The sequence below is a fragment of the Oryzias latipes genome, chromosome 12 (assembly GCF_002234675.1).
Source record: "Oryzias latipes chromosome 12, ASM223467v1".
Classification (NCBI taxonomy): Eukaryota; Metazoa; Chordata; class Actinopteri; order Beloniformes; family Adrianichthyidae; genus Oryzias; species Oryzias latipes.
In genome coordinates, this window is record NC_019870.2 from 6,116,020 (window position 1) to 6,188,108 (window position 72,089).

The 72,089-nt window shown below is 40.0% G+C and overlaps 1 protein-coding gene across 3 annotated transcripts; it reads left to right on the forward strand.

The window, feature by feature from the left end:
- The first annotated feature begins 19,482 nt into the window (after positions 1-19,482).
- Positions 19,483-40,812, forward strand: olfm1 (olfactomedin 1). 3 transcript variants are annotated; one of them, XM_004074528.4, is made up of 6 exons: positions 19,483-20,035; positions 25,437-25,586; positions 26,211-26,366; positions 28,774-28,993; positions 37,201-37,307; positions 38,771-40,812. In XM_004074528.4, the coding sequence occupies exons 1-6, from the start codon at positions 19,982-19,984 to the stop codon at positions 39,437-39,439; spliced, it is 1,356 nt and encodes a 451-aa protein (XP_004074576.1). In that variant the 5' UTR covers positions 19,483-19,981; the 3' UTR covers positions 39,440-40,812. The 3 variants fall into 3 exon arrangements, with proteins under 3 accessions (XP_004074576.1, XP_020563204.1, XP_004074575.1); XM_004074527.4 differs by lacking the exon at positions 19,483-20,035 and adding an exon at positions 23,045-23,934; XM_020707545.1 differs by lacking the exons at positions 28,774-28,993; positions 37,201-37,307; positions 38,771-40,812 and adding an exon at positions 28,010-28,446 and having other exon boundaries at positions 19,529-20,035.
- Positions 40,813-72,089: the final 31,277 nt, after the last annotated feature.

The following is a 72,089-nucleotide window of genomic DNA, read 5'->3' on the forward strand; positions in this document are numbered from 1 at the left end:
CTAACTTTCAATTACAAGTCCAATTCAGAAAATTCTTAAATACAAATCTTAAAAAAACTAAATTAGAGTAAACAGGATTTTGTTACGGGGGGAATGGAAGGTACCCAGGCGCAGAGAGGAGAGGAGGCAGGAGGATGCAAGGAATGGAGGTTTAATAACAAAAACTAAAGACAAAAACAAAACCACTGCATACGGCAGGCTAGAATCTCGAAACACTATAAAGACACTCAGCTCGAAAAACCGGGGAAGGATACAATATGGACCAGCACAGGAGGAAGGGAAAGACAGGACTTAAATACATACAAGGCAACAAGACACAGGTGGAAACACTCAGGACTGATGGGGCAAGGTAAAACTCAAAACAACAACAAAACAGGAAATACTACAAAATAAAACAGGAAACCCAGGAACAAAACACAAAGGAACTGAAACCGTTACAGATTTTAACTCAGAGTGTACCGGTAAATGGAAATGTAGGGTTGAAAGTTTGTGGGAATAGATTGATGGTGAGCACATATCTATTTAGAAGTGTGTGGATTCAAGCAAAATTGATAAAACTAAATTGTTCGTCTGCGGGAATGTAAAAGTTTGGCTGATGGACTGAGAGACTTAAAAAAAATAAAACTCAGGGTGACGTTCAAATGCTGTCCTGCAACCTGTGACGCTGCAGCTATTTTTGTTTCAGCTAATTAGCTCAGTATTTGGAGCTGTGCACAGATAAAAATCTGCAACAGCACATGCCAATCCATATTTTTTATACAGTGTAAAAATGGTCAACACTTCCCTACCTCCATGCTGTTTTTGCACATCTGACATGTTTATATCTGTACATATCAATCTGCACACAATTACAGACATTATTATTTTTGCACATTTCATATTTTGCATATTTGCACACTTCCGATGTACACTTTGTACTGATTGTACATATTGATATTTTTTATTTTATACTTTCTTAGATTTTGTCTAGTTGGAACAATTGGCTTTATATTATTTACAGTTTAGCTGTTATGATACTGCTTCTTTTTTGTGTTTTTTTAAGTTTATGTGTCAACCACTTGATATTCTTGCCTCGTGTCTCCTGCATTTGGAGCTACTGCCAACAGTTGTGAAACAAACATTTCCACTGAGCTCATCAGTTGTGGTTGAGTCTGTCTAGTTTCTTGCCAAATACAAAAAAAGAAAGAAAATTAATGACAATAGAGTTGACAAATTATCATGAATTTAGGTTGTCTTTAAAAGAATATGATTATGCATCACAGAACTGATTTATGTAATGTTCTAGTAAATTGCTTTTGTCCAAACTGTTCAACGCTGGGGATTAATTTAGGACAATGAACATAAATGTTGCAACAACAAAACATATCTATGGAGAAAGAAGCTCAAATTCCAACAGGCAGCCACATTCACAAAGACTGTTTAAACGATAAATGCAGCAGAGGATGGTGTTCAAAGTTTTTGGCATTTGGTCATACATTTTTAGCCTCTCTTAAAGCCCTTATCATAACTGCCTTGACGGGTAAATATGAGCAAAAAATAGGCAAACTTGCATGGTTCACGCAGGTGCCCCACATTAAATGTTAAGACCATTCGGTGAGGCCGTAAAGTAAAAATGTTAAAGCACATTTTTTCAACTGATCACAGATTGTAGCATACACATAGATCACACAAGAATAAGTAAGGGTAAGTAGGTGAGACGCAGGCAGTTCTCGTGATGAGTGCGTGCTCTTTGCGATCTTTTTGCGCACAGCTGGACTTTTAAAAACCAGGAAATTAGACAATCAGAAGGGTCGAATCCGAATTTCTTCCTTACCCTTTCAGCTCCTCCCTGTTGATCCAATTGTAGAGGCATTTGAAGCTGCAGTGGTTTCCGAAAGTGTTTTTTTGTAAAGAGGAGCCGCCGTGACTTAGGGCTGGCTATCCCCCCGTCGGTACGGTGATCCGCGTCGCGCAGTGACGCGAAGGAGAAACGCATTTCTTCACATTGGTGTGCTCTGAAGCACAGACGTTTACATTTAGATGTAAGCATTGAGTTTTTGTTTTTGCATGACTTTTTAAAGTCATTAAACCAATGCTGTTTTGTATTTCCCAAGATCTTGCAGCTACCACCGATGTAGATGACCAGCGCCCATTGATGACATCATTGAGAGGTAATAATTTCGGAATTTAAAGACATTATTTCTTCCATATCTCTCCTCTTGGAGGGATAAATGAAGGAATAGGGAGGAACCGAAGGGGTAGGGAATGACTTTGAATTAGCTCTCTATGGGCACCGTATGGGCACTTACATATCAGGGGCCAATACTCACACCTTGTTAACGACTAGACACTGTACCACATCCTCATCCCTAAGTCATAAACGCGCGCAACTTACATTAGCTTTACAAATACTTTATGACACACTAACAAATGACAATGGTACATTCCATTTTCATGATGTCCCTTGAGGTGGCTGTAGGAACCTCACGGAAACTGCAAGACACACTTGCGGTCCCCTTAACATTCAACTGTTCCACATTATGAGCTTCCACTGGCCCAGAACACCCAAAACCCCACATCGGCTGCGCAGTTGCATGTGACCAAGGCTTAAGAAGCAGTCTTTGTGGGCTGCTGAGTCAGAGGAAGAAAAGAAACACATTTGCAAAATAACCAGAAAGAAGCAGCAATAAGGCAATTATAAAAGTTAAACGTAATAATTTATTTTAATTTTTCTTTAAGTTCTTTGCACACCGTGTTTTTTTTTTTTTTTTTATGAAATAATGATGCACTTTTGTGAACGGTGGGGGCATTCATCTTATAATAAAAAAGGTGGTTGCAAGAAATACATGAAAAGTCACAGAAAAAAAGCAGAATTATAGTATTCCTATTATCTTTATCTTGTAACACATGTAAATTGGAAACCAAGGATGGCAATGAGTGAAATAAAACTAGCGTAAAATGAGTGCTAACATGCCATCAATGTTGAAATTCAGGCTAAAATAATGATGAAAACTGGAGCCGAACAATTCTCATTTGAGGTCATGCAGAAGACGATTCACCGCTGCGAGCTCAAACACTGTAATTAAGACCTTCACAAATCTGGCAACAACAAGAGTGCGTTGGTGAGACGAGTCTCTGTCCTCCAACTCCCACTCTCTCATCTGGCGGCAGCTTCTCTTAATTGGCTTTGACGTGAACACGAGAAGCACGCGGAGGTGCAGCGAGGGTCTAACCAGACGACAAAACCCCTCTCCCTCCTCTTCTATGTTCTCCCAGTATTTCAGTTCAGTTTTATTTATATAGCCCAATATCACAACAATAGTCATCTCAACGGGCTATTTGCTTACAGCGACCCTGTCTCTCCCTTTGTCTGTCCGTGCCCCCGCCCCTTCCTGTGCAGACATCTGCCGCATCATTCCAGGCTGACCCGCACGACCTCACATCATCAATTTTCTATACAGTGGATGTATTGTGATGCATGGATCTCCGCGCATCCTCTTCTCCTTGGAGACGGGAGCCGTATCGTGCCAGGCAAAGGCTGTTATACACTAGCATAAATCAGAGGGGTAGCAGTCTTTTGCTGACATGACCCCCCCCCCCAGCCAAAAACATCCAGAAAAATTAGATTGAAAAAAAAAGAGCTGAAGATGCAGTTCAGATCCTGGATGCAGCAGATGATGAGAAGACGTAATTAATAAACTGGACAATTCCCAATCCTTTCATTTAACGAGGAAGCACAAATGAAACCACCAATAGGGAAGCGTGTTTTGGTGAAACAGAACCGTGAGCAGATCCACACGGGGGGGAAAAAAAAAAAAAAACACCCCTCCTTTGGAATCAGCCGACACAGGAGGTGTGCAACCATGACATTTTTCCAATTTACAGTTTTGTGCTGTTGCTGTGAATGTCCGCATCACTCACGTCGCAGAAAATCAAAGGCAAGGCCTTGGGGGGGGGGGCTGCAGGCTTCTCCACCCCCAGGCAGAGAGTCTCCTTTGTTTACCATGGCAAAGTGTGTGGATTCAGGCCTAAACCACCTGCAGGGACAACAGAAATCAGCTTGCATTGAATGTCATCATCATGAGCTGGAATCCCAGTGAAGCAGCGATTCAAAGGCGTGGGAGGTCCCCCTCCCTGTTCCCTTTAAAGACCCACTCCAGTCAAAATTGTGTTTTTGGTGGTTTTTTTAGCATGTTTTTATAGCATTTTTCTGACTATAGAGGAGATATAGAAGGAAAATTACAATTAAAACTACGTTACTGAGTATTTCTTGATTGAAATTATTGTAAAACAGGAGTGGATGAAATAACCCTAACCCTAACAATAACCCTAACCACTTTTTTTTAAAGAAAATATTAAAGAAATTCTCTCTTTTAACCCCAAAAGAGATGTTTTTATAGTCTTTTCATTGCACACTTTTATTTTATTTTATTTATTTATTTATTTTTTAACTTGTCCTGTCCAACAGCTGGGCAGGCAGATGAGAGCTGAGGGCCTCTTGTGTTGGACATATTTTACTTTAACAAGAGGGGTTATTAATCTTCAGACAAACCAAAGGTATGTCTGAATAAACCCCTTTTGTAATTGAGGCCAAACTTTATTAATTTCAACCATGTTTGAAAATCTTTGGTGTTGGACCGGACGGAAAAGGAAAGAGGGGAAGAAGAGAGAGGGACGTTAGAGAGAGGGGGGGGGGGGGTAGGAGGGTGATAATAGGAGGGGAGGGGGGATGAGACCTTGAAGCAGCATAAAGCAACAGGTTTACTGGTTGTTTATCATTACGGTAAGGTTCAAATGTAGTACAAAAGGGCGGGGCCTGTCCACACACACACTCAAATGTTATCAACACACCTGCTAGCTGCAAAAATGTCAACATGTCTACATGAACACAAAACAGATAGTGTTCACGAACGCATACCTATGCATTTAAACCAACTAGTGTGAAATATTTCATTAATTCTATCACACAAACTATTAGTGCAAAGGTGAGCTAGCACCTGTGCTCAGGTGAGTGTTTATGTTCTTTTAAAATGGATGGTGGAATGTGAAAAGAAGGAGGAGGAGCGCCCAGCCACCCCCACACCCAAACCCCCGCCGCAGCAGCAGCGGCAGCCGAAATTCCCCCAACGCCACACGGGAGCAGGCAGGGAACAACCGCCCCCCGGGCGACCAAATCCGTCCGCCACCCAGGCCAGGGCCAGCAGGACCCCCGCGAGGCCCCCAGAGCCAGAGAGCAGGGAGGCGCAGAGGGAAAGAGAACGCCGCCCCAGCCCAACCAAAGGGGTGTTGTAAACATGGCCCGACCAGGCTCGGCCACAGTTGGAAATTTGGCGGGGCCCAGCACTCAGGGGCAAGGACCAGAACCCACCCCCCAGGGACACGAACACCCCCGGCTCAGATGTAATGTGAACACCCTCACGGCGCGGAGAGAGCACCGCCGGGAGGGCCCATTGCACACTTTTAAAACTACAAGCATAGTTTGTGTACATGAGCTTTTTCCCCACATGTTGCTGCAAAAGTAACTCTTAAAAAGCCTGCCTCAATTACACTTCTCATGAATTCTTCTCGTTTCATCTAATTGAATTTCAGTTAAGGTTTATCTTGATAGTAGTTTTTAATCTGGACGACTCAAACCGCATCAACTTTTTTTAAATAAAGCTTTGATTTTGGATGTCGATGACACCTAATCCAGCAGCTTCTACCATGGAATAATCTCTAGAGCAGCATGGAGGTGATTTACTCACTGCTAATAATCTAAACAGCCCAATGTTCCCCTTTAGTTGTACCCAGTCATGCTGAGCTATCAGATTAGGTAGACTGCACCATGTATTGCTTCAGCATAAATGGCAGCATTTGTTATCTCAGCCTGTTTTTCTTCTTCCCAGTATAATAATAAAAAAAGGATGTTTTCTTTGCTGCTGTTATGCAATGCTTTGCTTTTCAGGTGTTGGCCTCCTTCTTCTTTAGTGGTGCCAACTGCATGATAACTGTAGTTTCTGATTGGGTTTGAATGGAAGCTTTATAGTGAAAAATGTTGAATATTTTTCAATAAAACATTTTTTTTGAAAGAAGGATGGATCTACATGTTCTTTTGTTTCTCCTTCTGCCTCTCTTCCTCCTCATTCTAAGCACACAATCCAACACTTTTTATCCTCCCAAGGTCTGAAGGCTGAGTGCTGATGGAGTGATTATCCATCGTATTAAAACCAACTCAAGATCAACACACAGGGGGCTGTTATATCATACGTTTATGGAGCTCCCTCTGTTAGCACAGAGCCGATCAAGGTCACGGCCCGTCACGACTGGGTCCTCGGCGCACTAGATGAACAGAGCGTTACGAGACATAATGGAATGGAACACATCTTCAATAGTTCTCTGTGGCATCGACACTGCAGAGAGCAAGGTGGACGGAAAGTGATGAAAGGGGAAAGTAATGGCAGTTTGCCTTAGAGGGAAGATACAAAATCTATTAGGATATAAATTTAATCAGAGCTCCTTTTCTCTGCCTTCTCGCTTTGACTCACAGGCATATTTGGAAAACCAAACTGTGGGGAGGAAAATGATTCTACAGGGATGTGAGAATTTGTGTCTTTACCTTGATCAACTTGTTGTTTTTGGTTGTTTTGTTCATTTTTAGTACTTGTGTTTTGGATTACTTTATTTGGACCAGCTTCCTGTTACCTGACACACCTGGTTTCAATTTTCTCAACTGCTTTGATTTCCTCCAATCTGCATCTTATAGCCTTACCCTTTATGGGTGGATACAGGCTGACCGCAAGCAAAAAAAAAAAAAATCAGCAAACCTTTATGGAGTAACCAGTTAGTGATGAGAAACCTACTTTAATAAAGTAATTATTAAAAGTCACTAGTTACATCATCTAAAAAGTAATTGAGTTTCTCAGTTACTGCATCTTAAAGTAATTAGATGCTCAGCACAGTAACTCCACATTTTTTATTTTTCCTCAGCTGTCCCTAAACATATTCAATAACTTAACAAGAAAGTAACAATTTCTGTAATTCTGCCTTCTATTGCCCCTAACCTGAGTTTTAACATTTTCACTCAGAATTATCACACTTCAAAACAGCAACCAGGTTAATATAAATATAAATAATATTAACTTAACATAAAGAAAAAAAACACCTTTGCACAATAATATTATAAAAGCTTTCTATTATCAACATATTTCAAGTATCCTATGAAATGATGTCTTTAGCTTCATATTGTAGTAGGTTTAGGGGATGTCATCTGGACTTGGTTTTAAAGTTGGAAGACGTTTCACCTCTTATCCAAGAGGCTTTGTCAATTCTGAAATAGCTGGTCTAAGAGCTGGTATATATGCGCTCATGGGGGAGGAGTCAGACCTGAAACTGGAGGTGTTGTCCACTTAGCCTATGTGGTTTCGGGTCCCCTTTGTCCTCAGCTGGGGGTTGGGGAGTCAGTGACTCCCTCTCCAAAATGGTCGTCTCTTTCAGCGGTTAACGACTCAGGTGGAACTGGTTTGGTTTGTTTAGGTTTCAAAACACTGCCGTAGATGGATGGAAGAATAAACCTGAGACCACCATTCTTATTAAGAGAAGGTTTATCCTTCTTGACAAAGATGGCTTCTTTCACTCCTCGCTCAAACCATCCTTTCTCTCTGGCTAGAATTCGGACTTCACTGTCCTTGAAAGAGTGGTTTGTGGCCTTCAGGTGGAGATGTACTGCAGACTCAGGTCCACTTGGGTTGGCTCTGCGATGTTGGTAAAGCCGCTTGTGTAGCGGTTGTTTGGTTTCTCCTATATTGCAGTTCTCTTTGCAGTGGATAGAGTACACAACATTACTCTGTTTGTAGCTGGGAATTTTGTCCTTTGGATGAACCAGTTTCTGTCTGAGGGTATTGACTGGTTTGAGATGAACTGGGATGTTATGTTGTTTGAAAATCCTTTTAAGTTTTTCAGACAGGCCTGAGATATATGGAATTGAAATACTGTTCCGTTTCGGCAATGGGTGATTGCTATGGGCTCTCCAATCTCACCCATTGTGGCCAACTTGTACATGGAAGAAGTTGAGAGAAGAGCCCTGGACTCCTTCCCAGGTACAACTCCAAGCCACTGGTTCAGATATGTGGACGACACTTGGGTCAAGATCAAAAGCAAAATCATCAGTTATACATTCATACAATGACGTATCAAGCTTGGGATAATTATACATAAAATTAATTATTGCTTGAAAGGGAGTGGAAGGAAGCGAACTTACTATATAATCCCACCCCTGTTCTACCGTAACCATTTTTTGATTTATCATTATCCGGTCCATAACTTTATCAGACAGAATTAAGAATCCTTAGGTATCAATAAAGCACTTGACAAAGATGAATTACTTAAAATGTTATGTAAATAACTAATTTAGAAATCAACATTAATATTAACATTTAGGGCGTCATGTGTGACGCTGTTATACTTCAACGGCATTACTCCCAGCACCCGTCCATCTCCAGCCAGTATTTACCACTCTGCCAAAGCAGGTATAACCTTTTCGAAGGTTTGAAGTTATATGCTTGCTCAGCTGGACTAACTGACCAGTTCCTTTCAGACTCTTAACCCATTCAACCCTTTGTTAGCTTCCCTGGACGATTTTATTTCCCCTCCCACTCAGTTTAGTTGTCATTGGGGAAACTGGTTTCTTCACATTGAGAGGGGCCACTGTGGTAACACACATCTTTAGTTTGACTTTCTTGACGTATGGAGGGTTGCACGGTGGTGTAGTGGTTAGCACTCTCGACTCACTTGATCAAATCCCAGCAGGGACCTTTTCTGTGTGTAGTTTGCATGTTTTTTTTTAGCATGTGTGGGTTTTTCTCCGGATACTCCGGTTTTCTCCCACAGTGCAAAAACCTGCTTAATAGGTTGACTAGCGATACTAAATTGCCCCACAGATGTGAATGTAAGTGTGTGGCCCTAAAGTCCAGACATGGACTGGTGAGCTGTCCTGGTCTATTATCCTTTGACCAACAGCAGTTGGGATTGGCTCAAGCAACCCTGTGACCCTGCTTTTCATCACTTTGCTAACTCTCTGTTTTAAACAGTTCACCTGTTTTTGTTTTAGTATTTGCCTTTTTTTTCCCATCTTCTAATCCATTTTTCCCTTTTGAGGTCACGGGGCTGCCGGAGCCTATTACGGCCTCTTCTGGGCCAGGTGACACCCTGGACAGGTCGCCAGTCTGTCGCAGGGCCACAACCATGCTGCATGAAGCATGTTTTTGGACAGTGGGAGGAAGCCGGTGTCCCCGGAGAAAATCCGCGGATGCAAACTCCACACAGAAAGGTCCCCCAGTGTTCTGTTTCAGGTCTCAGGTCCCCCAGCCAGAACTTAAACCAGGGTCTTTTTGCTGTGAACCACTGTGCCACCGCGCCCCAGTATTTGCCTTAATTTTAATGAATTCCTTTGTGTTCAGTTGTGTTTTTCATGTTAATTTTTTTAATTGCACCATGCTTTCAGGGACTTCTTTAATTTGGTTTTAACAAAACCCTCATTCCTGATGCAGAGCGATGTAGAGTAAGCTCTCTTTTTCTGACCTCCAGTGCACCCCGAATGAAGACTTTTTTTATGTCTGTTCTGGAAACGAGACAACTGAGTAATTTGTAGCCTTGGCTCAATGGGCAGGAAATAAATCTTGATTAGAAATATCAATACAAGCATTAAATCACCTCTAATGTCTGTGAACTTTCATTGAATTCTCTCCAAATTGCACGGGTGCTTCATCATCTCCGGTTTTTTCCGTCATTGTTTCTTGTTTTATTCCCACTTGCTCACCACTGCCCTCATCTTGATCTTGGCTCCCATGGATCTGAAAAGGGCACATTTAAATATGTTCTTCATCCACAACAATCTGGCCATGATTAGAATTTTCAAAAAGATAAAAAATATGAAAATAAACCAGACACGGCTGCGTATTAATCTGTGTGTGTTCCCATTCAAACAAAGCAATTAAAGCCTGAAAAACAAAATACCAAGCTACAGTTGCCTCAAAACACATAAGAAGCAGTTCGATCAGGGGTAAATGAAAGGTCCGCTTGCTTGCAGCTTGGTGCTTTGGAGAATAATATCTGGCTGACGTGCCGAACGAGATGTGAACCTGCTGTCCAAAGCGTGGGCTGTGCACCCCCATGCAGGGAGGGGCTCCCGCCAACAAACAAACGCTCTCCTTGATGTCTGAAGTACTCCTCTGTTATGACTCACTGAACCCTTTCCCTGTAATGAAAACCCACTCTGAAACTTTGCTTTAAGCTCTGCTGGTGCAGACTCTCTGCAGGCATATGCATGAGCTGCTGTTTATTCAAGTTAGAGGAGAGATCTGATTAAAATCAACATGGAGGCCGCCTTCTTGAAAATCCGTTTCATCCAAACAGACAAACAGACTGAAGAATTTTTTTTTTGAAGGATGCTCCTGGACACTCATTCTCCAAACTCTGAAGGTCCTTCAAATGTTTGTTAGATGTTCGTCCTTGTGCATGACTCACTTTACATGGAAATATTCATCACATAAATAAGCTTCTTACCCAAAAGCAGTTCTGTGCTGACACAGAGCAGATAGCTTCATAAAGAATTGTTCTTAAATGTCTGTAGGCTTTTGCTCTTGAGAGTGTCTTGAGCGCCCACATACAAAGCTTGGAAGGAAGTATAATGTTAAAGAAAATAATATTTTCATGAGAAAAGTGAAAAGTCAAAAACTGTGATTTGTATGTATTTATTCTGACAGGAAAAGAAGTTTTTTTTCTTTACATGTTCTTTCTGTCCAACAACTGACAGCTGAAGGCCTTTTGTGTTGGACAGGTTTTACTATCACAAAATAGGTTATATATATTTGAAAAGCCAGAGTGTAAATTTGTATAAAACCCTTTTTGATTTTTAATTATTTGTTACATTTAGTGTGTGTGGGGAGGGAGAGGGGAAAAGCATGTGGGGGGTGGGGGGTGGAAGAGAATAAAAGGAAGAGAGGCGGAAAAAGCGGGGGATACAAGCACTGATTTGACTATGTTATTATTTTAAGCTGTGTAACAATTATACTAGATCTGCTGGAAAGACAAATATTACATCAAAAACAACATAGAACAGGTTTAAGAAAAGTCTTCTTTTTATGAAAACTATATTTTTTCTCAGTCAGCACACACGTCTGGTCCATATAGCAACTGGATATTTGATAGACTAATGGTGGTGCAAGAGGTAAAGTGCTGTCTCATTGGCAGAATATTCCCTGGATGTTTGTTTGTTAACCAAAAAGCTATGTTCACACCTAATGCCATTCGCACATCAAATTCACATTGGCTGCCTCTCTGTCAACGTTCGGCAAACTTGCTGCTCGAAATTTGCTGTCCAAAAAACGTGTTCATAAGTTTAATGTCCCTGATGCGTGTGGGAGGACCTTCCACCAAATGTTTTTAGCCTGGTTGCTACATGGAGCAATGTCTGTGTATATCTCATTTATAATGCATGGAAGACACAGGGGATACTGAAGGATCAGATTTAGTTATTCTGAAGAGCTCTATAAAAAAATCGTTAATCATGCCTAAAGCTGAGTCTCTGATTAGTGCCGTGCAGCTCAAATCACGCTGCTTCTGGATAGACTCGCTGCGCCAGATGCGCAAATCGCACCGCAAGACCTCTGATCGTGTCTTTACTATTGACTTAACATTGACACTGGGTGTCTCTGCTGGGCAAAACTCATTCTGTGTGAATACAGCTTAGCAATGGTGGGCCGATCGTTAAATAGTGAATGGCGTGTATTCCCTCATTTATCACAAGTGTTATGGTCTAAAAATAACTTGTAAAAGGTCAAATCCACAGAGTAGCATTATATACGTTCTAGGGCTGTAAACCCCCTCCCTATAACCCTGCAAGCTGCACATGGCCCAAAGGGGAAGGAGTGATAGGGTCTACAGCCAATCAGGATGCAGAAAACTGTGTATTGTTGAAAAATAAACTATGAAACAGCAAAACTGCAAGATAGTGAGGGAACACCGGATTTATGTTGCACTTTTCTACCCTTCTTGAAGAGCTTTCCTGTCCCGGTCCCATTTATCCATTCACACACACTGATGGCAGCTCCACTGTCGAACACTGGCACCAACCTATAACCACCAGGAGCAATGTGGGGTTCCATGTCTTGCCCAAGGACTCTTCGACACATGATCAGGCAAGCGAGAACAAAACCTGCAATCTTCCGATCAGAGGTCAACTGCAAACCCTCTGCACCACTGCTGATCATTAATCGCTCACTTACACGTCTTTTAGAAAGTTTAAATAAATGTGTAAAAACTTACTATACCTGATATTGCTAGTTGGTTTTCCATCTATGTAACCACCAGATCAAACCCTGCTAGGCTTTCAAGATGTCATTTACATCCTTTAAAACAACAAACTGCAAAAATTGGCGGGGGTATGCGTTGCCAAAACATTGTTGATCTCCAGTTTCTTTAGATTTTTGCTCATGTTTCTCATCACAGCATGTATTTGCCCTTGTCAGTGAAGTTCTAGTTCATCAAAAGCCACTTTTGCTGCTGTGAAGCAACTTTTGGAAAACTGCAGGGATGACAAGAGCTTTGAAAGTGTTTAAACATCACCAATGTTGAGAGAGGTGTCGTCATTTATCAGTCAGTCAAGCTAAGCTGACAGAGTAGAACTGCACTGTCAAATCCAGTCACGAAAGTGATGTCTGTGATTTCTTCCATCAATAAACCTTAATTTTCAATAACAACAATTGTTTTATATTTGAATTTAGTATTATTAAACCTGTTTTTCAGCTTTTCTTTTTTTTTTTTTTTTACAAACTCTAGGATGGATTTATAACCTTTTATACAAAGGATGTTTCCTACAAATGTGTGACAACAAAAAAAACAACATTCTTCTTGTTTTTTCATCAATTTACAGAACTTGTATCTGTTTCTTTGATCAGTTTGAAGGCTTTTTACTGTTGTGTCCTAGATTCATATACATTTGTTGAAGTGTTAGTTCCCCTAATTGAATTTAACTTAAAAATATAAGGTAACATTGATTAACTAAACTGTTAGTCTTTTGTACTCGACTCAAAAAAGTCTAAATGATGCTAAAACAGGGCTCTAAATGTAGTATGCAGTGGGATTTTTCAAAAACTAAGGAAAACAATAAAAATTGTAGACATATGAAGTCATTGACTCAAATAAACAGAACGAAAAGACATAAAATGTTAAATAAATAGTTTTATACCTCTGAAAGTGCCAGTAAACCAAAGAAGCATAGGAGAAGGAGCCCTGTGACAAATTCCTACTTGTGTTGTTTTGAACTTTTTTATTGATCAAAACCTGATCCAAGTTTTACTTACAAAACTGCAAGCTGCTCATGAATCTTTACCTTTATCTAATGATACATGGTGTCCATTTCTATCCATATGGTGCCGTCAACAGCTTTCAAGCAGTATAATTGCCTAAATTGATATGATGCTATTTCTGCTTATGGTGGTATGAGTCATTTTGCTTACATACATTAAAAAACTAAAATTACTCTAGGTCTAAACTGATGCCACATTTTTGGAGAATCAAGGGGAAAATGGAGCACAGTCAGAACCAGAACAGATGTCATGAGGAGGTTGTTGTTGTGTTTTTATAATACTCATAAACCAGGTTTTATGAAACTGAACTAAGACAAAAACATATGTCATGTGGTGGAGGCTCGAGAGCCGGTAGGACCCAGGCGCAGAGACGGGAGGCAAACGGGTTCAAGGGCAAGGGGTTTAATTATAACAAAAAGCGCTGCAGAGCAGGATGACAAAACAAAAACTCACTGTGGCGGGGCATAAAACATGGCATGAACGGACGAAGACACATGAAGACGTTAAACACACGACCAGAAGTTAATGGACCAGCCCAGGAGGAAGGCAGAGACAGAACTTATAAACAGACAGGGCAGACAAGACACAGGTGAACACAATCAGGGCAGATGGGGACCAAAGGAAGTAAAACTCAAGAAACAAGACAAGACAGGAAACCTTTCAAAATAAAACAGGAAACAGAACCAAACCATGACAGAACAAGACAGAAAGCAAAAACCAATACAAAAGAAACTCAAACCATGACAACATAACTGTTTTTTCAGTTAGAGGCCATGTCACACAGCCACTACGTACATTTTACACATATTGCACGTATATATATATATATATATATATATATAAAGTATTGGCTGTTTGATGTCGTCTTAACACTGTAATTAAAGCTCATTTTCCAATAAAGTAATTTGTTCTTAGCTGTGAAAGTGAAACCTCAAACCGATGTTTTCCATCTTAACAGTTGGCGCACAGGCCGAGAAATAAAAGCTTTCAGTTTTCCAGGAGTTTTTCAGGTTTTACAATCTATTTTTAAACAGAAAGAATGGTTTAGTCTGTGACAAGTGAGGCTGTCATGATTGGATATAAGGATGATCCATCACTGGCTTATTTTTACAGGCAAGAGCAAGTAAAGGTGCACCATTTTGTACCCAAGTCTAACACAGAGCCTCTGACCAATTAGAAGAAAATAATGTAAGATGATGTGAAAACATTTAGTTATTCAGGAAACAAAAAGCAGCTGCAACTATACCAGGATGGTGTGAAAACTGATGATAACTCAATGAACTTTCAGACCAGGAAAGTGTGGTGGACCAGTTTTGATGGATGGGGAAAGTCAATACGTTTTACCTCTTAATTTAGTTCTGTTTGCATTTGAAAAGGCACCAAACTTCCTTGCCAATGTCATGCAGTTCCAGCAGCCGCTTGTTTGGGGTAGCATTGCCAAAAAGGAGCACTGACCTAGAAGGAAAAAGGGAAGATAAAGAGGTAAACTGTGCCATGTTGATTCATGAGTCTCATCTCCCAATTAAAAGAAAATTGTGTTTTTGTCAATGAGAAACAGTCAGATTTCATTGTTTTTTCTTTTACATCTACTGCAAACAAAGTGGAGCCAGGTCAGCTATCCATGTGAGGTGGTTTTTCTATTCTAGCAAACCAGGTCTAACACAATTCAAAGTTAAACAGTCTAAAATTTAGAGGTTACAGTAGATAATTCTACAATCTGGTTCCAAAACCTTTTTCCTTCAATAGTAACATTCATTATTCAAGAGAATTGTTTTAAACACAATTTATCATAAATTCCATCTGCTTTTTATATATTTTAGATCTAACTCTCAAACATAGCTCTTTTGACTAGATGACTGTCCAATAACAGCCATTCTGGAGGTTTTTTTAATACTGTCTGACTTATTTCTTAAGCCTTGGTTACATGCACTCATACAGCCTGTACAGGGCCTGTGGAGGGTTGTAGAGAGGAGAAGCTAGATCCTAAAGGGTTTATCAAGCGTTTCAGCGTAAACTATATCAATATATTTATATATATATGATAATCGTTTACCTTTAGCACATTAAGGAAACAATTTTTCAATGAAATATTTGTTATTTTTGCAGCTCTTTTTCCTACCCAGAAGTAAGACGACTTGATCTCTGAGGCACCGCCTTTCGCTCCTCGTGGGTGTCGCAGAGTAGTATCTAAGGCTTTACTTATTTCAAAAAATTGTGACACTAGTGTCATATCATCCACCATCAATGGCTGCCTAGGCCCAAGTATGGTCATGGAGGTTGGTTGGAGTTTATCCAGTCAAAGCTGCCAAAAAAATCTGTCCACATACAGTATTTGATACACACATTATTTCCTTTTGTTGTTTTTTGTTTTGGTGGAGTGTCCAGCAGCATTCAAACTGAAGTATCCACACCAGAAGTCACTTGCAAATCAAATAAATGAAAATTTTATTTGTATAACACTTTTCCAACTCCTTCTACTCAAAGTGCTTTACATAAAAACATAATCAAAATTTTTAAAACAAAAGAGAAGACATTTCACAAATAATTCTTATAAAACCTATACAATGCTCACACCACCACCTTGCCCCCCCCACCCCCCCGACACACACACATACACAGTAAGGCAGAAAATTCACTAAAATGATTCACTAAAATGATGCAATGTAGAAATATGGCTTTGTACTGAAGTAGGGAAATTATATTTTGGGGACATGTCCACATCAGTGACCCCCACTCAAGTTCACAGAGTCCACTACCACAGGACCCTTCTTAGATCTAAACAAAAGAACCAGACCTGGGAGAATGCACTGCAGCGACCCCTTTCACTGATGAAGAGGATCCCTCTGGAAATCACTGGAGTTACAAATAAAATGTAAAAGGAATCAAATAAATAACAGTTGAAATAGATAAATAACCAAGTAAGTAAATACATAAACCTTAATAGATATCTTAATAGACAGATCAGGTATATTGATAAATCAGTAACTGTGAATAAAAAAAATGTATCAAAGGAAGAAGGACCGCTCTGTTGACCAGTGAAGCAAGTGAGGCTGAAATATTCAGTTCTAACAATTGTAAATCTTACTCCAGAAGAGTCAGTGCCTCACCAGCCATCAACCTCAACACACGTCACTGCTGTTGACCCATTTACAACTTCTAACCCATGAAACAAGCCGTAGTCTGAAACCAGCAGCCTTTTTTCAGTGCATTTGTAAACATAGTAGAAATAAAAACACAGGATTTGTGTTAAAAGCTCAAGAGTTGAGCCACACAGGAAGCGTAAAAGTCAAGCAGACAGATCAAACGGAAGGGAAAATCAGGCATAGAACAACAGAAACCGATGGTACAGTGACTGAGGTAGAGACAAAACAAGGAGCAGGTGTGGTAATTAACAGAAACCAGGTGTACGCAGCAGATGGGGAGCAGGGCTGAACAGAGCTGGCAGTCAAATTAGAGGCAGCTGCAAAATATTGAATTAAAAGAAAAATCAATTAAAAAAACAGAACAGAAAATGGTGGTGGAATATTTAGGAACCCTTCCTAAATAATGAGAGGAGAAACGGCTGAACATGACCTTCAAATCCTCACTGCATGGAAAAATGGTGATCAATAAATCTGAATGGGCACCTTGTAAAAGCCATTTTCACCCAATACAGTTCATGGCTGAACTCAAAATAATAACCTAAAAATACAAATATAACAAACAAAAGCAGAAGCAAAGCCTCGTCTCACATAGATGAAAACTGATCACAGATTTGATTACAAATAATTTCAAGGTCCAACTGGATGTATCGCAAAATAAGTCTCAGCTCACTCTTAGAAAGGACTTATTTAGTAAACTAAAGGTGCAAATTAACATTACAAACACTCACTTAGAAGTAGGAATATGGAGTTCAATTGGTTGACCTACAGTGCAGAACGGTCGACCTCTGGTTGGAGACTCACAGGTTTGATTCCCTCTCTTGCTGCCCATGTGTACCATCACTGAGTGAATGTGTGTGTACGGGTAAATGGGACTGTGGTCAATAGGCGCTTTGGACCTTAATTGAGCTAAAAATGCACTTTATAAACTTTATATCTGTAGCACATAAAGTAAATTTAAAAAACAGATTTTGTACATTGCATCTGAACATCAAAAGAGCAGAGATGAATCCCACCAATAAGCTAATTAATAAGACTAGCCTAGCTAGGTGAAAACACTTATTAGCCATTTAGCAGATGGTCCACAAAATTTTACTCGCCAAACTTGGTTGCACACTTGTTGCCTAGAGAGAATTTTGGATCCATTTATCTCTGATGAGTTTCTCTTTTGTTTTTAAACTGAGCACCTGATGCTTCCTCTGATCTTTTGTCTAAAATCCACAACCTGACAACTAGAATAGACTCTCTCGTCCGTCAAACACCCACAGTAAAAACGAGTGTAGCACTTCCATGATTTAAAGGGACGCCATCCATACGCCACTGCCAAATCCGATTCCCTGATAGGTCAAAGTTTGACCTGGTTTAACTTGCAGCGTGTTTTGTACATAAAACCCTCTTGTAAAAACCTGCATGGTGACGCATGAGCATGGGAGTTTTGAACGCTTGAATGTTTATAGAGTTTCCATTGAAAGTGGTTGAACGGGCGTCGCAGAGGATAGTGTGAACGTAGCTTGAGAGGGAGACTACCTGTCCGCATCCTCTGCAGTTATGAGTTGCTTTCCCATGTACCCTCTGCTCGTCCTGCATTTTCTTACACACACACACAAAGAGCATATTGTCATTAGAGGAGCACGTTGACACGACAGTAGGGGCTTTCTTGCACATATTTCAATAACTTCGGTGGAAATTGACAGTACATGTCTTAAAAAAACAGACGCAAAAAACCTGGTGATGATTTTTTTTGGTGGGGGTGCACCCCCTATGACATTGCATCCTGGGTGACCACCCACATTACTCAGGTGACACCGCCTCTGTGTAACCCTTGTGCTATCCTAGGCACTTTAACATCGGGTGTTGGGTCATCTTGACCCACTAGACAGTGCGCTGAACCTTTTCTCTTCAATGATCTGTGATCTTCACTGGTGTCCATGGATTACATGAAATCTTTCCACCTTTATCCACCTTTGTCATGGTAGGGAGAACACGTCAATGTAAGGGTGGGGTCATCTAAGATAGCACAAGGGTTAAGAGTCACGCATTTGGCTGTTTAAATGCTTACTCGGGTTACCATACAGGCATTTTTTCTTCCTACCTCTGAATTTGAACATTTAGACTTTATTTTTGGAAAAGGGGGAAATAGGAGTGCTCAAAATGTTCTAAAGGTGATAACTTAATTTTGGATTTATAACAGGGAGGATCAGAAAATAAGTGCATTTGAGGTTCCGCTGCACCGGTAGGGCGGTCGACCTATGATCATAAGATTGCAGGTTCAATTCCCGCTTTGTACACCCATGTGTCAAAGTGTCCTTGGGCAAGACACTGAACCCCACCTTGCCTTTGGTGGGAGGTTGGTGCCAGTGTTTGGCAGCGGAGCCGCCGCCAGTGTGTGAATGGGTGTGTGTGTGTGAGTGTGTGTGTTTTGGTGAATGGGACGGTGACTGTAAAGCGCTTTGGGCCTTCAAAAGAGGGTAGAAAGCGCTATTTACCATTCTTGGCTTGCCTTATAATCCTTTTCCCCCTTCTCAAATTCAGAATCAGAATTGTTTATTGTCATTGTACACATATTGACAATGAAATTATAGCAGCCTTGGAGTGGTAAAAAGAAAAAGTACAACAATTCAATACAAGTATGAAATGAAAATAGAATCAAGTGGAATGCAATAAAGTGCAGCATTATAAGTATTGAGTGTAGAGGTAGATGAAGAGTCACTTATTGCACACATATGTAATAAACAGTAGTTTGTCTGACTGTGGAACGGTCAGAGTGGGGTGTGGTAATTGCCTGTGGAAAAAAAGCTTAATGTAATTATTCTGAATATTTTGACTAATTTGAATTTACCTATTACGGACATTTTTTTTTTTTTTTTTTTTTTTTTAGAAATTTGCCATTAGTTATTACTTATATTATATTGTGTTTTCCTCTTTTGTATTGAAATCCTTCGGGGCTCGCGCTAACTGGTGTCACAGTGGCTCCAGATCGTGAACCGGCGACGTCCTGAGTGGATTTTCCTCTTGCTGGCTCCGTTTGAATCTCCCTCTCCACCGATGTAACTTCCGCTTCCAGCCCCGTGCTCAGCTGCTGTCTCTCCCGTTTTGTCATCCCGCAAATACAGCAGCACGAGTCTGGGAGGTAAACTTTTTTTTTCTCTCTCTCTAAGCCAAATACCCGAGTGCAGGTTTGTAGGAGAGGAGAGCCCGATGTCCCCCACAGTCCGCCGCCGCCGCAGCAGCAGCGAGTGAGTGAGTGAGCGAGCGCGCGGGCGGCATCGCGAGCGGAGACGCGCCGAAGACACGGAGAGGAGGATGCAGCGCGTGATCCAGATCCGCCGTTAGAGGATAACCACATAATAAAATACAAGGGGGGGAAGAAAAATCACAGCGCGTGAAGGAATCGAAGCGCAGAAGAAGAACGGACTCCTGTGTGGGGTGGGTGGGTGGTGGTGGTGGAGGAGGGTGGGGGACGCCACGGGACCCGATCTGCATGTGAGACCGCTGGTCCACGCACACCGGAGGCAAGAGATGCAGCTCCTCACCCTGATTCTCCTCATCCTCATGGGCACAGAACTCACCCAAGTAGGTTTCGTCTTTTTCTTATCCTTTCCTGCCTGTTTTAATAATTGGCTCCAAATCCTGCGAGATTAGCTCATTTCTAAAGGAAGAAATTAGCCTTCCACCCCTCTCAAGCAGATTAACACCCGGGATTACATGATGGGAACGCAGAGATCCACTTGCTGACATGCAGGGGAGATGTGTCAATAACCTGATTACAAGGAAATGTCCGGATTTGATCAAATGCAGCATTGTTTTCTGGTTATCTCATTGGCTTCTCTGCAGCTGCACACCAGGGCTCCACAATCAAATGTCTCCCAGGAGGTGCTTTGAGCATGCTCAGTGACCACAGCGACTCCATGTGTGAAGGCAACTGCAGCCACAATGCATGTTTGTGCTTGTTTACTATGAGTGCTGGTTGTGATAAACACCTTAAGGGTATGGAAGACATGTAGGATTAATTTATCCTCAGGCCCTTCAAACTCTGGGCTAAAAAAAAGGAATTATTTTGTTGTCTGCTTGAAAACAAACTCGTATTTCTGGGTCTACTGTGGAATCAGCACAGCAGGAGGAGGGGAAGTATCAATAGATCTGCTCCCACTGTGACAAACTCAACAGGGACATGAACTAGTTTCAACAAAAAGGATGTCAGGGATTTTTTTGGTTTTGTTTTGCTTCAAAGGGGAAACAGGGAGTTTGGGGTTATGGCCGCGGGTGCAGGCCGGAAAGCATGTGTGTGTGTGTGTGTGAAGTTTGCAGAAAGCAGGGAACTTATTAAAGAGCCCCCTCCAAGAACTTTTACAGAGCGAAAGGAAAGAATCCGGGCAATGGGAGACACTGCTGGGTTACTCATCAGAAAAAAGAGCCTCCTCAGCGGTGACACGTCAACTTGGGATGCTGAGCGACGATGCCTTTTAGCATCAGGCCTGGTTTCTCTTCTCGTAGAAACAAAGCAGGCTGGAGAGACCCGTCATCCTGAAGGATCTCACTCAATGCAAAGAAATCCTGATTTTTTTTGTTTGGAGTTCAAAGGTTTGTTCTGGTTTCTCTGCACTTGAGTTCATGAATTCCAACATGCGTGGTGTAATTGGCAGTCGGGATTTGAGGGTATTTATTATTCAGTATGACTGGCTAAGCGACAAAGCAGGGGGGGGGGGGCAGTGAGCAGAAGAGGAGTAGGTGGCAGCTCAGTGCATTTAGCAGAGCATCTGTAGGCTGGAAATGTGTTTTTTGTCTCTTTTCTGTCTCCTAGTTGCTACTACAGCACACCTGATGAAAGCACTGCTTAACAGGGACCAGGATGGACGTGGTTGATCCACAGCTTCACCAAAGTCCCCTTTTCCTTGCTCTGTGCCCCCCACCCTTCATTAAATCCGGAGCACTTTTCATTAATGGCAGACCTCTGACATTTCCAATCGAACGGGGATCCATACATAACCGCGCAGCTTTGAAAGGGGGGATGTCATTAGAGACCTGGGCTGTGCCCTGCTAAACTGCACCTCATTACATAAGTCCTGATTTGGACAGCAGACTGGAGCCAGCAGCACCCCCCCCCCCACCCCCCCAGTGATCTGTGGGTCAGTTCTTCACAGTGGGAGGGATGGAGGTGCACAAACTTAGTAAAAAAAAAAAAACAAAGGATATTTTACTTTATTTTTTAAGCATTTCCAAGTCGCTGAGAGTCATAATGAATATCATGGCTATAAAGACAGATGAGCAATTTAAGAGTATCTGCTGGTAAACACGCCCACGCAACAAACCAGAACGTGCATCAGTAATAGTAAAGATACTAAAATGTCACAACATCTGAAGATAAAAGTGACAGATGATCGTCAAGATCTTCCTGAAGTTAAAACCAGCAGTGTTGAATGGGATGCATGATGGACCAAAACAACAACAAATCAATAGCTTTTATTTCTGACAGTTCATTAAATTATAACTCACCTATTTCATAGAAATTTTAAACTTGTTTTTTTTTTCTATATTGTTCATTTTTCAGGATATTTTAGTTTATTTCTTGTGGTCTTAAACATATTACAGTCTTTATTCACTTATTCATTTTTTTTCTTTTTCTGTTCTAGTTGAACTAGGTTTTAGGTGAATGTACAGTAGGTTTTTTTTAAATACTGGTACATGTAGATATACAGGTTTTTGCAAATTACTGTTGAATTTTTCATCATATTTTATTTTGCCAAATTAAAGTGTGCTTTTTTTTACACATTTTTATTGTATTTATCATCTGTTTGAAGTAATTTTAATTATTACTATTTTTAATTAACTCAATTAGTTTTAATGAAGAAGATTTGCCCCTATTTTACATTTTCTAGATTAACCCTTGTGTTATCCTATGAGGTCAAGATGATCATTGACGTGTTCTCCCTACCATGACAAAGGTGGATAAAGGTGGAGAGGATTTCATGTAATCCATGGACACCAGTGAGGTTCATAAATCATTGAAGAAAAAAGGTTCAGCGCACTGTCTAGTGGGTCTAGATGACCCAACTCCCTAGGTAACAAGGGTTACAGCAGTTTGCAAAATGAAAAAAAAAAAACATTGGTGGTTAATTGGCAAATTTCTATTTTATATATATATATATAGAGAGAGAGAGAGAGAGAGAGAGAGAGAGAGAGAGAGAGGGATATATATATATATATAGAGAGAGAGAAAGGGGGGGGAATATATATATATATATATATAGAGAGAGAGAGAGAGAGAGAGAGAGAGAGATACATATATATATATATATATATAGAGAGAGAGAGAGAGAGAGAGAGAGAGACATTAGATCTTGTAAACTGTTTTAATGTCATCTAATTTAGTTCCTCGTGGTAAGATTAAGGAATATTTGAGTTTTTTGAGTTTTGAGTGTACTTTAACCACCTGTAGTTCTAGCAAGATAAAGCGCAGATTTATTTAAGGTGAACTTAATTTTTTTGTTTATTCAATTATTTGCGCCCCATGTGCATTTTGGATACCTGCAATACCACTATCTGCTACACGATGGCGCCAGAGTCCCACGAATTGAAACCTCATTCTCTCGTGCAGCTTGCTTGCGTCTCATCATTACAAAGCCTCTCCAGAGTCTTGACATCCGTGCGCCTCTGCAGCATCTTCCTACATGTCATGTCGGACACGTGTGCACCGCCGTGCGCGCGCCGATTCCGTGAAGGCTGCACTTTTAGCGCGCACGACGCTCGCTGTGATGACAGGGCAGGCAGCAAAGAGGGAAATGTCATTGTGTGCTATAAATAAGCTGTCAGCATCACTGTGGGCGCACCTGCTCACTGTCACCCCCCAGGGGACAGCCGGGCTGATATGGAGCAGTCTGAAGACGGGCCATCATCACGATCGACGAACCCCTGAGCAGGCTGACATCATCGCGTCTGGCGTTGCTCCTACTAGTACCTCCTCCTTCCTCCCCATAACCATTTGGAGCCGCCTGTGTGTGTAGTCAGAGGCACTCAATCACAGAGCGCACCGAGGCGGGAGGCGGACCGACGGGCGTGAACTAGTGTGCGCGGGACAGAGGGGCTTTCAGAGGACTCTCTGCGCTTTTACGCACCTTTCTCCTCAGCTGGCCGCGCAGCTTCTTGTCCTCTCCAGTGGAGTCCGACTGCCAACCCGGAGATGCCCACGAAAAAACGAACGGAGCCGGAGTCCCGGTCTGAAGATGAAGATGCTCTGGGCACCGCGGCTCCCCGTTTCCGTCCGGAGTGTGTGGAATGAAGACGGATTTATCGCAAGAGATTGATTAAAAAGCCCGAGCGGGAAGATGTCGGTGCCCTTGCTGAAGATCGGGGTCGTGCTGAGCACCATGGCGATGATCACCAACTGGATGTCGCAGACCCTCCCTTCGTTGGTGGGGCTCAATACTACCAAGCTCACGGCGGCGCAGGGGGGGTATCTGGACCGGAGCACCGGAGTAAGTTTCACCTTTATCTGACTGGCCGCTGTTTTTTCCCTCTGAAAGACTGCAGCCAAATTACGCACGATCGGACCGCGTCTCTGCCACGCGCTGAAGATCAATCCCTCGTAAATCCTTCTTCTTTTGATGCTTTTGCAGCTGCTTGCTATAGGAAAAGTTGCTCTTTGCCTTTTTGGCTTCTAAAAATCGCATATTAGAGCTGCTGCAGGCGCGAGGCGCGGACAGGTAGAACGGATCTCACTGGGAAAGCAGCAGGAGGAGTCCTCCCTTTCACAAAGTCTGTGAATGAAGCGAAGGAGGCGCTCAAAGCCAAAGCTGAGAGTCTAAATGAAGCTCTGCCAGAGCTGCTCCTGCAGCACCATCCATAATTAAAGCACTGAGAGCAAAAATGAATTTAGGCGATCCGCAGAGGATCCCTGCAGGCGCAAACAGCAGATTTGATTGGTGAAGTGTGGGGGGAGGACAGCAGGTGGGGTTTTTTATAGTCTTGTCAGGACTCACTCTTGCTGGAGAACGCCACCCTGGGATTGTCTGTGTGTGATTGTCTTTTTTGGGATCTGTCACTCCTCACTAATTGAAGCAGTTAGCAGGTCTGTCCAGGCGGGTTTAATTGGTGATAAAGTGATGAATCTCCAGTCTCCTCTTTAGACTCCTATTCGATTAGCAGGATGGAAGGAAAAAATATCTATGTATTTCTACTTTGACATTACTGGCAATTCTTTTTCTTATGAAATTATTTCATTTTGATCATAAATAAATATTTTTTAATCCAATCAAGTTTTATGAAGATGGCGGTCTCATCTTACTGTTCTTACTGTTCAGGGGTGCTGTCCCAGTATTTGGGGGCCTTGGTCAAACCCCACCCCACCCCACACCCACTCCTTCCACCCCCACCCACCCCACTACTACCTGCAGTCCAAATTTGATTTAATAATGAAGAACGATGTGTTAGCAAACAACAAAATTTCGAAATTACACATTAATATATTTTAAAAGGCGTTTTTATTAGAGCAATGGTAACACAATAATCAAATCAAACTTTATTTATAAAGCACTTTTCATATAAAAGCATAACACAAAGTGCGTTACATTAAAACAAAACAAAATAAACAATACAAAAACAATTAATTTCCTTTTTTGTGGGATCAATCAAGTTTTATTTTATTTTAAAATAAACAATTAAAAATTAAAAAGCAACCATAATTATCCTAACTTTGATTTATCTATGTATAGATATAGATTTTTTCCTTTTTTTTTGTTTTTTTTGTTTTTTGTTGTTTTTATTGCCTGAAATAAACCAATCCATTGGAAAAAACCAAAGGTTGAACAATCAAAAAGCAAATACTGTTAAGTTTTAATATAAATAAACAAAACAATAGAAAAAAAGTAACATAAAATACACCAAAAAAATCACTGATAAATGGAAAAAAATCTTTATTTTCTTCGAGTTAAGGATCAATACTGACCCATTTATTTTGTGTTCGCTCATCTCTGTTCAGGTGTTGCCAGCAAACCCAGAGGAATCGTGGCAGGTGTTCAGTTCCGCCCAGGATAGCGAGGGGAGGTGTGTCTGCACCGTGGTGGCGCCCCAGCAGTCCATGTGCTCACGGGATGCCCGCACCAAACAACTGAGACAACTGCTGGAAAAGGTAATTATCGTTTAACTCCCAGGAATCAAGTCAGGCGATGATCTGGGTGGACGTTTTGGCTCAGTTTTTACACACAGAGGCATAAAAAGATATGTGGTCATAGACATCCTCTGCCTGTTGGATAAGAATAGAGTTCATGCTCTAATGAGCTCCCTGGAAACCCGATGCACCATGGGAGGCAGCTGACCGAGTCTCTGTTGAACTGCAACACCCGGAGCAACAAATTGCATATGATGCAACCCGACTCAACACTCAGACTGGGAGATTAGACTCCCACATTCACACGAAGTGAGCAGTGCTTTGCAGAAAAGCAGACACGCAGTAGCAGCAACGACTTTCAGGTCTTTCAAAGAATCTCACCAGATCCAAAACATTTGTGGAGTAAAAAAAAGAAAAACAAGGGCTTGGAGACAACAAATGTCGCAACAGTAGGCACGCTTCCCTTTGCACCATGTGTCTGAGGCCCCTGACTAGTTGGCCTGATGTCAGAGTTTGTGAATCACTGCAAGATCTGTGCCAGAGCCACAGAAACATATTGAAGCCTGTTGAGTTTCTCTACAGTTCACACTCCCAGAACCAAAGGGTGACTATTGTTTTGGCTAACGTGTACCAATGAAATCCCAGGTCCAGAACATGACCCAGTCCATCCAGGTCCTGGACCAGCGCACCCAGAGAGACCTGCAGTACGTGGAGAAGATGGAGGTCCAGCTTCGGGGTCTGGAGACCAAGTTTAGGCAGGTGGAGGAGAACCACAAGCAGAACATTGCCAAGCAATACAAGGTACGCAGCCTGTTCTTCAGCATTGACCCGCCCACCATTCGTCATTCATAGCTGCCTTGTAGCTCCATTCATTGTGTGTTACCACTGTGGAGATCAAACTGCCTTCAGCCCCATACTGCACACAAAAAACATATTTATATTTTAATGTGACTTACTGAGTTTATTATGTAGTATATACTTCTACTGACACTATTGTAGTTAATAAAGGTAAATATTTAATACCAAATTAATAGTCGGTAAGCATTTTAACTATTAAATACAGATATTATTTTATTTTGTCATAATTCTTTATTTAGTAATGTCAGTTCCTGTCATATGAATTTTTGTTGAATTTTTTTTTTTTTACATTAGTGCCAATGACGTTGTTTTTTTTAACACTCAATAAATAAAAATAAATTAAAAAACACACAATTTAATAAAAAAGTCATGCTGGTGAGTTTTTAATTGGCAAAAATCACAAACTTTTTTACATATAACTACATTTACATTAACTTTATGACAAACTGCAACTCAAAATGAATGTACATTTTTTGTGGATAATTAATTTATAGTAAATATCCAAAATTATCAAATAAATATAAAAAGGAAAAAAGCAGAAGCAAATTCCGTACTACCAAGCAGACTACTCGTATTAACTCCTCTGCTTAATATAGCTTTTAGACTGTGTAGGGTTACAATGACGGGAATTTCAAATTCAACAAAAACCTTTAACTCACCTGTTATATCTCAGTGGACTCTTATAGGTCATGACCAACTGTTGGTCTGGAGTTCAGAGAAACCTTAAATGGGATTCTCACATTTGTTCATGCTGATTGACAGATTTTTCTTTATTTATTACTCTTTAGTTTCAGAGAATGTCTTATATTTCCGGAAACTCTAGACTGGTTAGAGACTGATTAGAGACACCTGCAAAACTCTGCACCTATGGACCCACTCCAATGAATGTGGTGTTTTTAACATGTTGCTGTGGCACTTTTCTGATGATGGAGAACATTTGTAAAGAAAAGAAAAAAAATCGGCTTCAAATTGCATTTCTTTGTTCTAATCGTAATGAATCAGGAGCGGATAACAACAATGCAGTCTTCGTCTTCCTCGTCTGAGCTGGGACCTGGCTTAAAACTGTACAACCTGATAGCTCCAATATTGCTCGCTATTTTTGTTGCACCAGAAATGTTAGGTTAGAGGTAATGGGAAAAGGGGGCGGGGTTGCTCTGTGCCAATAGTCTCCCCCACAACTCAGTGGCAAATTTCGAATGAACTATTGCCGCTTAGAAAATGACCGTTTTGTTTTCTTTTTTAAAAGGTTTGGCTAAAAATGGCACAATCATTTGCATCAACATGGGAGTTAAATCTAAATCTGAGATCCCCACAAACATTGAGACATGTTTGAGCTCCATTCCATCACCAGCAGTCCCGACCCAGTCAGATACAATCCCTCCTCATCCATCTGCTTCATATCAAGTTGCACCACTGCATGAGACGGAACTCACCTTTCATGCTGCCAATGCCACGTTCAGTGCATGCCTGCAGTTTACCGTGTCCAAGTGCAGTGTACCAAGTGTGTATGTGCGCCTTTGTGTGTCTGTTAGTCAGGCCAGTAAGCTCCAGCCCCTATCAACAGTTTGTCATTTTCTTGCTTGCAGGGCTAACTTTAAGACATGTAAAGAGAGCCACAGGGAAGAAGAGGCAGGTCAATTCCAGATTCCCCTGAACTGGGCCACAGAACTGAGAGTTTTTGGGTGTTTAACAGTTAATTTACCCTTAGCATCATTAAAACTAAGAAACCCCACCCTTCTCCCAAACCAACCACTGATTCCTGCATGTTACTTCTGTCAAAGTTTTCCATCTAATCGCTTTTTTCCAAGCATAAATACAATTAATCATTCTTATTATTGCTGTTATTCCTTTTCTCTTTCTTTGGCTTTTGTCTATGCATATTTGGTTACTAAACAAGTCTGAGTAAAGCTATAGACGTAAAATTCGAGACACTTTGTTGTGTGTGACATGTAAAAGCATGTAACCCTTAATACGATGTTGCATTTTAAACAATGATGACCAATAAAGAGCTTTCCCAATTGTTGTCCGTGTACCGAGGGCTTGCTTTTTAAATGGCTGCTCTGCCGGGACGGAGCCCCCTGCTCTGCTCGTTCCAGCGGGTGGACAGTGTTCTCCGGGTTTGTTTGCTCAGACACACACTTCCACAGAACAGTAAAGGAAATAAACACTCTGGTAATCCACACTCAACACGGACACAAACAGCGCAGAGGCAGGATTGAGTTAGAGTAGTCAGGCTTAGACAGGTGTTTTTTTTTTGTTTTTTTTTATATCTCTTTTTTTCCCATTTCTGGACAGCGGGGCTCCTTTTCTCGCGCATGACACTCAACCGAGCTTATTCTAATCCTTCCAGGCAATTAAAGCGAAAATGGAGGAGCTTAGACCATTGATACCAGTGTTGGAGGAGTACAAAGCCGATGCCCAATTGGTATTGAAATTTAAGGAGGAGGTCCAGAATCTGACGTCAGTTCTAAGCGAACTACAGGAGGAGATGGGGGCCTATGACTACGAGGAGCTCCACAACAGAGTGTCAAATCTTGAGGAGAGACTCCGAGCATGCATGCAAAAATTAGGTAGGCACAGAAAGCTGTTGGCACACACTCTGCCTTCAAACACATGCATGAGTTTTGTCACAACTGGATAGAGGTGGATCGTCACATGATATGGGGGACATTTCATTAGAATTTCATTCACATAAATGATCAGGAATTCTCAGGGTCAACTTTTGTTAAAGACCATGTCACACAGCAAATATGTACATTTTGCACATTTTATATGTATGACATTTTTTTGCGGTACATGTGTGATATACCTACTTTGTGTCTCTTATGTTCGTCGATGTGCACAGATCCGTACATGAAATTGGTTTTCAGCTATTCAAAATTTTTGTTTGGTTGAGAATTACGCAAGTTTATGCGTATTTAAGCAGTATATCAGCATGTATTATGTCAATACTTCGCAACTGGGCGTGATTTTTGCCAGATCCATACACAAATTTGTGGCTTCTCACAACATATGTCACATATGTCTTAACAGACCTTTCACTCATGTACCATAACTTTTATATCGCACATATCACTTTCAAATTAGGTCAGTGACACATGGATCACTAATAAATTGCATCAACACAGCTTAATAATGACGCATGGTTCATCTTCTTTGTGGATTTACGTGTTCTTTATGTGGTTTATTTGTACTTTGGTGGTTTTAACGCACTTCATTTAAGAAACAGCTGTGGAAATTTTCACCTAAGGACCACAACTTTGCTCACTTTGTCACGTATGACCAATTTACATGCGTGCAATATGTGCCTAATGTACGTAGTGGTTGTGTGACACGTCCTTTAAAAAAAACCAACAACACTTTTTTGTATAATTTTTTCTAATGGCATCACTTTTGCATCATTATACAATTCAAGGTGAGTGTTGAGATATATCTTTATCAATATATTTTGATCAAAAATGTGTTTTAAACCAAAAGATTTCTTCCTTTACGATGAAAAACTTTTTGCTGCAGGTTGTAGAAGTGAATGTTTTATATCATCATTAGAAGGTAACATCATAAAAACTGCTACAAACTCACAAGAGCAGCTAAACAGAAGACATCCCTTTTCTTACGCTTCCACATTAACATTTTTACTGGTTATGAAATTACTGCAACATCCACAGATATATTTAATCCAAGCTCTAACTATTTGTTACTCTATTGGGAAAATATACTCTCAAATTATGCACAGCAACAACCATCTGGGTAATAAATTAATGTTACTTGACATAAAAAAATCAGCTATTAAATCCGTAAAGGATTTGTGGAAAAATTAAGTAACTCAATCAAACTTTACCAAATTTTTACCAAAAAAAAAGTCACAAATATTTGTCATAGATGAGTCTCAACAAATAACACAATTGCATAGCACAAGTCAGATCAAGAAGAACAGTGTTTTTATAACATTTTGATTGATATTTTAAAAAAGAAAAAAAAGTGTTATGACTAATGAGCAGAAATGAGCAACAGATGCAAATTTACATATACCAGGTGTGCAGTAATGATGAAACAAAGCAACATTTAAGATAAAGCACTTTTTCACAAAACCAGGAAAACTACATAAAGGAATCTTGGTTTTTTTTTTAGAGATAATTATTTCGGTTATGTTAAACAAACAAACTTTAAAAAAAAAAAAAGATCAACATAACCATTGACACTGAACAATGTCAACATAAACATTGAAAAAATAACATAAACATTGAACAAAATTAAGCGAAAAAGGTGTTGGGTAAAGCCAAGGCTTATTTCCCCAACCCTGAATACAAACATCACATCTACCTACAAATTGTTAGAACCTTAAATAAGAAAAGAAAAAGGAAGAAGAGAAAAACAAGAAACAAACACTTCTCAAAATTACCTCTCAGTCCACAAGGTATTTTTGATATTTGAAATTTATACATTTTTTTAAACTGAAATATGGAGTTTGCATTCTTCAGATCGTCGGATAATAAATTCCACATGTTGACCCCCTGAACAAAAATACTATTTATTTTTAAACATATCTTTACCCCGAAAATCATAATTATTAACTTTTATTTCAAACAAACTCATTATTTTGGCAGCTACACATTGTTTTTTAACTTTAAACATAAAAATTCCAGTACTGTTTTAAAGACCTACTCTGATGAAAATTGTGTTTTTAACATGTTCCTTTGGCACGTTTCTCATGAGAAGACATATAAAAAGAATTAGGCTTCAATTTTCACTTCTGAATATTTCTTTATTCAAATCATTGTGAATAATGAGCAGACAACACATGCCGTTAGAAATAGTGTGTATATGTTACATATAAAATACTCTGGGCGGACCACAAGCTCCCTGCTCCGCTCCATTCTGATGCATCCACGAACTACTGGCACTCTGCAGAAACTATGTTCTAGAAATCGAAATAGATTTTTTTAAAATTTTGCCTAAAATCGTCATAATTAAAATCAAAACACCAGTGAGAACACTGAAAATTGATCAAAAGATGATCTGAGTGGGACTTTAGGAAAGAAAATATAAAATATTCAAGCAAAACAGTAAGATTGTGACAATGAGCCGCCGTACATAATGATTTATACACAGTTTTGCTATTTAAGACAAGTTCTTGATTTTTATGGACTACAGTTTGCCTAATTTAACCACCTCTGCTTATCCCAAAGATCAGCCATAAGTGGCACAGAGATGGGGAGGATGATGTGTCTTCTGTTTTCAGAGTCTGGTCAGAGCCTTATCTTTGCTTTTAGCCCCCGTCTCGGTCTCTTCACACCTCTGTCACAGCCCACAGTGCTAATAGATGCACACCCACATGGTGACTAAGACATATTACAAGAGCACACACACTTACACGCAGCACATCACGGGTATATTGTGTCCCTGTTTCACGTTTTCTGTGAGTGCAAAAAAGGAAAAAAGATGGAAAATGGCCACCATGCTTGTGCAGAACAATCTGTGGCTGTATTTTATTTGAATTTATTCACATAAAAGGTTGGAAAAAAAAATCCGGTTGGCTAATCTAGATGTTGCTTCCTACTGGACCCATGCTTCTGGTTTGACAGCCAGATGAGTGGGGACCTGCGGGACCCAACTATAGCGAATGAGCAACATCAGTCGCAATGAAGGCGAGGTCACCCAGCAAGAGACGGGCGCAGGCGGAACAGAGGGCAGCTAGCCCTTTCATCTTCACATGGTTGCAAAGGGCACTGATGAAAAGTGCTAACAAATACACTCCAGCACTCTCCCACCACTCAGAGGAATCTGCCGAAGGTCACACGCTGCATTTGCATCAGACGAAAAACAAAACAAAAAAAATGAAAGGGGAAGGAGAAATTTGAGTACTGACTAATATAAATTGGATCCACTGATGGAGGGTGGAAGGAGGGCAGTGGGGAAAAAGTGAAGGAGAGTGAATGGACCATCAGCAGAGCTGTCCTTCAAGCTGTTTGGTGCCAGAGAGAATAACAGCCCAGCTGCTGCCGGGAAACAAAAGCCATCGATCAAGAGGACATGCCAGCTTGCTGGGCAATAATCAAATAAATAAATCTTCCCATGTTTGGCCCCTGCAATGTGGAGACACGGAGAGCCTCAGGCAAACAGCCCTGCAAATGAAAACACTGATAAATGAAGTAAAGCGCTTACCTTTGCGCCAAAAACCACCTCTTACCATTTTTCATTGTTTTTCTTTAGTAAGGTACAGAATTACAACAACCAGCCCCAAACTCATTATTTTAGATAAGAGAAGACGTGTAGAAATTCATTTTCTTGGTGATGCCGCAAATACATACATAGACTTGCTATAAAATCAATCATTAATATTTTAATAATATATTCTTGCCTTAATTTATTTTAAACTAGAGTTACAAGTTTTAGTTTTAAAACATTAATACATTTTTTTTTTTTTTAATCAAGTAGTTGTACCATTAACGGCCTTTTATTTAAATGTGGAGGAGGGTTAAAGACAGGGCTGGAACTAAAGTTTTGTTTTCTCCCTACCCAATATTTTATTGCACACATTTACTACATGTATGGCAGATTCCGTCTATTCTCCAATAACTACTATAAAACTATATAGTGCAGGACTAACGAGTGAAATTCTAAAGCAATTCAAACACCTTGCTCACTACTTTTTTATTTATTTTTTTAATGGTAAATATGACCTCACCGATTTCACTAAAGTTATTTTTTATTATAACTTAATAGATTAAGGTGGAAGTTTTCATTACAGACCTTCAGCTCTAAGGTTGCCAATCATTAAAGTTTATTACAAAGTTTAAGCCTTTGTCTTGCACCCGTATGGGGGGGTTGCTGCAGAGTTTTGGGTTGTCCGGGGCACTTGAGGGTCGTAGAGAGGAGTGGGTGCATCTGAAAGGGAGCAGAGGTGTGTCTTGCAGTTCCCTTGAGACTTGAGCGGCCACCTCAAGGGACGTCATGAAATTGGAACGTTGTCTTGTGTGTGGTAAGTGCATCATGAAGTTCTTGTAAGAATAATGCAAGGACTTATGACGTACGGGTGATGCTGTCGTAAGGTGCACTTACACTACACTCTATGCGACTACTGCCCTCTTATTGGCCAGGTGTGCAGATAATACACAAGTGTCCATAGGACGCCTGCAGGATACCCACATAAAGTACCCTCTGATTGCCTAATTTCCCAATTTCTAACAGTCAGGTACAGAATTCACACTTATCACTAGAACAACACGCATGGGCTCCTAGCAAAAGAAATTAAAACATCTAAATCACAAAATATAAAATGTAAAGAACTGTTAAACTATTTTGGTAGGTTTTTAGGTAAAGAGTCATTTGAATACTTTAATCTGCAAATAAATGTCCATCTTCCCATGCAGGGGCAGCATGTATTCTAATATATCAGCCCCCACTTGCCCTGCCCTCTGATGCAGTTCAGAAAAATTCAGGCCAAAGGTGGATTAGGCCCCGTTTGGGTCTCTAGGACTCAGATCCATCAGTGTATACCGCTCTTGCGTTGGTAGTAGTCAGACAAACAAAGATAGAGGCATGATTAAAGAGAGAAGAAATAAAGCAATGGTCGATGCATTGATGCAGACTAATCCCACTGAGTGTTACATAAGGGACTCAGCCTGCAGAACTACACTAGAACCTCCTAGCAAAAAGAAAGTATCAACACAAACTGGGAATCTTAAAATTTGAAGAAAAAAGTTTTTAGTTATCAGCTGAGTTGAACAAAAAAAAAAATAATTTTTTCTCATCTGTATTAATCCATTTGTATGCAACAAAAGGAAAACTAGACATAACTGAGTATTTTTCCTGAGCTGGGAACTTTGTTAAGGAAAGTGCAAAAACCCTTTTAAAATCTGGTGCTGACAATAAAGAAAAAGTTATTTCAAGTTTGATTAACTGGTGGATTTGAATTTGACTTTTTTTAAAGAACTCTTGTGTTCTGCAACCGTGTGATCAAGAAATATTCAAGGAGTCAAAGCATGGAAGTGAATCAACAATAAATCCACTGTGCAAATCAAAAGCCACAAACAGGATAAAGAATATGCTAAGTTCACACCAATGCACATTCAACATATGGTGTTCGTTCTGGACAAGCAAGGAAGGGCATCTTCTTCTTTTTCTACTTCTAGCGCATGTCCGCCACACAAATCTTACAAATTTTGCTTCTGTCTTTTAAATTTCACTGCTCTATAGTCAGATAAATGAAAGACAATGTCAGATAATTCCAGCCGAGCAAAAAAACGCAATTCGTTTCTCTTCCATGATCACTTTCCAAACGGTGTGCACTTTCGTAAATGAAAATTTACGGCATCCATGGTTCATTCTCTGATTGGTTTAACCTGTTTTACCTTGAAACGCATGTTCTATGGCCATGCGTTTGGTACAGAGAGCCCGAAAACGGTCGTAGATACTTGCGTGGCGACGCGTGAGAGTTTTGAACACGCAAGCCCGAATCATGCTTACGTGCATTTACATAGACTTTTCATTGGAAGTAGTTGCTTGAACACGTGTGTGATGTGAACTTAGCTTTGTTGCCACAGAGAATGTGGCGAGAGGAAAAGGCGCTTTTTTAGTAATAGTCAGTGTACTGGTGGGACTTGCTGACTTGCTTCTTTTTTTTTCCTGGTCAACAAGGACCACCTGCAAATGAGAAGATGTGGACAGTGACTTTTCCAGACTAAAAAAAGTTCCATCATTCCTCACGTATTTATTCAGGTCTACTTTGGTAGATGTTCTCCTCCTCTTCCTGCTTCCTCTTGACAGAGAGGACAGATTCAGTGTAGAAAACACTGAATCTGTCAATTGCTATCTTACTACTGTATAGATTTTATTATCATAACGTTTTACAAATCAGCACAAAGCTTTTCTCCACTTCAGAATCCATTGGAATTACGTTAATGGCATAAACAGTCGAAGAGTTGCAAAGTTGTTTCTCTAATGCAAATTACTTGATGATTCAAACCTTTTTTTAATCAGGAAAAAAAAAAAATCACTTTATATTTTGGGTATTTCACAATCTTCCTATGACTTTTACCATTTGAATTTTGTTTTTCTACTGTACAACACCATTAACTGCTTCTCCCATAGAGGTGATTCCGTATTGTTTGCCAGAGGGAGCAGAAATGGCTCTCGTGTGACCTTGTGTTTGTCTCTGCTGCAGCTAAGCTGCCATGCCTGCACATTTGAACAGACAAAAATATGCTGCACAGAGTAAGCCACAAATTATATTACCTGGGAGACAGAAAAATGAAGAAAAGCAAGCGAGAAAAGGAATATAGCTTGTTATAACTTCAAAGTGACGTGGCATTTCACAACAATAGAGGACAGTGGGGTTGGAATAACAAGAGGGATTAATGATAAATTCCTTCTGAAGAAAAAAAAGCTACAAAAACCCCTTTAATGAGCCTGTCCTAAATTGGCCTCTCAAAAAGACTCTCAGAAAGTATTAGGGGAAAAAAACTCCAAGCTTCTTCATTTATGTGGTGTACTCTTTTGACATGACTGAATTCAGCTCAACATTTTTCACATTTACATTGCCGCCTCAATCAACACCAGTTAACAGGGTGGCTTCCTGCAGGTTTCACACAGGAACAGAACCCAGAGGCTTTCCTCACCATTTACTAAATTTCTTCCATGTCACAAGTCCACACACGGAGAGCAAAAGTGAGAATCGAATAATCAGCACCTCTTAGGAGGCTTATTTTGCAAAAGAGAAGGCAGTCATTGCATCAGCTGGACACAGACTCCCCATCTTTAAAGCAAAAATGAGCAGTATTCATATCAAATTAAAGCTAACTGGACTGTTAGTAACTCAAAACAGGAAAAAAAAAAAGGGATTTAGCAAAATGTCGTATAAAGATGTTTTTTAAAAATGTGCTTGTGTAATTTTTCTCACAAATACTTTAAGAAAAATAATCTTAAAATTGCATTTATAAATATTTCAAATTGTGAGCAGCCAAAATGTTGTAGTTGTCACGTAAAATCTACAATCCGCAGGAAACAAGCTCCCTGCTCCGCTTCATTCTGATGCATTCACTTGCAGACAAATAGATTCATGCATCTCTCTGTTTTCCTCGTCTGAGCTAGTATCTGGCTCAAAACTGGACGGCTGGATAGCTCTAATATTCTTCGTCATTTTTGTTACACCTCTAATGTTAGGTTGGGGTTGTGAGGAGCTTTAAACTAGCAGTAGAGTGTAAACAAAGGGAAGATGGGAAGTCAGGGCAGGCTTTCACTGCATTACAGTTCCGCCTACGGCTCACATGTTCATTTCTAACGAACTGACGCTTCGCAGAAACTATATTGTAGAAAAAGACTTTTTTTTATTTTGGCTAAAAACGGCATACTAGACCACTCGACCACAAGACCACTAGACCACTTTAAAAAGGAAGATCATAAGACGATTAAAGTGGAACTTAAGGATTTCTGGTCAAAAACTCAATGATTCTACCAAAGCTTCAGTTTCCATCAGTTTTTATCCGTTAACCATTTTACAAAATAGCTTCATATGTTTTTTTCTTTATGTCTGATACTAATTTGGGAACATTGGATCAAAATACCAGTACAGTCGCACTATTTTTGGGAGAAAAATTTGATTGTGCATTATTTTATTTTCCATGTCTTTATTGTATTGTATTTGCTTGAATTTGCCAACTTTTCTACCAAACTCAGAATGATAAATTCTCTGCAAATATAAAAACAGCCATTGTTCTAATACTTAATTCTGGTCTTTGGTCTACTTCTGGTTTCTCATTTAATGCTTTTTTGGTTGCAGCTTGCGGCAAACTGACGGGCATCAGTGAACCCATCACCATCAAGATTTCAGGATCCAGATTCGGTTCTTGGATGACCGACCCACTGGCGCCCGAAGGAGACACTCGAGTACGTACGATTCCTAAAAAGGGAACATCTCAGCATCGAGTTGTCACGAGAAAACTAAAGCACTAAAGGATTTTGATGCTGGGGTTGGGGGTCCAGTAAAGATTCCAACAATGCTTACCTTTCCTTAAACTAATATTGATTTAGGCACAATTAACTATTCGTTTAAATTAAATCTACGTTTTTTCCAGAAAGTTTTAGAAATGTAAATACAATACAAATATACAAACAAGGAGAAGGAACAGAAGATCCTGTAAATAAAGAGAATGGGGTTTCTGAGCTGCTCTGACTTTACGCGAGTAATCAATAATGTTCAAAGTCACACAGTAAACTTGAGAAGACTTGGCGGCAAGCGGCACCACATCTGCATAAATATCCAGGTTTGGTTACTTCTTGAAGGCAAACTGTTTTGACAGCACAGCCCGAATGTTGGTATACATGTAAACACTGGCCTGGATCGTCATTATTATGCTGAAAGGAACATATTTTAACCAGGGAATGAATGCTTTGCTCAAATCTAACTAGAGCAGGTCTGCTTATTATATAGGGTTGCCAGTTTAAATAAACCTTTTTTCATTGCTTGTCCTCAAGATCTACCACCCTGAGCAGCCCTGTGCTAGATGATGTAGCTGCAGTCGACCAGAACAGGAAATCCACTACATCTCTCGAAAAAAGGTTTATTTAAACTGGCGACCCTAACAGTTACGGTTTTTCCTGTTTTAAACTTTGATAAATGTTTTTTCTACAATTCTAAATTCTAATGTTCAATTCAATTTTATTTGTATAGCCAAAAATCAAAGTCGTCTCAATGCGCTTTTTACCGGTAATTGTAAAGTAAACTTAATACCAAAAGGATCATGAATACATAGATTTCAATAGGAAAATTCTAAACTGAACTAACTAAACAGACTAAACTAAACTGGACCCCCCTGCCCTGCCCTTAGACCCTGCTTCGCGGTAAGGAAAACTCCCGGGGGGAAAACGGATTCCGGAAAAAATAAGAGGATATTTAAGGTTAGGGTTACGCCAAGATCAGGTTGCTAAATGATTTAGGAATGATTGGTCCAATGTTCAATTTGAGTGATGGACTCTTATTGAGGCATCTGATTGGCCGTTTATGACTTTGAACAACTTGCAATAAAGAAAAAAAGAGGATAGTCAAGAACATGTTCAAAAAGGTAGCAGAGTAAGAATAGTTACCTTTGACAAATAGAACGACTGAAAATAGCTGTATATTTCTCAGTAGAAGTCGGTGGGATTTTGGAGCCAGCGGGTACTTCCGGTTTTTGAAACATGAAGGGGAGGGGTAACTCAGACCTGTTGTCATATACAATCAGTGGTGTTAACTTCATTGGAGTGGATGTTGATAATGAGGTTTGATCTAATCAGTTGGTTCACAGATCCAACAGATCAGATTTCAGCTGCAGAGTTCTCATTTAGTCTTCCTTTTTTCTCACAATCCTCAGGTCTGGTACATGGATGGCTACCATAACAACCGCTTCGTGCGGGAGTACAAGTCTATGCACGACTTTATGACGTCTGACAACTTCACCTCCCACCGGCTCCCCCATCCGTGGTCGGGAACAGGTCAAGTGGTCTACAACGGCTCCATCTACTTCAACAAGTTCCAGAGCCACGTCATCATCAAGTTTGACTTCCGCACTTCCTCCATCAGCAAGTCCCGGCAGCTCGAATCTGCCGGCTTCAACAACGCGTATCACTACGCTTGGGGAGGTCATTCTGACATTGACCTGATGGTGGACGAAGGAGGCCTGTGGGCAGTGTACGCCACCAACCAGAACGCCGGCAACATTGTGATTAGCAAGCTGAACCCTAACACTCTACAGATCATCAAGAGCTGGACCACCAACCACCCCAAGAGGAGCGCGGGGGAGTCCTTTATGATCTGTGGCACCCTGTACGTCACAAACAGCTACTCAGGAGGCACCAAAGTCTACTACGCCTATTCCACCAACAGCTCCACGTACGAGTACATTGACATTGCCTTCCAGAATAAGTACTCGCACATCTCCATGCTGGACTACAACCCGCACGACCGCGCCCTCTATGCTTGGAACAACGGACACCAGGTCCTCTACAACGTGACACTGTTCCACGTCATCCGCTCAGAGTAACCCGGAGTCTGTTCGCGAATCTCATTGTGTTTAAGAATATATCTGCAACATCAAAGACGATTGCAAAGACTTTTCCATTTCTACAAGAGCAGAGACTTGATCGTTCATGAATGCAAAGAACTCAGAATGTGCGTAAGAAGAAAAAAAAATCTAAACTTGAGGGTTTCATTCCAGAAATATGGGTTATTCAATAAAGCTAATCAACTATGATTGTAAAAAAAAAAAAAAACATTTTATTTAATAAATAAGACTGACTCTTTAAAAGCTGTAGATTTATTTTGATAGAGCCATTGTTTTACTTTGGAATGAAACTCTTAAACCATTTGCCGTACTGAAAAATGATTGTAAAAGTAGTATATCAGAGTCAAAAGAATATAAACAGATGCCAAAAAAAAGAAAAAAAGAAGGAAACATAATGTCTTTAATTTCCATATATAAATGAATACATATTCCCGAGTGGCTCCAGATATTTAGCGAGAAGCCTCTGAGATGAACTCTTCATGTGGTCAACGGGGTCGTGAAATAAAAGACTTATCAGACTGTTAGACCCCACAACCCATTAACAAAAAAATTCAATAAAATATAATAAAAAATAAATAAAAAAAAGGAGGTGGCTTTTGTCAGAAATCTTAAGCCTAAAGCGAGGCAGTTCATATCGTTTTTATCAGTAGCAAATCTAAAGTCTGTAGAGAAACAATAACATCCACAAAAAGACCTGAAGGCACCGACTGTTGAAAGTGCTGTTCCTTCATCGGATTTTCCTTGTGTTGGTGACTATGTGAAAAAAAAGCCTTTCTTTGCATGAATATTTTCTATTATTCTCGTCTGCTCTTTTTCTGAATCTCTTTCTGTACGATGTGAGGGTTAAAAAAAACAAAAGCAGTAAGAGAAGACCCTAATGGAGTTTGAATATTTGCCAGTATTTTATGCTTTTTCATTTTACCCCCTTCCTGCTTCTCTTGATTTAATTGTGTATGCTTCTTTGCAATTATTTAAAAAAGAAATTGTATCACTGTAACTGTTTTAGCCCCTTTTTATTTATCTATATACACCACATCTCTAAAGATAAAGATATATATATATAAATATATATAAAACAGAATGTATGAGGTATTGCATCTCAGATAAGGGTGCTTATTTTGAACTTACATCCTGCGCCTGAAGTACAAAGAAGAGGTCTTTTTATAGAAGATAATCTGTCTTATGTTGTGTATTCCCTCCCACCCTAGCCTGCTAGCGAAGGATAATGATGTTTAAATGTACATCCTCTGCGGAGGATGAAAGCTTTTCACACTTTTTGCGCTTTGCTGAACATGTGTTGTATCTGAAATGAGGTAGTTAACGATTGGTGTCAATAAATCTGAAAAATCGGACGCTGGGATTGTTGCTTTAAGCAGAAACTGCCAAGCGGACAACTTGAATTGGATCACACAGATTTTGTTAATGAAGTTCTCATCAAGAATGGGTGCATTCCTGCTTGTTTTCCCACTTACCCAATTTGGCATTTTCTGATTGGCTGGACACGCTTGATCCAGATAATCAGCTGTGTGTTGGGCAAGGAATTCTGGGAAACAAGCAGACACACCAGCACTTGAGGCCTGGAGTCGCCCATTCCTGGATCTGTGCAAACAAATTTACAAATATGTTTTTGTTGTTGTTTTAAGTACAAATAGTACACAGCTTAATTTATTCTAACTATTTGATCCAAAAATCCAAGATGCATATGAGATACTAGAAAAAAAGGTGCCAAAGTGATGATTTTCATATTCTTAAAAAGGTCATAAAGCTACGTTTCAAAGTAACATAGATGGTCGCTTGAGGAAACATTATTTCATTGAGAAAATATAAACAAATGTAATAAAAATTCTTATCATATATTTAATACTCATGTTTCCATATTTTATATATTTCCACATTTTCTCATTTTGTATTGGAATGAAAAACTGCTCTAAGGTTTTGTTTTTTTCATATGTTCCCTAATAAAGAGAATATTTTAGGGATCTTTTCTAGCGGCAACAGCCTAAAGCTGCTCACCAAACACGATTTGTGCATCAAATTTGCATCTGCCATCAGATTTTAATGTGCATCAAATTCACTGCAAAACACTCGTCCAAAAGTGTGTTCACAAACTTGACTCTCCTCACACAAGTGGGAGGAGCTACCAAATAAGGTGTGGTGAGGTTCACCAACTATTATTGGAGCTACACCTGGATGACGGCTGTTTCAGCTGTGCTTCTGTCTCTCTGGGATCAATAACAAAAAATCAAAAGTAGACAAACTTTTTTTTAAATCAGAAATCATGTCATAATTTCATATATTATTTCGTAAAGTTTGGGAGGTGCACACACTGCAAAAATCCTTTTGTTCTTCATGTTGGTTTTGGACTCCACCAACTGATCACATCATCAACAGGCCACTACCAAAGTTCCTTACTGGTTGATGCAAGAAGAATATTCCCAGCGGTTCAGATATGGTAAATGGCGTATACTTATATCGCATTTTACTAAGGCCCAAAGCGTTTTACAGTCACAGCCCATTTACACACACATTCACATGCTTTTTTGCAGCTCATCTGCCAAACACTGGCGTCAACGTATAACCACCAGCAACAATGTTCCTGGTGGTTGTACGTTGAAATTGGACGCACGTCTCATGTTTGGTGTGAGCACAACCTAACCATTTTTTTTTTTACTTATAAAATTAAAAGTACAAACCACAATATTCCTCTTTTCACATTCTAAAGTGTAAAATATTCTAGGCTGAATGATGGTGGTTAAGATTAGTGGTTAGCGCTCCCACCTCATAGTAAGAAGGCCATTGTGCCAATCCCTGCTGGGAACTTTGATTAAAATTCGCATGTTCTCCTTGTGGGTTTTTTTGCGGGATGTCCAGTTTTCTCCCACAGTCCATAAACAGTCTTCATAGATTAATTAGCATATCTAAATTGCCCCTAAATGCTTGTGTGAGTGTGTGGCCCTACAACAGGCTGGCGACCTGTTCAGGGGGCCTTTGCCCAACATTAGCTTGGATAGGCTCCAGCAACCCAGTGACCCAGACATCTTCTGAAAATTGATGGATAATTGTCGTCGTCGTCTCTCTTTCGGCTTTTCCCATCAGGGGTCGCCACAGCGAACGAGTCGCATGGAAAACTTGGCAATGTTTTACGCCGGATGCCCTTCCTGACGCAACCTTCTCAAAGCAACCGGGCTTGGGACCGGCACAGAAGTAGAGAAGGGAACAGGGAGCAGCCCGGAGTCGAACCCTGGTTTCACGGACGGAAGGCGGCGCAAACCAGCACGAGCTAAACCGGCTCCCTTTGAAAATTGATGGATAGTATTATTCCAAAAAAAAAAAACTGGAATATTTTGTATATTTAAATATCTGACAGAATTATTCTCTAATAATTATTATCTTCTTAGATCTTGATGACAAACAAATATTTTTTTATTTTTCCAGTTTTTGATATTTCGGTTTAATAGTTTGCCTAAAAGTTGCTAGCATCCACTTTTTGTTTATCCTTTTGTTTGTGGTTGTTGATTGGAAAAAAAGTAAAAGCTTTTAAAAAATACAAAATATGATCCTAGACTGGATTTGTTTGTCTTATTTTAAAGTAAAACTGTCCACTTTTTGCTCATTCAAAAATGTCTTCTCTCCCTTGATCTTCAGACCAGCAACCATTGTTCCTTTCTCTCATCCTTCAAGCAGTCCATCCTCCCAGCTCTTTGTTGCTCCAACTCCCCCATTGCCTTTTAGTCTTCTGATGTTTCAATCGATGAATAAATGATTGCTTCTATTTTCACCCTGAATGCTTGCCCAACACAAACTGCTTTGTTCCTCAGAAATAGAAAGATGGAATTGGGGAGATGGGGAAAAAAAGTACACAGAGACAGACACCTGTTCAGCTGAGGGTACTTTAACATTTAATGCAATAACTTATCCATCCGGGGATGAAAATATTTGTATTTTAAACCGTCGTTTGTGGATCTAGAGACGCTTCAGCTCCACTTTCCCAACCTCTACATCCAACAAATCCTCTCAATTCATATTTTTTCTCTGCAGGGTGTGTTGTTGTCACTTCTGCTCCAATGTCACATTCACATTTAAAAAAGGGATTGTTTTTTGTGTGTGCATACTTCGTCCTCTGAATGCCACGATCTCTGCAGCAGCACTTCTGACAGTCGCAGCGAGCGGTGTGACCTCAGTAGGGTCAACAGGAAGGTGCATTGTTCCCCCAAGGACCAAAGCACGACCAACAACTGGTATGCTTAAGGTTTCTGCATGACACAGCACTGACTTTATTCTGAAGCACATTCGTTAATGTGTGACTTTCCACACTTTTTTCTTATTATTACATCATAGGTTAGGTTGTCACATATAAACTTAACATACTTGATGCATTCAGTGTCAGGATTTTCTATGTTTGGACAATTGGAGGCCAGTTTTTGGTTCATGGGGACCATCTTGTTTCATTCACAGATATTTTATTTACCATATTAGTACCAACCCCCTACAACCGTCAACACTACTAAAGTCAAATGTTTGTTTTCGTGGGTGAAACGCAGCCACGCTGCCGAGGCCAGCTCTAGGTTGACATCATAAAATGGGCACCTCCCACAAGGAGCGAAAGGCGGTGCCTCAGAGATCTTCCTTGAGGACAATTATTTAGCAAAATTAGTCATATTTTATTTCAAAATTGTGTGTGAAATTACTCTTAAACAGTTCTCCAAAATATGATGACTTAAATTACTCCTTTGCCCCTGGGACGTGTCTCCCTGGTGGCTGCCCCATTTCTCCTCCTCCTGCACAGGTGCAGGTGTTTGGGAATCAGGTGAGGAATACAAAAGATCCACCTTAGGAGCTCTTCAGGGGTGCGCTTCCTTTGATGTGCCCGCTGTGTCCGGATCTTTGCCTCAGTTTTGTGCCTTGTCAGCTTTCTACTCCCATGCATGCACTCATCAGTTTGGTTCTGCTGGTTTGGTTAACACTCTATCCGCTGACATACACTCACTTACTCAGACACTCATGCAACATCATAACCTTGCCTTTAATGTTATTTTGTCGTTTGTTATTTTTTATTTTATTTTAATTGTTATTTTTAATACTTACGGTGCTAAAACCAGTTTCGCCTCCATTATGTGTGTACACTGAAGACCAAGTCGTAACAAATTGGGGGCTTGTCCGGGATTTGAACCCAGAACCTCTCGCAATGACATAAATATTTATATAATGCTTTCAAAAAGATCTAATGTTTGTCCAAAGCTGCCAGATTTGCAAAGTGGGGACATTTATACATTTGTAAGAAAAAACAAATTTTCTATTTTTCCCCTGGTATAAATGACTTGAAGTTGTGCCAAGACTTGTATCATGTTGAATGTGTCTTTTGCATAACTTATACATTTCATATTCCACTTTCAAATAAAGTAAAATATATTTTATGTTTTCATAATAATGCTAAAATGTTGTTTATCTTTATTCCATTAAAATTCCATTTATTCCATAAATATGACATAAAAACATGAGGCACTGAGAACATTTAGGCAATTTTAAAATCATTCTTATGCTAAGGCAGTGAACAACAATGACATTGAAATTTTTCTCAGGTATTATCCATTAGTGCTGAGCCATAAACATTCCTAATTCAAATTAATCACCTTGGCGATACAGCCCAGGGTTCCATTGGAGCTGGAGGCGATGTGGAGGCCCAACGTTTTACAAGTCTGGAGCGGGTTGGAACACCAGCCAATATCACATCAATACAACCGTAAAAAAAAAAAAAACAGAGAGAGAAAAACAGCAATGAACCCAATTCATTTTAATTATAGCGCAATAAAAAGGCGAAGTCAAATAAAGTCAGATGTCTCCTTTGTGATTCTCGGCGCTTGGGTTTTGTTTACAATGGTGCGCTTGTCTGCAGCTCCAACATCTGCTCACTCCTTACATGACTTCTTCATTAGCATTTTGTGTAGAGCACCATTCTTATGGGGGAGGGGGGACAGAAATAGAAGTAGCAAACAGACAAACTACACATGTAGAATCAGAAAAGAATCTAGAGTTCATTTATTTTTTGCCAAATCTATTTACTAATGAACTAAAATTTCCAAATCATGTTAAGATGACTGTTCTTTTCGACAAGGATGTGAACAGAAACAAGCTACTTTTTATGTTTTAGAGAAAACTGTAGTATTTTAAAACTACAAATTTGTACTTTTCTAAAATGGTTAAAGTTGTGTGATCCGGCAATTAACAGATGATCCTAAAAACCATACGGAAGTCCTAAACTCTTAAACAAATTGCACACTTACACATCCACATTAATGTGTTGTAAATGTTTTAACTTAAATAAACTCATCGTTAAAACTGCTTCTACAGCTTCCAGCTTTCTATGACTGACTGTAGAACTTAAAAGAAAAGAAGTGAAATAATTGGCAGCTCTAGGCTTTTCAGAGTTCTTAAAATATTTTCTTATAAAAAAACCACCACTGAGTCAGTACCAGAACTTGAAGAACCAGACTTTTAAAATCATTTATGCAAGTAATTTATTTCCAGAAAATTCTGAAGTGGAGAAAAGCAGCACCTTACAGTGGTCATGTGCTTATGCAGTCAACGAGATTCCGATGTGCAGAAAAGTGGCTCTGCACCAATATGGTTTTGCAGAACAGCTTTGCGCAGAGTAGCAGCTTCTGTTAGTAGAAGGCATTGGAAATAAATTCACTGCACAAACAGATGAGGAGTTACAGCATGTCAAAGAGCGTGTGCTGTTTGGCATCGCTGGTGACATCTTTGGTATTAAAGTGTTAAACCAAAAAAAAAATGATGGATTTAGAATGTAGCCAATGTGCTGAAAGATTAAAGTTGCTCTTATCAACAAATATACTTGAAAGTGACTAAACATTGAACAAAGGGTGTAGTAAAGTGGTAACCAAATATAAAAGTTAAAACATTAGATTAGAGATTAGAAACCCGAATCAGGTGCAACTGACAAACAAAACCTGGAAACAGACCATGACAAGAACCAAAATTGACAATAGAATACCCAAAATGAAGGAAGCCATCCTTACAGTTCTTTTATTAGCAATTTCAAAATAAGTATTGACATGCTGACTGATCTAATTTCAAACTGTTTTTGACTTTGACTTGAACGAATGTTTCCGATTGGGATTTTTTAAAAAGATTGACGGAAATTTGCAACCATTGTCTGATATTAAACAGGTTTGCAATCTATGTCTATAACCAAACAGCTTTTTCACAAGTATGAAAGCCCATGTAGGGATGATGGTAGTGGCACATATGGTAAAACCTTTTTCCTGAGCGGTACAGACGCCAAGGGTCAAGCCTTATATGTATGTGCATACTTGCTTGAGTGTGTGCATTTGTATTGCTAACAAGCTGCGGTGGCAAAATGTGTGCCATCTGTGCACACAGGAGATTTCACGCTTCTTCATGTTCGACTTGTGCCAGTATTCTTTTCAGGGACGCTGGCCAGTCATCACATGAAAACTCGGAGCAACAAGCCCCAGCCTGTTAGCCGAGCACATGCTCACCACACTGGCTCTCTATGGGAACTTTCTACACAACACATTGTAAATAAAAAAAAAAAAAGAAAAAGCATGTAAAATATCTTTACATTCAAGAATCCTAAACATGTATTTTTCAGAAATTGCTAGAGGATGTTACACAAAGAAAAATAGCTTCTCCCTGATCATAAGCAGAAATAATAATGCAGCTCATGATGTTATTGTGGGAGGAACCAAACCCTTCAGAAAATTTCAGAATCCACACTTTTTTATCCTTTCTGCAAAGAAAATCAGGACGTAAATACCAGACTGAGACTATTATAAATACAGGTTATTTCATTACTTTAATTACAAATACAATACAAAACAGAATTCATTATTCCACAGGTAAGGAATTCATTATTCCACAGGTAAGGAATTTCTCACCGACTTTGAATTTTGTTATTCTGATAGCCCCTTAGAAAACTGGAGACTCTGATTTTTTTTGTTTGCTTTTCAAGAGTTACAAAGTTTAAATCCAAGACTTATTGTAAGATTCATTCGAAAGTTACTCATTGGGAATTAAATCCAATTTGTTGTTCCGTTAGAAGTGAGGATTTACAATTTTGTGTGACACAATTTCTAAATTTCTGGCACTTTCTTAGCCACTAAAAATATATCCAAAACAAAGTGTAAGCAGTGGGGATAGGTACTGAAACTCGGCGCCAAGTCAATGAAGACAGTACTCACAAAACTGTGAAAAATATGCAGATTTCAGTGCTTCATTTCGATGCTGCGTTTCGGATGCGTTTACAATTCTATTCATTCACGTTTCCAGCTATTGTGGGTGGGCTCATGTAAGAGTGGTTGAGGCTGTGAGAGTGGGCGGGGCTTCAGTCAAAAGGCCAAAGGCGAAGTGAGCAAAAGTTTTAGTTCTACATCACAGCGGAAGATGCTAATGTAGTGACCTGATGGATAAGAGTGCCATGTACAATGGTCCAAAAAAGGAAAAAGAAAAAAAAGACAATCGTCATGGCGATGCATGTTTACTTTATGTGTAAAAAACGGAGAAGCTGCAGTGCAGACTGTCAGAAAGAAGAAAATAAAGCGTCTTTGGCACATAAAACTGCTGTCCTTCACCCTATCAAGCAGTTTTAACACAAATGTTTTTTTGTAAAACTTTGTGTCTTTACTTTTGAAGCATTGGTTTGAGCTCCTTTTAAGGCACAGCAACCGTCTCAAAAGTGTTGGATCGGCACTGGATAAAATCCAACCTATGCCCGTCCTTAGTGTTGCTCCCAAGTCTTTTATTTGGGAGAAGATTAAGTTCAACAAACTGAAAAAAAAAAGTCATAATATGATTTGCTCATACAGAGAGTTTACCTTCAGCTCGCTGGACTAAACCAATGTCTCTAAGGAACAGACATGGAGTGGCCAAACTTCCTTGTTCTCTCAAGTGGCTAACTACGCCCCTTTGGATGTCCCCCCTGTATGGATCAGTTGAAAATGTGTTCAAACCCTGCAAATACAAAAAGGAGTACAAATCAGCAACGCTACATCAGTTGTGTATGTGACCTTACTAAAACTGGATCAACTTGGCATGAGCAAAGAGTTAAACCAGGGGGCGTCAGAATCTATGCCTCGAGGTTCGAGGTCATACATGTTTTCCAACTAACCCGTCTTCGATGCTCCGTTTTGGCTAAACACAGCAACGAATAAGACAGGATTTCTGGAAAACCAGCAGGAGACCAACCGACCCTCAATGCCTGGAGTGAAATCGAACAATGATCTGCGAGACGGACCAAAGACCTAACTATAGTTACATTATTGGGTCTGTGGGAAACATTACTGGCTTTAAGTTCAATGGTCACATTTTGGCCCCACTAAGTCCTGAAATTCTTCGGCGGGTATGATTGCAATAAGTGTCCTGAGGAATATAATATGGCATCTGTACCAAGAGGGCAATGTTGAAAACCTGGGGCTATGACCACAGTGGGTACAGCCAAAGACTTCCAAAGGAAGTTAGAAAGAACCTGCTTTATTGTCAAAATAAAACACCACATGTTCAGTTTCACATTATGCATCGAGAAAAATTGAGACTTATAAATCTCGCCTAATGAACACTGAATGGACAAGCAACATGTCTAAACATGTGTCCCATTGGTCCATTTCTTAAGGGTGCCAAGAAAGAAGAATTGATTTAAAGGTTTAATAATGACTCAAATATTGGCAACAATTGTAGATTTCTCTCCTGTGCATCTTCCTCACTCAGAGCTTGAGTCGGATCCAGCATCAGATGTCAATAACACAATTACTTTAAACCTTCTGGGTTCTTTGCGCGCCTCGGTACTGTCAAATATTTCCAATTTGGAAACAAGCTCTCGAGTTCCTGCTGCTCTTCTGCGGGCATGGTGTCAGCACGGCCCCATTACTCCATTTCACCTTTAGTCTTAACAAAATCAGTAAAAAAAAATAAAGAATTACATATAAGAAGATCAATACTTGCATGAGTTTACCCCTCTGCAAAAAGCGATGTGTAATTACGTGCTTCATTTATCCATGTTGGAGCGCCTGACCTGCGCCCCCAGCTCCCGTCACACTTTGTCACCATGCTCTGATCTAACCAAGGGAAAAAGTAATCGAGTTACATCGCTGCTCCCCCGCCATTTTTATCTTCCCCCCACACTGTTTCAGTCAATAAGAATGCAAATTGGGAGTGACAGAGCAATTGTGGATTCCATCACAGGGATGTGGAGTGAAGGAGCTTGGTCAACAGGCTCGGCCGTTTGTGATTGAACTCTTTGGGTATCTGGAGTGATTCATCACTGTGTGAGCGCAATTGATGACGAGCATCATCTGTTAATCTGAGAAGAGTCTGCAAGTCACACGTTGCTGCACACGGCGGATGATAAATGACATCAGATACACTCGGAAGTGCTGGTGATGCTCAGATCTGGAGTCACTGCAAACTAATCTGAACAAGCTACAACGTTAGACTCTGTCTGATCGTCATGCTTTCATTTGTGCAGAGAAATGGACAAAGTGACGCAGTTAACAGATCTGTAAAATGTGCTTCACAACCCCACCGGGCTGCATCCACGCACGCTGCAAAACTGACGCATTCGGATCTTCCAGCCACTGCCTCTGTCCCCAGGTGCACTGAGGCAGAGAGCAGGATGGAGCTGAGCCGTGTGCGGTGACAGTGACATCCATCGCATGTAATGAATAATCAATGAACACCATCTGGTGCATACAACAGGGTGTGAAGCTCCAATCGTTCGCTTTGGGACGGGTTTCTCCCCCTGCTCTTTTTCCCGTTTTCACCTGCTTTTGTCCTTTTACTGCTGTAAAAATGTGCACTCTCGATGCCAATCTTTTCATCCTTGCCGTCACACTCTTCACTGGCCTCTGACTGACTGTCCACCATTTTAATTCAGCGGTACAACTCAGCGGGTTAATAAGGCAACCCTGCGCCCTTTCAAAGGACATCCGCCTTTATGCTTCACAATCACCAAAGTGCTTGTTAGAGTGCCACAAAAGTACAGGAAAAGTCCAATAAAAGCAAGCACAGTTCTGTGTCCAAACCTGCTGAAGCTCTTGTGGAAATGTAATTGTCCCCTAAACCTGATGTCTGAATGCCCCAGATTTTTAGCAGGACTGGTTTTGTTCTAATTGGAAGTGAGTTTCTCACATGCCTGTGGATGTATTCTCAGTCAGTCCATTCCAATTATCTTTCAGATAAGTTTTGGCGTGTTTGGATCATTGTTCTGCTGGAGAACTTCAGTGTTTGAGATCAAGAACCAACTGACCACTTTTTCCCCAGACATTCAGGAATTCAATGTTTCATTCGTTGACAGCATAACAGCTCAATGCCGTTATACTTTCACCTCCCTGTTTGAAGATATTTTCCTCAGTTTGTACCATTCTGTGCTACTTTGATTACAGATGTAACCGGAAGCATATCTTCTGGTCAATTTCTGTTAGTTCTAAAAAAAAATGTGTTTTTTATTAACTCTTATGTTAAATCAGGTGAAGTCTGTCTTTTTTTAATTATTGATCTGCTTTGTAAGTTATAAGTTGTAAGTTATTGGGCTTTCTGGTTCAATCTCATGATTTTGTACCGTTTAAAGGTTTCTCAATTTGTGTACATACAGGGGGGTAAAAAAGCAATTAGTCAGCCACCAATTGTAAAGTACTCCCACTTAAAAAGATGAGAGAGGCCTGCAATTTTCTTCATAAGTATACCTCAACTATGGGAGACAAAATGAGCAAAATCCAAAAACATCCCATTCTGTGATTTTTTTAAAGAATAAATGTGCAAATTGAGGTGGAACAGAAGCATTTGGTCACCTACAAACAAGCAAGATTTCTGGCACTCAGACCTATAACTTCTTCTGTAAGAGGATCCACTGACCTCCACTTGTTGCCTTTTTAATGGCACCTGTTTGAACTGGTTGTTCAAACTCCACTATGGGCCAGACCAAAGAGCTGTCTAAGGACCCAGAAACCAAATTGTTGACCTGCACCAGGCTGGAAAGACTGAATCTGCAATAGGGAAGTTCCTTTGTGTGAAGAAATCAACTGTGGGAGCAATTATTAAGAAACGAAAGACTACTGATAATCTCCCTCGATCAGGGGAGATCAAGATCTCACCCGTGGGGTCAAAATGATCACATGAACAGTGAGTAAAAGCTCCAGAACAGTACGGGGGAGAGCCTTTGTTACCAAAGTAACAAAGGCTACTATTAGTTACACACTAATCCCCCGGGGACTCGAATCCTGCCGGGCCAGACGTGTCCCCCTGCTAAAGCCACATGTGCAGGCCAGTGTAAAGTTTGCTAAAGAGTATTTGGATGCTCCAGAAGAGGATTGCGAGAATGTTCTATGGTCAGATGAAACCAAAATAGAATTGTTGGTAAGAACTCTACAATTCGTGTTTGGAAGAGAAAGAATGCTGACTTGCTTCCAAAGAACACCATACCTACAGTAAAGCATGGGGGTTGAAACATTATGCTAGGGGAATGTTTAATAGCAAAGGGACCAGGACAACTGATCTGTGCAAAGGAAAGTATGAATGGGGCAATTTATCGTCCGATTTTGAGTGAAAACCTCCTTGCATTAGCAAGAGCATTGAAGATGAAACATGACTGGGTCTTTGCTAAAAGAGCATTTGCCAAAAGACAAATTATATGCATAAGTAGAAATGATTTAACAGCCTATAACAGAAAGCAGCAGAACAGCCATGGTTTTTATAAAAAAGTAGATTTTTGGTGTGGTTGAAAATGGTTTTTCCCAAATCAATTAAGTGTATGCCAGAAAATGTTCCCTTTTTACTCAAGCATATCACTTTTCACATTCATTTTTTTAAAGAATCAAATACATTTTATCACATGTTGCAGTGGGTTGAGACCTAATGCAATTAATCACAAAAGAATGATGGCCATGTCAAGGTCTGTTTCACTTTGAGTTTTAGAGGAGTTTTTGTAAAAAATGAACTGTTTTTTTCCTTGGACCTAAACACATGGAGTTTTAATAAGCTTATTGGGAGCACTTATAGAAAATCCTAAAGTGCTTTTTTAAACTATGCGTATTTTATATATAAAAGAAACAAAACACAAAACAAAAAAAGAGGTCAGCAGCTGATGTCAGAAACTGCTAAAACTAAAATACACGAAACTAGACATCTGGCAGAACTTGATCATCTTAAACATGACCAAACCAAATAGAGAGCAAAAAAACAGATGAGCTGCCAGCCAGACACTTAAATACACTGAGGATTATGAACTTAATGGAGGACAGCTGTGGACACTCATCAAATGAAACCAGGTGAGTCTGTGACCAGGTGGAAAAAAACAAGCCTAGAAGCAACATTGTAAGAACTAAGAAAACAAAGGAAAGATTTAACAAAAAGAAAAAAATAATCTTGCATTCAGAATATGCTCCATGACACAAACAGAAGTCCTTTTTGTAGTAGAATTTAGTTAAATAGTGGGTTTGGGTATCTTTTGCTCATCAAACCTGTCTTTTCCCAGTAAAGGTATTTCTGTCATTTTTGAATTCTCTTTATTAAAAGTGTTGTGTGTGTGTGTGCACAGATATTTTCCCAACAGAATCTGGGTCCAGGGGATTTTGTCTCCAACCTGTTTAGCATCGATTCAAGTCCCCTGTTCCTCTTCTCTCATCCAGAGCAGCTGTCTTTTAACTCTCAAGACACCTCCTTTCTTTTGTCACTCTCTGAGAACCTCCATGTGGAACTGCACTTTTTATTTGCTACATTGCATGTTGGTGTGTATCCCATAAAGAAACAGAGGCTTGTCAGTCCCTTTTTCTGCAGTCTGCAACAATCTTGTAATTGAGCCATCAAAGGCGTGTGCACCGTTGAATTAACAGATAATTAAATGCTTGTCTGAAGACATCGTCTCGTCTGCTCTTTTTCACTCTGGTTTTCTCTTGATTACAAACCAAACTCACATTCCTCGGTGCAGCAGCAGCAAAAGCAGCAGCATCACAAACGATATGTTCATTGGAGCTGCAGTGATAGGATTACTAAAAAAATTATCTTTTGTATTTTGTTTTAGGGTAATCTTACAGAAAGAAAACCAAAATCCAAACCTAAACGAACCCATAAACAAGCACAACGGTAAAAGCTGTATACTTGCATGGCGCATTCTACCTATAAATATATTTATATATATATATATTTTATATATATATATATATATATATATATATATATATATATATATATATATATATATATATATATATATATATATATATATATATATATATATATATATATATATATATATATATACACAATCATTATTGCTCCCATTTATTTATTTATGGTATGAAGTCAAAGATGTGAAACATTTTCCACATACACAAAATAACCAGTTCTCTGAAATATTGTTCACAGATCTGTCTAAATCTTTGATAGTGAGCACTTCTCCTTTGCCAAGACAATCCATCCCACGTCACAGGTGTGCCATATCAAGATGCTGATTAGACAGCATGATTGTTGCACAGGCGTGCCTTAGACTGGCCACAAGAAAAGGCCAGTCTCCACCATATATATATAACCCTTGTGCTATCTTAGATGACCCACTGCCGGTCCCCAGAAAAGTATGGATAACAGGATGACGACAACTCAAAAGTTCTTGCATCATGTTCTGGATAAATAAAAAGACTGCATGAAAGGTACAAAACTGCAAATTACAGTTTTCCTGCATGGATAAAAAACCTCATAAAAGATTTGACCAAAAAAAGAGCTTTGAACGCTCATCTAATCCAGCTTTAGTTTCACAGATGGTTGACCTCCCACACTGCAGTCCACAAACACAGATGTAATTCTTGGAGAATTTTAAAACAGATTTCATCAGTATTTTTACTAATATTTGTGATATTATAATTAAACACTTTTTCAATGTAAAGCTAAAAAAATGCTGCAGTGAACAGCATGTTTCTGTTCAGGCAGCATCTTTTTAAGGGAAAGAGGAAAACATTTTTCCATTGAAATATGAAAAACTAAAATGCTGATGACTTCGCACTGCAAAGGAATCCAAACAACTGTTAAATTTTAAACAAAATTAGATGCAATTATCAAAAGACAGGAAGCAACTTAGTCAAAAACATCACGCTTTTTGGGTTTTTCTGAGACATTTCATTACCATTAAACCCAAAACTACAGAGATTTCAAATGTTTTTCATGTTTGTGAATAAAATATGACTAAGGCTTGCAACTCATTGCATTCTATTTTATTTTTTCTATGCCAACTTTTGCAGAGTTTGAGCTGCAATTAGAGCTAGTAAAAGCGAGCAACGATCATCGTCTCGGAAAAAAAAAGGTAAAGTGAGCAAAGACTTCATTAGCTGCAGAGTCTGAGCACCCTGCCAGCTTCAGGAGGAAGCACAGAGACCTGTGTGACAGCTCATCAAGTCCGGACGCAAAGAAAATGCTTCCATTTCATCTTTTTACTGAACAGGTGAGCATTTGAGTGACAGGCTTGTGAAGAAAACTCAGTGCAGCAGAGATGTGTCACGCTGGCTGTCTGATAAACAGTAAATACGTGTAAACTTGATTTCTTTTTCTATTTTAACTCTGGGAAAGCTGTTGAGATGCAGCCGCTTCGCTGGAGATTCTCACTTGGATGAACTATAGATGCCTGGGTTAGGACTGACAGAGAAATGGATCTTTTCGCATAAATTTTGGATAGTAAAGCCTCAGAATGTGTGCGAGCTGTAGATATATCCATGCGGAAAAAATGCTGACATTTCCAGGGGAGGGCTCTGAAACTGAATTTTTTTGCCTGTTACACTAGATGCAACATTTAGTGCAGAATGAGCAAACAAATCCAATTCATGTGTGCCTCCAGCCAAACATTCAATGTACCCATCTCTGCCTTTTTTAATTAAATTTAAATTATTTTCTTGCTTTAAGGCTTCACTTATTGTATAGCTTTTATTTTTTTCTTCACAAATGATGTTAAAAGATCCAGTTAAGATGAAGTTAAATTTCTGACATTTTGATCCAGTTGTGTTTTACTGTTTTTTTTTTTTTTTTTTTGTGTGTGTGATTAATATAAAAGGTGGTTGTTTATTTATGCATTTAGGGGTAAATGTGGCATTTTGGTCATGAACTAGCCTCTGTGTGAATGACCTTTTACTCATCTCCTGGAGGTCAGATCTTAGAGGGCACATTGTGAACGGCATTTTTTCCTAGTTTCTGGAAACATTTCCAGCAGCTTTCATCTCTGCAGGAAAACTGGTTGGTCCTCTTTTATGGAACCAACTTTTATGGAACGAACAGAACATTTATTTTTGTAATATGCGCCAGTTCAGAGCCTTTACAGTGTTAATAATTATTGTAGGAGCTTCTCCTTTTGAGAAACCATGTAACACTGTATGGTATTAACAACCTCATTGGTTTAGTATTTCACTAATAAATTTTACCCTATGTGAACTGTATCATATTAATATGAATATCTTTAAAACATATATAGTTTATTAATGTATTTCTAGATATGTCTAAATGTGTAAACTCTGAACAAAATGGAATGGAGCTAATCGAAAGAATCCTGAATTGAATTGAAAAAACCTTACATGTTTATAATGAGGGTACATTACTAAAAAACAAAAATATCTCGTTTTTGCTGCCCTATTTCAACCTTGAGCCCCTGCCCCTTTAAAATCCTGTGTACCTCCCTGCTCTCTGCTGTGTGTCTGTGGGCCAGATGTATTTTTCTGATATGTCTCCAATTCAGAGGTATCTGTATTAAAGTGTTAACAACTCTAAGCAGCTGACTGTATTTCCCCTTTGTTCTGGCTCTTTTAAAGTCTCACTCCTATCATCTTTTGATCTATTTTCAAAGTGTTTCCTGGATTGTATCCTGTGTCGATTTTTTTTGGACTTTCTTATTTCCCATGATCCTTCTGTGTTCATTTGCTCTAGCCAGCTAGCTTACAGCCCCTCACAACCCCAAGCTAGTACTGGTGCAAAAATAATGGTGAACTTTTACGTAACAAATACGCTCTCTTCAAACCACATTTTTTTCCTCTGCTCTTGATTCAACAAAATTTTTGTAAAGAAATAGTCAGAAATGCCATTTTGAGCTTCATTTTCTTTATTTAGAACATGTTTTAAGTCACAAGAACATGTTAAAGCTAAAGTTGGTCCATTTCTTTTACTGGGGAAAGAAACTTTAAGGAGTCAAACTCAACATGAATAAATTAAGTTCCTCTTTTTTGAGAACATAGAGAAAAAAAGAAAAAAACTTGTACAATTAAAAAATGGTCAAATGAGACAGAAATTAGCAGATGTTTTTCAGCCAGCAGTAAAAAATTAAAAGTTTTTTTTCTGCAGGAAGCTGCAAAAGTCCCCATCTATAACTCCTTGCAAATTCTTTGTAATCCAGCAAAATCTCCCGGGAAACATCAGACGGAGGGGGCTCATATCAACCCAGAATTCATTGTGGCGAGTTGTTGACTTGCACATCCATTGACCAATGAGTACTAATCTGTCATAAAGTCTCTGAAAGGCCGGCACACGGGGAGCAAAAACAGCCAGAGGACAGGCGAAGAAAACCATCCCTTTGTGCGGTAATAATCCCAAATTTCCCATCGTTCGGAATTGATTTCAGCTTTGCTTCTTGGTTTAAGATTATGAGGAGAGGATTTCCAGCTCTCTCGCCATCTGACTGCTCATGTCCTCAGTGGACTGCAGAGATGCAGATGGCAGCAGATATGCAAGGCGCATCATCACATGGCGCCACCAGCTACACTCAGATTACACATTAACAAGACCATTACATCCACGCTTTCAGCCTTTACGTTCAGAGCCATCACAGCTGTTCTGATCTGGGAAGGTACATTCTGCTGCAGCCGCTTTATTTATGTGTAATTAAGGTGAGAGAAGGAACCAGAGCTGTCACCGCTGCTGTAGGAAAAGGAGGGCAGGAGCGGTGACGGCTCTTTTTCTTACCTTAATTAGGTGGGTTCAGCTAAGAATAAAATGTGTCACATTTTGAACCACTTTATCATATATAAAGAAACGTTAAAATAATGTAGTTTGGTGAAGTGACTTCAAATTTAAAATGGTTGCTGTGATGTAGTGAAAAGTTAAGACTAAAGTGGGAGTAGCATTTATTCATTCATTCATTCATCTTCTTAACCGTTTATTCCCTTTCGGGGTCACGGGGTTGCCGGAGCCTATCCCGGCCACTTGGGCGTAGGCAAGGGATACCCTGGACTGGTCGCCAATCTGTCGCAGGGTGGAATATCCTCAAACACACATCCATTCACACTCACACCTATGGACAATTTAGAGTTGCCAATCAACCTATGTAGCATGTTTTTGGACGGTGGGAGGAAGCCGGAGATCCCGGAGAAAACCCACGCATGCACGGGGAGAACATGCAAACTCCACACAGAAAGGTCCCCCATTGATGTTGTGTTTTTCATGTCCCCCAGTCGGGACTTGAACCGGGGGCCTTCTTGCTGTGAGGCAAGAGCGCTAACCACTGCGCCACCGTGCAGCCCAGAGTAGCATTTAGTTAACCATAACCTTTTAACACTGGAGATGTTGCCGGGAACCCCTAAATAACACCTGCTTTGTGACTTATAAGTGTTTGATCAATTACAGCAGGGGTTTCAAACTCATTTTGGTTCGGGGGCCACATTCAACCCGTATGATCTTAAGTGGGCCGGACCAGTAACAAAAAAGCAAAAAACTTTTTTCCTATTTTTTGGTAGGGTTAGGTGGGGCTAATTACTTATTGTTACACATTCATTCACAGAGGACAATGGATCTCAAATAAAATGCATTTCACTTTATTCAATTTTATACAGACTAAATATTTTACATCTGATACTGAAGCAATCCCAACAAGAAACAAGAGGGGCTACGCAAAAAAAAGAAACACCTGCCTAAAATATAAATGTGCACATCCATGAAAAATTAAACTAAATTAAACTTGCAAACATTTGTGACCAGAAGAATTTGGAGTTAACCTCCCTTTCTCCCCTGAAACTTCACCCGCCCATCAATATCAGGATTCAAATCTTGTACAGAAACACATTTACTGTCATTCAAGTCAAAGTCAGACTAAACTTTATTGTCAATCTCTATAATGTTTTCACATATAGAGAAATTGAAATTCCGTTTCTCTTCAAACTCCAGAAGAAATGAACATTAAACATAATGTTGACACCAGAATGCATTTGTGTGCAGAGAATTTATAAAATTGCGGATCGATTTGTCCGTTGTGAATTGATTTTGGATTCTGGGTGAAAACAAAACCCTAAATAGGAGTCAACATAAAACGGTTCCGTCAGTGGTCATTTGAAGAAGTGCAACATTTGGCTAATGATGGGTTTTGTCAGATTTGGGGGAAAAAAAGTTGGGCAACTTGATTTTAACATAATATCCTCATAAAATAAATAATAAATAATATCCTCATAAACTCTCACTCCGATCATTTTTTGGATCTATTTTCAAAATGTTTACCAGTGGTCTTTTATAATAATGTTGTTTTCCGCCCAAATGAAAAAAAAAAAACGTGTCGTTTTCTAGTACTTAGTTTCTGCATAGGAGGCTGTAGTTCAAAAGAAATTCCCATTTGAGTTGTGGGCAGGACCAATGTCACGGAGCAACGCCGGCCGTTTCCCGTCACCAATGACTGAGAGCTATCTGTCCTGCTAGCCTACAGCCCCTAACAAACCTAACATTACCAGTGCAACAAAAATGGAATTAATATTGGATCTGTCCAGCCGTGCAGTTTTTAGCCAGATACCAGCGCAGATGAGGAAAACAAAGACAAACACAGATCTTAACTAATAGTCTCTTGTATTTTCAATGTCACAAAAATCTTTTTCAAAGTGCTTTTTTTCCCTGTCTGCTCCCGATTCACAATGATTTGAATGGTTACATACTCAGAATGGTATATTCATACGGCATAAGTCCTTTTGTGTGTTCTCCATCATGAGAAAAAGGCCACAAGTGCATTCTGAAAACACTAAAAACACAATTTTCCTCTGAGTGGGTCTTTCAGAAGCTGACAATCATCTCATTTATGTCTTAAAATTAAATGGTACTTTATTCTTTAAATCATTACTAGTTTTGCTGTTTTAAGCTTTTTGGTTTTTGTCATTTTTAGGCCCTTTGGTAGATTCAGAGTGTTGTAAACTATAAAGTTTTTTATAAAAACTCAGCTTTATTCCATGGTTGCTGTGTGCAGCTTCCTGCACTCTCTGGAAACAGGATATTGTTTTATGGGATCATCATAACACTGAATCTGCCTGTAAACCTGTTCACAAATTTTATTTTCCAAAGCAAAAGATGCTTTTCATTTTCACATAAAATCAGAAGAACAGATTCAGAGTATGATAGGAATGTGATGGAAAAAGAGTTGCCTCGGGGCTGAATAAACAAATGAAATGAAAGCAGTTTTTATATTTTTTATTTTCACTCAGACATTTATATCTCAACTTCTGCTATGCGTTTAAATATATCCTGAAGCATGATTTGATTGTGTCCTGTCTTGCATCAAGCCAGGGAGTTTTAGAACCAAGATTCAGGACAAACAAGAGAAAAAAGCAACCGAGTAACAGGTGGTGTCGGTCAGCAGGGGCATCCCAAAAGGTCTCTGAGGTTGTAAACAACACTGACTGTGAGCGAGGAGGCAACTGTCTACTAAATTTACTTTAAGAAAAAATAAAAACAGAAAAGGTTTTTATTTATTTCTTTTTATTTACTATAGCACTGAAAGGTTTTCAATAGCTTGAAAATCCAGTTTCCCTATGATACTCTATTTTTCAGTAAGGTTATGTCCAAATGACCTCACTGTTCCCTAAAACCCAAAGACCTAATGTGCTTATGTGTGTGTATATACATATATATATATATATATATATATATATATATATATATATAGTTTGTGACATTTTGTGCTGTTTGTGACAATTTGTGCAGAAATTCTGTGGTTATGCAAACCTGCAAACCGATTGTTTCAGCAGCTGTCCGAGTGGCTGGGCTCAGAAGATCTTGGAGGTGGACATGCTGGATGTGGAGGTCTTGGGCTGGTGTGGTTACACGTGGTCTGTGGTTGTGAGGCCGGTTGGATGTGCTGCCAAATTGTCGGAAACGCCTTTGGAGACGGCTTATGGTGGAGAAATAGACATTCTATCAACAGCTCTGGTGGACATTCCTGCTATCAGCATGACAACTGCACGCTCCCTCAAAACTTGCAACATCTGTGCCATTGTGCTGTGTGATACAACTGAAGATTTCAGAGTGGCCTTTTCTTGTGGCCAGTCTAAGGCACACCTGTGCAATAATCATGCTGTCTAATCAGCATTCTGATGTGGCACATCTGTGAGGTGGGATGGATTGTCTTGGCAAAGGAGAAGTGCTCACTATCACAGATTTAGACAGATCTGTGAACAATATTTCAGAGAACTGGTTATTTTGTGAATGTGGAAAATGTTTCACATCTTTGACTTCATACCATAAAAAATGGGAGCAATAACAAAAGTGTTGCGTGTATATTTTTGGTCAGTGTATATATATGAACCTATGCTCATAGTTTTTTTTTTTTTTGTTTGTGTGCGTTATTCAGGTTGCGGTTTATTTGATTTGTAGGTAGGTGGAGTAAATTGAACTTTTACTTTTGCTTGTCCCGCCCAATGAGCATTAATGTTATTGTTAACCCTTTAACTCTTCAACTTTTTACATGTTTGATGTCATTCCAGCGGATTCATGGCGAGGCTTCGTAAACGAAGATTATGAAGAGGGTTGTCCACGTCTTCTACAAGCTCGCTCGTGGCTGAGCAATCCAATATGGGAAAGGCAGATCCTGCAGCAGAGGCTGCAGGTGAAAGTCTGTTCTGGATTCGGTGCAGTCGTGAGGCCGGCTATTCTCATTTGCCGTTTGTCTTTTAGCCTAGTCCGTCGCTTGTCTTCAAAAGAGGAGACAGCGTCTTTGATGTACTGGCGCCAGGTGTCACGGTTTTTTTGCCAAAGTAGACCACTGACGATGGTTGATGTTACAAGCACCAAGGGATTTCTTAAGAGAGTCTTTGTATCTCTTTTTTGGTGCCCCTCTATCTCGCTGGCCTGATGCAAGTTCGCCATACAGAGTGATCCTTGGCAGTCGGTGGTCCTCCATCCTGTGTACATGCCCAGCCCACCGCAGTTGCGACTTAAGAAGCATGGCCTCTATGCTTTGGATGTCTGCCCTCTCGAGGACTTCAACATTGGTGACAAAGTCGCTCCAATGGATGCCAAGAATGGTGCGTAGACAGCGCTGGTGGAAACGTTCGAGGACTCGCAGATGGTGCTGGTAAGTGACCCAAGACTCAGAGCCGGAAAGAAGGGTGGTCACCACAACTGCCCTGTATACACTGATCTTGGTGGGTTTTTTCAGGTGCTTGTTGTTCCACACCCGACTGTGGAGTCTGCCAAAGGCACTATTCGCCTTGGCGAGCCTGTTGTCTAACTCTTTGTCGATCCTGGCATCTGAGGTAATTGTGCACCCCAAGTAGGTGAACTGCTGGACAGCTTTTAGTTCTGTCTCTCCAATATAGACATGGGGAGGCTGGTACACTTCCCGAGGTACTGGCTGGTGGAGGACCTCTGTCTTCTTTAGACTAACTTCAAGTCCGAAGAGCTTGGCAGCATCTGCAAAGCAGGAAGTTAGTCGCTGAAGTGCTCTCTGGGTGTGAGCTAGGAGAGCTGCGTCATCGGCAAAGAGGAGGTCACTGATCATTTGCTCACGGGTCTTGGTGTGAGCCTTCAGTCGTCTCAGGTTGAACAAGCTGCCATCGAGGCGGTAGCGAATGTACACGGCATCCTCGTCATCAGGGCCATCAGTGGCTTGCTTTAGCATCATGCTAAAGAAGATCGTAAAAAGAGTGGGTGCCAGGACACAGCCCTGTTTTACGCCGTTGATGATGGGGAAAGTGTCTGAAAGGTCGCTATTGAGCCTGATCTGGCCGCTCTGGTCTTCGTGCAGCTGAACAACCATGTTGAGGAATTTGGGTGGGCAGCCGAGACGTTCCATGATCTGCCACAGGCCTTTTCGGCTCACAGTGTCAAACGCGTTGGTCAGGTCGACAAAGGTTACATAGAGTGCCTTGTTCTGCTCACGACACTTTTCTTGGAGCTGTCGGAGGACAAACACCATGTCAGTTGTGCTCCTGTTGCTTCTGAAGCCACATTGGGATTCTGGAAGATGGTCTTTGGCAATGGTGGGCACAAGTCTGTTGAGTAGGATTCTTGCGAGGATTTTCCCTGCAATGGAGAGTAGGGTAATCCCTCTGTAGTTTGAGCAATCAGACTTTACTCCCTTGTTCTTGTAGAGGGGGATGATGACTGCATCACGGAGATCTTGCGGTAATTTTCCCTGCTCCCAGCAGCAGATAAACAGTTCATGGAGTTTGGAGTGTAACGCTGGGCCACCATGCTTCCATAACTCTGGTGGGATGCCATCAACTCCTGCTGCCTTGCCACTTTTCAGTTGCTTAATGGCTTTTAAGGTCTCATCCATAGAAGGCGCCTCGTCCAGTTCCTCCTTGAGTGGTTGCTGGGGAATACGGAGAATTGCTGACACGCCAACCACACGATCAGCGCTATAGAGGGCTCGAAAGTGTTCAGTCCAGCGGTCCAAGATGGAAGTTTTGTCTGCTAGAAGCCTCCGTTCGTCTGAGCTGCGCAAGGGACTCTGGATTTGGTGCGTGGGCCCATACACTGCCTTAAGGGCTTCGTAGAACCCCCTGAGGTCGCCAGTGTCTGCACAGTGCTGAGTTCTTACTGCAAGGATGGTCCACCACTCGTTCTTGATTTCTCTGAGTTTGCGTTGGGTGTTGCTGCACGCAAGACGAAAGGCAGCCTTCTTCACAGGACAAGACGGCTGGGCTAGATGAGCCTGATGAGCTGCTCTCTTGTTTGCAAGCAATTCCTGGATTACCAGATCATTTTCATCAAACCAGTCTTTGTTCTTTCTGCTGGAGAATCCAAGTACTTGCTCAGAGGTCTGCAGGATAACAGATTTGAGTTGCTCCCAGAGTGGTACAGGGGAGGGATCACTTGGGCGGCTGGTGTCTTCAAGCCTGGACTGTAGACTTGCTTGGAATTTTGCCTTGGTTTCAGCTGACTGTAAGCCGCTGATGTTCAATTTCTTCTTTAGCGCTCCACCTTTCTTGGGTTTCGGCTTGAAATGGAGATTGAGTTTGCAGCGCACAAGGCGGTGGTCTGTGTGGCACTCTGCGCTGGGCATCACTCTGGTGTGCAAGACATCTTTGGTATCTCGCTGACGCACTATGATGTAATCGATGAGGTGCCAATGTTTTGACCGAGGATGCATCCAGGTAGTTTTCAGACTGGCCTTTTGCTGAAACAAGGTATTTGAGATGGTGAATTGGTGCTCGGTGCAAAGCTCCAGCAGCAGGCGCCCGTTGTCGTTGCAGCTGCCAACACCGTGTTTGCCAAGTGCACCTTTCCAGGCTACTGAATCTTGGCCAACTCTGGCATTGAAGTCGCCAAGGATAATAACCTTGTCGTCTGCTGGGACACTTTGCAGGAGGTTGCGGAGATTGGCATAGAAATTTTCCTTTTCTGCAGCTTCCGCTTGGAGAGTTGGAGCATATAGTGGTACTTGTTTCTTAGTGGTAGGCGCATGGAGATGATGCGGTCAGAGTGGCCAGTTGGAAGGTTTTCCAGCTTTGAGGCGATGGAGTTTCTAACAAAGAAACCGACTCCAGAAAGGCGTCTCTCTGTTTCCGGCCTGCCAGACCAAAAGAGGGTGTAACCTGCGCTATTCTCTCTAAGACTACCTTCCCCTGGGAATCGGACTTCACTAAGGGCTGCAATATCGATGGAGAGTCTTGATAGCTCATGCGCGATGAGAGCAGAACGACGTTCGGGACGACTGCCTGCGTCCAGCATGGTTCTGATGTTCCAACATGCCACTTTTAAACCTTTTACACCTTTTGAGGTAGGTGGGAACCTTTTTTTCCTTGATGTTCGACCGCTTCGAAGATGCCCGTTGACCGCGGCTAGCCAACAGGGTATGGGAGGAGATGAGCTTTGTTTAGGCCACCTTTTCTAGGCCCCTCTCCATGTGGAGCAAGCAGTGCGTCCCTAAAAAAGGCTGCTTGGTCGTTCAGGGTGTTGCCGAGTGTTGCCGTCATCTCCTTGCTTCAGCAACAAGCGACCAGTATCCTGAACCGCCTGCATGCAGGATTGGAGCTGCGGCTGCCAGTGGCATCTTCCACCTGCCGTTTTTGCCCCTTTCCCATCGCTACAGGACTTGAGGAACTTTTTACATGTTTGATGTCATTCCAGCGGATTATGAAGCAGAGAAAAGCAGCTTTGCGCTCATATGCAGCACTTTACAGTAGTAAAAGTGTTTACGCAACTAACAATTAATCAGTTGTAGTTTTATTTTAGCACTTATAAATACAGAAGCAACCAAAGTGCTGAACATAAAATCAAATATACATAAAATCTGTAAACAAATAGATGCAATAAAAGCAATCAAACGATAAAACCAATAAAGCAATCAAATTAACTAATATAAGTCACTTATTTCTGATGTGGTGAAAAGCAGCCGTTACCCTAAAACTTTATGTTAGTAGTTCGTTGCATTTTGGTGCAAAGCCGATATTAAAGCTGCTTTTCTCAGCTTATTCACATTGATGGTGTAATTGTTCAAACACTTATGATAAGTCACAGAGAAGGTGTTATTTAGGTGTTGCCACCAACATGAAAACTTGGAGGATTTATAAAAAAAAGAATTTACATGCATTTGTTCAAATTCAAGTTGTTCAAATACATTGTGGTTCATGATTGCCAATCAAGCAGTGTAAGCATTCGTTTACACTGTTTTTTTGCAGACACTTCTGAGTAAATTTCCAGGGCACTGGATTTTGTTCTAGATGAAAAATGATGAACACCCTCTGTAGGCTTTCTTATTGCACTGGCCTCTATTTTTTTTCCTCTTATTGTTTTTTCAATCGGTTCCCTCAGGGCAAACTGTCCTGCATGTTTTTTATTTCTGCTCTGCCCTGTCACCTGCCTCTAATGACTGTCATCATCATCATTAGGCTTCCGAAGAGCTCGATGATGACCTGGATCAGGTGTGCTCAAGCAAAGTCACATGGAAAACATGCAGGTCAGTGTGCCTTAAGGGCAGGGGTTGGGAAATTCTGCTCTTATCAGGTGAGCAAAAAGGGCCAGAAGGAAAAAATCAAAGAATTAAAATAAGAAAAAAACAAAAACAAAAATGAAAGCAATCAGGTCCTATGAGATCAAGATATACCAGAACCCATAATGCACCCATCAGGACACTGCATCTGTGGGTTTAAGCATCTTTTTCCACATTGGTGCTACAAAACAGTTCCAACATGAAGCTGTAAAATCAACTTAGTTTGTGAAACATACAAGTAAAGACCTTTTTGCAAACACTTCTAATATTAATTACAAGCCAAAAACAGAGAAACAGTGAAAAATCCCAGGAAGCGATGCAAATATGGAAACATTCTCTGGAGAACATGGAGACAGAAAGAGCTGATGAAGGTACTTTAACAACTTCACAGCTAATTACCACTTCCAACTACTGCTTTACTAGATGAGTTTAAATATGCAAAAGAAGTGGGTTTGGGTTGTCACGAGCACGAGAAAACATGAATCTGTGTATTTTTAGCAGTGCTTGAACTGGTTATATAGCAACGCTTTTTTTTGTTTTGTTTTTTTTCCCGAAGAATCTGCTCTTTAAGTGAAAGATGGCAAAACACTTTGAAGTTGAACTGGAGGTGGGCAGACATAAAGGAACTGGTATAAAATTGTATTTTGGTTCCGTTACACATTTTATTTATAGTAGGGATCCCACAATTCTCCGTTTAAAACAGAACCATATGTTACACCATTGAACCAAATCACGGGGAAAGTGTTTATCTTGAAAGTGCTAAACACATGTTGTGCTAAATTGAAGAAGAATTAATTACTTTTTCATTAATTTATTACATTAAACCAGGGTTAGTATAAACAAATAGAAATGTGTTTTTTCATTTACTTGCTTGTTAGAAAATTTAAAAAAGGATTTTTTTTTTTTTTTTTTTTTTTTTTTTTTAGACATTTTTGTTTGTTGTTGTTGTTTTGTAATGATAATAATAATAATAATAATACATTTTATTTTAAACCGCCTTTCAAAACACCCAAGGACACTGTACAAATTCAAAAGTAAAAAACAATAAAATCACATGTTAAAGACAATAAATAAGTTGAAATCATTCATAATATCAGATATCAGAGGATGAAAAATTGTGATCTGGAAAAGCATATTTAAACAGATAGGTTTGAGACTGGATTTAAAAATTGAAAATGAGTCGATATTACGGAGGTCTGGGGGGAGAGAGTACCAGAGTTGGGGAGCCGAGCGGCTGAAGGCACGGCTCGCCATGGTGACCATACGGGCCGGAGGGACAGAAACCTGAAGGGAAAAAGAAGACCGGAGAGAGCGAGAGGGATTAATAATATGGTGGAGATTAGAAATATAAGAGGGAGCCAGGTTATGGAGGGCTTTGAATGTGTAGAGAAGAAGTTTGAATTTAATCTAGTTACTGGAAGTTAAAGTTACTGGAGGCCAGTGCAGCTGCTGGAGAACGGGAGTGACGTGATGAAAGGAAGGAGTTCTGGTGATGATGCGGGCAGCTGAATTCTGAACCAATTGAAGTTTATTCAGATCAAGTAATGCTATTGATGTGAGATTAAAAGGATAATGTACTGTCAAGGATGACACCCAGACTCGGAGGGGAGGAAAAAAACTGGAGAGGAATCAATGGAAAGTGTAAACTTGGAAAATTTGGAAAGGGTAGATTTGGAACCATATAAGGAATAATTCGGTTTTATCGCTGTTAAGTTTGAAGAAGTTTAAGGTGAACTAGGTTTTTATTTCAGACATGGAGGAGAAAAGAGAGGCAGGTGGAAGAGAGGAATTGGGTTTACTGGACAGATAGAGCTGAGTGTCATCTGCATAACAATGAAAATCAATCTTGAATTTACGGAATATATTGCAAAGGGGTACTGGGTAGGTAAAGAAGAGGAGGGGAGCGAGAACAGAACCTTGAGGAACACCCGAGAAAATGAGCGAGGGTTGAGATTTAAAAGAATTCAGTTGGATAAACTGATACACTAATTAGTAATAAGCTAATAAGTTAGCCTACCTAAACGAAACAAAACTGTGACCCAAAATCGAGGTTTGAACCAAATCATGAAGTAAAGGAATTCATAAAGTTATTACATTTTTTTCAGATTTTTCTAAAATCTTTTTTTTATTTCTTTTTATCATGAAACTGTAACTTTATTGGTTAAATTGTGCAGAAATTGCTCAATCATGCCAAACATCAGTTTAGAGTGGACAACAGAAACAATATAGGTTTTATGAATATCAGGAGGCAAACAGGACACACAAAAAGAAAGCCAACCCAAGAATTACAGTTTTATTGGAACTCAAATTCAATGGTGGATTGTTTTGTACGTAGAGCCTGAAAAATAACTTCAAAAAATTTGCAGCCACGCATGAACGCAAGAGTTTTGAACACAGGAGCCCAAAATGCCCATATACGCACGTTTACATATACTTTTTAATGGAAGTGAGCACTTGAACGTGCATTGCCGAAGGCAGTGCAAACACCACTTTACAGTCTTGGGTTGGGACACATCGTATGTGACATGTGTTGCTTTATGTGTATAGAATTACTAGTCTCTTGAAAATGCAAAGTCCGAAAATGAATGTAAACGTAGATTTGGAAAGACAACAGTCAAACACTTATGGGCTAACACGTCCAACTTCATTTACTACTCCCTTACCCCTAAAAGACTAGTGTGGAACTATCCAATTCCTTGGATGTGCGTGCAGTTTAGACTCGTGTGCCTTTCTCGTTTTTTTTGTGTGTTTTTTAACGAAATATGACACTACCACTTTGTCAAATTCAAAGCCTAATAAAAGTGAACATTTTACAGATACTATTTATGTATCCACTGTGTTTTGATGATAAAAATGTGGATGATTCATTTTTTTCAAATTAAAAATTGTTGCAATGCATTGTGGTCTATATTTGCAAATCTAGATAGCCTCAATGCACACTAGTTTGGCAGAGAGTTCTGAGAAACTTCTAGGGCTTTAGGAATTGTACATTAGGACAGTCCAAATAAAATCACAGCGCCATATAAAGTTCAGTCAGTAGTGAATGAATTTAGACAGTGTCAGTCTAAAAGTGCCCGGAAGAAAGTGAAGGCTGATTTGTGCAGCCTAAACATCACAAACTCTTGAGGAAAACAGAAATAATAATGAATATCCTAATGGTTCAGCTGAATCAGTGCAACTGACAAAAACAGGAAGTGGATTGCAGAGAATCATGAAGTATGTTTTTGCTAATGCTTCACATTTACTCTCAGAAGAGTTGCTTTCACCACAGTTGCAGAACACTTTGGAGATTGCAAAACCCCACACAGACTAAGTGGCACCAGCATGAAGGTCATAAATCTCTTGGGTTAGGAGTGTGGAACTGATTGACGAAACAGTAATACGAGGCAAGGTCATACATGAAAAGTCTCTTTTTCTGCACAAAGCAGTTCAGGATTTTTTGTCAGAATGGGGATTTCTCTGTTTGCTGTGTCACAGTTTGTTGAAGCAAAGGACAGCTCTGTATGCTTTTCATGTAACAATCAGATGCTGCAAAGTCATGCAGCAAAACACAAACTGACATAAACTACAGCTTTACCAGAAGCCTTAACCTTCACCGATTCAAATGGCCTCAAAAATTCACAGTCCCCTGAATAAAATCCTCAAACCCGATGTGATTAATCGAAGCCTCAGCAGGTCTGATTTGATTGCTTTCACTTACTGGGACATTCCTTGTTAAAAGGAAATGAGTTTTTGATGAAGACGTCTGTGGTGGCATATATTACAAACGCTTCATCAATACCACACAGAAGTATTTCATGAAGCTGACGGATGCTGACCTTAAGCTGGAGGTAAAACCCACAAAAGGTCATAGAAGGAACCGATGCCAGTACTGTCAATGTCAGGATTTGAGTGGAACAAATGATGCAGAAACCGTCCAATTTGGCAATAGCAGTATTGATTTCGAATACTGCCAAGACAAACTATAACTGATTGTTATTCATTTTTACTTTAATCAATTTTCAGATGCCTGGCACGTCTGTGAATTCAAAGACAAACCATCCAAACGTCAGTATGATATCAGAGTCCACGATTAATCAAAGTTCAACCTGGTTTAACTTTCAAAGCGCGTTCAATGGCTGCGCATTTTGTAGATGGAGCCAGAAAAAGGTCGTAGAAACTTGCATTGTGAGGCGTGACTATGAAGGTTTTAGAGCCTGAAACACCCTATATATGCGTTTTCATAGACTTTTCATTGGAAGAGGTCGCTTGAATGCGTGTTGGAGAGATGTGTGAACTTTATTCAACTTTCCCAAATAACAAGACCACAGACTAGTATACTGCTAGTAATGATCATAATAATTAGCAGGAGCGGATTTCCCATTAGGCAAACATAGGCGATCGCCTGGGGCCCAACTCTCTAAGGGCTAAAGAGCTAAACACTTAATGAAAATTTATAAAGTAAATTTTACGACCATCATTTTTTAACTCTGTCATGAAAAAACACCCCAAATCACTGAAAGGGCATAAGATTGATCGTGTAAAAGTGTTTGGTCCTCCCCCGTCCTTCTGCAGCAATGGTATACTCCAGTCGACAGCCAGTCCATGCACTCTTAAGTTAGAGACCAGTGTTACCATTTAGGATGGTTTTTCAGCTCAATAGTGTGGTCTTTATTCTGACTTTGTGGGGAAAAAAAATTCTTTTAATGGATGGACATAAGTTGTGCAGGTTTCGTATTGGTTGGGGAGAGTTTAGGTCCTGGTTGAAATAATAAGTTTCAAGCAGGAATGTGCAGTTGGGGAGAGGCAGGTGACAGGCAGTGCTTCCTTCACCTGTCGTCTTTCTCCCCTGTCGTCATGAGATGTAAAGCCTACTGATTATAAAATAACACTAACCTGTTCCATAAATGCCAATTATACGTTTGATTCTAATCATTTTTATCCTCAAAATCACTGTATTTTCCTTATCTCCTGGTTCATTTCAGTGCAGGAAGAGTGACACAAACAATACTTCACACTGAGCTCAGCATGGTCGCTGCGTTGGTGACCCCTGGTCTAATGGTTGGAATCCTGATACTGTTTATGAAGCAAAACTGACACAAACAAAAAAGTATATATATATATATATATATATATATATATATATATATAGTTGAAAAAAAAACACAGTTTTTCAGTAATGCAGAGTTTCTCAATTTTCCTTTTATTTTAAGGCTTCAAAACCATTTGAGATTGAGTCCATCTTCTCCAGGAAGCACATTTCATTTTGGACTACAAAGTGAGGTCAGCAGACCCAAGCTGATTTAGGTTTTCTGTTTCATTTTCTCCTCATCCGCTCAGAAGCAGGGAGGAAGCGGCAGGAGGAAATGGGGATGTGGGGGTTGGTGATCTCATCATCTTATTCAGCACATGAAGCCGTTTCATCATCCTTTGATGCACTGACATCTCATATGAAGGGTAGTTTTGTTTCAAAGGATGTATATTAGTGTGCAGTAACTGCTGCCTGATGGAAAAGATAACACATCTGTTCCCATGAAGAACTTTAATGTCTTTGCTTCTAGTAAACCCCCCCCCCCCCCCCCCCCATCCCGATGGGACGGGCCATTTGTTTAACGTAATTAAAGCTGTTTACCAGTATTTCCGGGAGTTATCAAGTATTTTCCACCAAACAAAAGTTAAATCTAAAATAGGTAAAATTAATGTTTTGAGGAGGAAGATCTGCTCAAAGCTCATCAAAATAAACTCAATTAGAAAAATGCAACTCATATTTAATGGAAAGCCAACAAGAGAGAGTTGAATTGCAAATTGGTTTTAAAAAAAACAAAGAAAAAAAGTGAACCAAGCAAGAAATAATTGGATTCATTATCCCCGCCATTGTAGTCCACGTTGTTGTTGTTAAAATCAACATGGGGAGTGCCTTCAAGTTTCATTGAACCAACAGCAAAACTATGAAAGATTTGTTAGATCAAACATGTGGAGATAATCACTGCTAAAAGTAGGGTTTGGTTTCAGAGAACACCTTGACTGGAACAGATGAAACTTTAACACTATAATATGGAGAGAATAAACAATGGGGGCTTGGATTTGAGGGATCTAAATGCAGGAGACTTGCCTGTTGGCATGAATTTGTTTAAAAAACTAAAAAAAAAATTGGAAAAATAAAGGAAAACTTCAATGTGTAAACCTGACTAAAAGACATTTCAAACCGGATGAGGACAAGACAATCTGGTTCATACTAAAGCTGAGTCCGAATTTCCTTAATTTTTAGTGAACTATATAGGATGTTCGCCATTTTGCCCGGTGTTCGAATCTATCATTCCACTATCCAATGTCCTGGAAATTTCCCAAAAGCCTCTGCAAAAAAGTACTATGGATTGATGCTAACTCATTTGGCGAATATAGACCACAATGCATTTGAACGATTCGTCTTTAAAAAATTATGTATGTTTTTTGCTTTCTTTTCAAATTATCCAA

What these genes read in the sequence shown, in the direction of transcription:
- olfm1 (XM_004074527.4), top strand. Translation starts at nt 23,785, where the DNA reads ATGTCGGTGCCCTTGCTGAAGATCGGGGTCGTGCTGAGCACCATGGCG. An exon ending in ATCTGGACCGGAGCACCGGA is followed by an intron (nt 23,935 to 25,436) that starts GTAAGTTTCACC and finishes ATCTCTGTTCAG; the next exon opens with GTGTTGCCAGCAAACCCAGA. An exon ending in CGCCCGAAGGAGACACTCGA is followed by an intron (nt 37,308 to 38,770) that starts GTACGTACGATT and finishes CACAATCCTCAG; the next exon opens with GTCTGGTACATGGATGGCTA.